The sequence below is a fragment of the Capra hircus genome, chromosome 20 (assembly GCF_001704415.2).
Source record: "Capra hircus breed San Clemente chromosome 20, ASM170441v1, whole genome shotgun sequence".
NCBI lineage: Eukaryota > Metazoa > Chordata > Mammalia > Artiodactyla > Bovidae > Capra > Capra hircus.
Window position 1 is genome coordinate 13,429,541 of NC_030827.1, and position 72,089 is coordinate 13,501,629.

At 38.0% G+C, this 72,089-nt stretch overlaps 1 protein-coding gene across 4 annotated transcripts; it reads right to left on the minus strand.

The window, feature by feature from the left end:
- On the minus strand, nt 13,866-58,117 carry SREK1 (splicing regulatory glutamic acid and lysine rich protein 1). Of its 4 annotated transcripts, none has more exons than XM_005694618.3 (13): nt 57,796-58,115; nt 47,599-47,732; nt 42,247-42,370; nt 41,850-41,965; nt 35,309-35,473; nt 34,984-35,162; nt 33,828-33,958; nt 32,840-32,954; nt 27,251-27,370; nt 26,499-26,885; nt 22,296-22,391; nt 17,289-17,430; nt 13,866-16,239 (listed from the first exon to the last, which is right to left on the minus strand). In XM_005694618.3, the coding sequence occupies exons 4-13, from the start codon at nt 41,910-41,912 to the stop codon at nt 16,090-16,092; spliced, it is 1,548 nt and encodes a 515-aa protein (XP_005694675.1). In that variant the 5' UTR covers nt 41,913-41,965; nt 42,247-42,370; nt 47,599-47,732; nt 57,796-58,115; the 3' UTR covers nt 13,866-16,089. The 4 variants fall into 4 exon arrangements, with proteins under 4 accessions (XP_005694675.1, XP_017921089.1, XP_013828181.1 ...); XM_018065600.1 differs by having other exon boundaries at nt 17,289-17,433; XM_013972727.2 differs by lacking the exon at nt 42,247-42,370 and having other exon boundaries at nt 57,796-58,117.

Here is a 72,089-nt window from a genome sequence, read left to right on the forward strand (position 1 = left end):
TTTTTGTTGACTGTATAGAGCTTCTCCATCTTTCGCTGCAAAGAATATAATCAGTCTGATTTCGGTGTTGACCATCTGGTGATGTCCATGTGTTGAGTCTTCTCTTGTGTTGTTGGAAGAGGGTGTTTGCTATGACCAGTGCATTTTCCTGGCAAAACTCTATTAGCCTTTGCCCTGTTTCATTCCATATTCCAAGGCCAAATTTGTCTGTTACTCCAGGTGTTTCTTGACTTCCTACTTTTGCATTCCAGTCCCTTATAATGAAAAGGACATCTTTTTTGGGTGTTAGTTCTAAAAGGTCTTGTAGGTCTTCATAGAACCGTTCAACTTCAGCTTTTTCAGTGTTACTGGTTGGGGCATAGACTTGGATTACTGTGATATTGAATGGTTTGCCTTGGAAATGAACAGAGATCATTCTGTCGTTTTTGAGATTGCATCCAAGTACTGCATTTCGGACTCTTTTGTTGACCATGATGGCTACTCCATTTCTTCTGAGGGATTCCTGCCCGCAGTAGTAGATGTAATGGTCATCTGAGTTAAACTCACCCATTCTAGTCCATTTTAGTTCGCTGATTCCTAGAATGTCGACGTTCACTCTTGCCATCTCCTGTTTGACCACTTCCAATTTGCCTTGACTCATGGACCTGACATTCCAGGTTCCTATGCAATATTGCTCTTTACAGCATCGGACCTTGCTTCTATCACCAGTCCCATCCACAACTGGGTATTGTTTTTGCTTTGGCTCCATCCCTTCATTCTTTCTGGAGTTATTTCTCCACTGATCTCCAGTAGCATATTGGGCACCTACTAACCTGGGGAGTTCCTCTTCCAGTATCCTATCATTTTGCCTTTTCATACTGTTCATCGGGTTCTCAAGGCAAGAATACTGAAGTGGTTTGCCATTTCCTTCTCCAGTGGACCACATTGTGTATACTTGAGTATACAAGAAGTATACTCTTTAAATATAACAGTGCAAGAATGAGGAATGATAACACCATGCTAATTTTAACTGGATTACTAACATAAATAAAAGAAAAATATTTCAAAGCAAAGAATATTACCAGGAATAAGAGTAATTTAATAGTGATAGAAAGGTCAATATGCAAATTAACCCTATGTTTTAAGTGTTTAATTGGAGGATAACTGCCTTACAATATTGTGTTGGTCTCTGCCATACATCAACATGAATCAGCCATAGGTATATGTATGTCCCCTCCCTCTTGGACCTTCCTCCCACCTCCCATCCCATCCCACCCCTCTAGGCTGTCCCAGAACACCTGATTTAGGCTCCCTGCGACATTAACAAGTTTCCACTAGCTATCTAGTTTACACATGGTGATGTATGTTGCCCCACTCCAAGCACTGTGTCCAGAAGTCTGTTCTCTGTCTGCGTCTCCACCGCTCCTCTGCAAATAGCTTCATCAGTATGATCTTTCTAATGACCATCATGCTAGTCATTCAGTCGCGTCTGACTTTTTGCGACCCCATGAACTACATATCCTGCAGGCTCCTCAGTCCATGGAATTCTCCAGGCAAGAATGCTGGAGTGGGTAGCCATTCCTTTCTCCAGAGGACCTTCTCACCCCAGGGATTGAACCCAGGTCTCTCACATTGCAGGTAGATTCTTGACCGTCCAAGCCACCAGGGAAGCCCTATATATGTATTAATATATATATATATTCACACACACATATATGTGTATATATATACATACACACACACGTGTGTATACATATATATTAATATATATTTTTCTCTGACTTACTTCATTCTGTATAACAGGCTCTAATTTCACCCACCTCATTAGGACTGATTCAAATGTGGTTTTTTATGGCTGAGTAATACTCCATTGTTTATACACATACCACAACTTCCTTATCCATCATCTGTCACGATGGACATCAAGGTTGCTTCCACGTCCCAGCTATTGTAAATACTGCTGCAATGAACACTGGGGTACATGTGTCTCTTTCTATTACAGTTTTCTCAGGGTATATGCTCAACAGTGGAATTGTTGGATCATGTCTTCCTCCAGTCGCTCAGTAGTGTCCAACTCTTTGCGAGCCCATGGACTGCAGCACATCAGGCTTCCCTGTCCTTCACCATCTCCCAGAGCTTGCTCAAACTCATGTCTATTGAGTCAATGATGGCATCCAACCATCTTGTCCTCTGACATCCCCTTCTCCTCCTGCTTTCAATCTTTCCCAGCATCAGGGTCTCTTCCAGTGAGGCTCTTCACATCAGGTGGCCAAAGTATTGGAGCTTCAGGCTCAGCATCAGTCCCTCCAATGAATATTCAGGACTGATTTCCTTTAGGCTTGACTGGTTTGATCCCCTTGCTGCCCAAGGGACTCTCAAGCATCTCCTCCAACACCACAGTTCAAAAGTATCACTTCTTTGGCACTCAGCCTTCTTTACAGTCCAATTCTCACATCCATACATGACTACCAGAAAAAAACCCTAGCTTTGACTAGATGGACCTTTGTCAGCAAAGTGATGTCTCTGCTTTTTAACACACTGTCTAGCTTTGTCATAGTTTTTCTTCCAAGGAGCAAGCGTCTTAATTTCATGGCTGCAGTCACCACCTGCAGGGATTTTGGAGTCCAAGAAAATAAAATCTGTCACTGTTTCCATTGCTTCCCCATCTATTGTCATAAAGTGATGGGACCAGATGCCACAATCTTAGTTTTTCTGAATGCTGAGTTTTAAGCCAGCTTTTTCACTCTCCTCTTTCACCCTCATCAAGAGGCTCTTTAGTTCCTCTTCACATTCTGCCATTAGCATGATATTATCTGCGTATCTGAGGTTACTGGTATTTCTCCCGGCAATCCTGATTCCAGCTTGTGCTTCATCCAACCCAGCATTTCGCATGATGTTACTCTGTATGTAAGTTAAATAAACAGAATGACAATAAAAAGCCTTGATGTACTCCTTTCCCAATTGTGAACCAGTCCATTGCTCCATGTCAAGTTCTAACTATTGCTTTTTGACCTGCATACAGGTTTCACAGGAGGCAGGTGAGGTGATCTGGTAATCCCATCTTTTTAACAATTTTCCAGTTTGTTGTGATCTACACAAAGGCTTTAGTGTAGTCAATGAAGCAGATGTTTTTCTGGAATTACTTTTTCTATGATCCAACAGATGTTGGCAATTTGATCTCTGGTTCTTCTGCCTTTTCTAAATCCAGCTTGAACATGTGGAAGTTCTTGGCTCATGTACTGTTGAAGACTTGCTTGGAGAATTTTGAGCATTACTTTGCTAGCATCTGAGATGAGTGCAATTGTGTGGTAGTCTGAACATTCTTTGGCATTGCCCTTCTTTGAGATTGGAATGAAAACTGATCTTTTCAGTCCTGTGTCCACTGCTGAGTTTTCCAAATTTGCTGGCCTATTGAGTGCAAAACTTTCACAGCGTCTTTTAGGATCTGAAATAACTCAGCTGGAATTCCATCACCTCCACTAGTCTTATTTGTAGTGATGATTCCTAAGGCCCACTTAACTTTGCACTAATTCTCAGGTCCTTGAGAACATTTCAGTTTTGCTAGGATCCCCATCAAAATAATTAAAAAAGCATGTAGTTCTAGTTTTTTTAGGAATCTCCATACTGTTCTCCATAGTGGCTTTGTCAATTTACCACCAATAGTGCAAGAGGGTTTCCTTTTCTCCACACCCTCTCCAGCATTTATTGTTTGTAGATTTTGTGATGATGGCCATTCTGAGTGGTATGAGGTGATACCTCATCGTAGTTTTGATTTGTATTTCTCTAATGGGCAATGTTCCAAATAGGAAAAGGAGTAGGTCAAGGCTGTATACTGTCACCCTGCTTATTTAACTTATATGCAGAGTACATCATGAGAAACGCTGGGCTGGAAGAAGCACAAGCTGGAATCAAGATTGCTGGGAGAAATATAGATAACCTCAGATATGCAGAAGACACCACCTTTATGGCAGAAAGTGAAGAGGAACTAAAAAGCCTCTTGATGAAAGTGAAAGATGAGTGAAAAAGCTGGCTTAAGCTCAACATTCAGAAAACTAAGATGATGGCATCTGGTCCCATCACTTCGTGTCAAATAGATGGAGAAACAGTGGAAACAGTGTCAGACTTTATTTTGGGGGGCTCCAAAATCACTGCAGATGGTGACCGCAGCCATGAAATTAAAAGATGGTTACTCCTTGGAAGAAAAGTTATGACCAACCTAGAGAGCATATTTAAAAGCAGAGATATTACTTTGCCAAGAAAGGTCCGTCTAGTCAAGGCTATGGTTTTTCCAGTGGTCATGTATGGATGTGAGAGTTGCATGGTGAAGAAAGCTGAGCGCTGAAGAATTGATGCTTTTGAACTGTGGTGTTGGAGAAGACTGTTGAGAGTCCCTTGGACTGCAAGGAGATCCAACCAGTCCATCCTGAAGGAGATCAGTCCTGGGTGTTCATTGGAAGGACTGATGCTAAAGCTAAAACTCCAATACTTTGGCCACCTCATGTGAAGAGCTGACTCACTGGTAAAGACCCTGATGCTGGTAGGGATTGGGGGCAGGAGGAGAAGGGGCCAACAGAGGATGAGATGGCTGGATGGCATCACCAACTCAATGGACATGAGTTTCAGTGAACTCTGGGAGTTGGTGATGGATAGGGAGGCCTGGCGTGCTGTGATTCATGGGGTCGCAAAGAGTTGGACACGACTGAGCGACTGAACTGAACTGAATCGAATCAGCAATGTTGAGCATCTTTCCATGTGTTTATTAGCCAGATGTATGTGTTCTTTGGAGATATGTGTTCTTAGGTCTTTTGCCCATTTTTTGATTGGGCTGTTTGCTTTCCTGATGTTGAGTTGTATGAGCTGCTTATATATTCTAGAGATTAACCCCATCAGTTGCTTTGTATTTATTTTCTCCCATTCTGAAGGCTGTCTTTTAATCTTATTGTTTCCTTTGTTGATAACCCCATTTATGAAGTATCTTGAATGAAACTGAAGACACAACGTATCTAAATTTGTTGGAATGCAGCTAAAGCAATGCTTAGAGGGAAATTTATAGTACTTAAGTACTTCTGGGGCTTCTCTGGTGGTTCAAACGGTAAACAATCTGCCTGCAATGCAGGAGACCCAGGTTTGATCCCTGAGTCAGGAAGATCCCTGAGTCGGGAAGATGCCCTGGAGAAGAGAATGGTTACCCACTCCAGTATTCTTGCCTGGAGAACTGCATGGACAGAGGAGCCTGGCAGGCTACAGTCTATCAGGCTACTTCTACTAGAAAAGAGGGACTCTCAATATCTTGTAATAACTTATGACGGAAAAGAATCTAAAAAGGAGTACATATGTGTGTGTGTGTGTATATATATATATGTATAAAGAATCATTCTGCTATATACCTGAAACACAACACTGTAAATTAACTATACTTCAATTTTTTTTAATGGCTTAAAAAAAAACAACAAAGGTCTCAGGTCAGTGATACCAGCTAACACTTTAGGGGGGAAAAAAAGAGCAAACTAAGCTCAAAATAAGCAGAATAAGCAGAAGAAATAATGAGTAGAAATCAGGGAAATAAAAGGCAGAGAAAAAGAGAAAATATGATGAAAAAAATCTTACTGGAGAAAACTGATAAATCACTAGCAAACTGATCAGGTGAAAAAGACAATAGCTAACAATACTAGGAATGAGAGGCTTTCACTATAGACCTTACATACACTAAGACAAGAAGGTAATATCATGAACACCTTTATGTTGACAAATTCAACACCTTAGATAAAATGGACAAATTCCTTAGAAGACACACAGCACTAACACTCACTCAAGATTAAGTAACATGAATAGCTCTAATTTTATTTTGAATGTTGGATTTGTAGCATGAAAATTCCAAGCTCAAGTTGGTTTTATTGGGGAATCCTATCTAATATTTATGGAATAGTGAACATGACACAAATTTCTTCAGAAAACTCCAAAAGGAATAACATCCAACTCATTCTATCAAGCCAGCATGACTCAAAAGCCAGAATTACACACAGGCACACTAAAATCAGAAAGTTTTTATAAAATTACTGACCAATTTAAAGGAATTAGTAATCCAGTAGCCAAGTTATGCTTAAAAGAATTTGGAAAAAGGCCTGAGGTTTGAAAACCAATTAGCAATCTATAGAAACAGGCTCAAAGGAGAAGGGACTTAATTCTAACACCATAATTACCTTTCTGCTAGAGCGGACTGTTTTGTGTAACTAGGAATCAAAACTGAGACAAGGGCACATTTAAAGTATTTCAGAGGAAAAGTAGGATTGAGAGGATTTAGCAAATACGATTGACAGTGAAGTCAAGACAGAAATGAACAGTGGTGATGCAAAACTAAAAAGATATCAGTTCGGCTGAAACCAATGAACAACAGAGGCATAGACTTGATATTGGAAATGGAATGGTTTGTTTGGAACAGAATAAATTTATGGTGCTGGTAAGACATCCAGTATTTAGGAGCTAAGAATCAGTAAGTTCTTTTGTCATGTGCTAATCAGAAGGTGGATGGACTGGTGCTCAATAGAAAGACAGTACTAAAGGTCATGTCTATATAATTGATTCCATTTACCACCTCTGAAAGGGCTTACGCAGTGGCTCAGTGGTAAAGAATCTGCCTACAATGAAGGAGCCGCAAGTTCAATCCCTGGGTCAAGATCCCCTGGAGAAGGGCATGGCAACCCACCCCAGTATTCTTGCCATGGACAGAGGAGTCTGGTGGGCTACCCTCTACAGGGCTACAGAGTCAGACAGGACTGAAGCGACTTAGCATGAACCACCTCTGACATCATGCTGTAGCATAGCGGAGCATACTTTCTAGAGATTTTACTCTTTTGTCAGTGAATCTTAGGGTATTTTTCCCCAGGTAAGAAAATCAGCATTATAAAAACTAAATATACTCTCATTATACTCCTTAAGTAATTACTATTTAGAAATCATTCATAGTAAAAATAATATGAGACATTTCGTCTGGAAGTCAAAAAGTTAAGGATCACATGTGTCATTCCTCTAGGAAGTCATGTGAAGGTCACACCTGGAAAAGTTCAAACTCACTACTGGCAAGGGCCTCTCCTCTCTCACCCCCAACCTGTCCTCACACATGTAGGTCAACATTTGGAAACCAAAGCAGCTCATGACCTTTAACCACAGAAGGACAGAACGCTTACAGAGAAATTTGTGTGCGGCCTCATCACCTCTGGACCAGTTAAACCAGTAGGTCATATAGGGTTGCAAATTTACGTATCTGACAGCCAATTTATTTTTAAGAGAAACCCCTAAAACCCCTAATAGTTTGTCTCACTCAAATGACCATCCCAAGTACACAGCTCATTCACCAAATGGAGAGTTAAACTTCTGACATATGGGACAAGGCATTCCACTTGCTGTTACAACTAGTGGCAATTTTCATTGTGCAAATACTAGCTCATCAACAGATGAACAGATAAATACAATGTGGTACATATATGCAATGGAATATTCAGTTCAGTTCAATCGCTCAGTCGTGTCTCTTTGTGACCCTATGAACCGCAGCATGCCAGGCCTCCCTGTCCATCACCAACTCCCGGAGTTCACTCAAACTCATGTCCATCAAGTTGGTGATGCCATCTCATCCTCTGTCATCCCCTTCTCCTCCTGCCCTCAATCCCTCCCAGCACCAGTCTTTCCCAATGAGTCAACTCTTCACATGAGGTGGCCAAAGTACTGGAGTTTCAGCTTTAGCATCAGTCCTTCCAGTGAACACCCAGGACTGATCTCTTTTAGGATGGACTGGTTGGATCTCCTTGCAGTCCAAGGGACTCTCAAGAGTCTTCTCCAATACCACAGTTCAAAAGCATGAATTCTTCGGCACTCAGTTTTCTTCACAGTCCAACTCTCAAATCCATACATGACCAATGGAAAAACCACAGCCTTGACTAGACGGACCTTTGTTGGCACAGTAATGTCTCTGCTTTTTAATATATCTAGGTTGGTCATAACTTTCCTTCCAAGGAGTAAGCATCTTAATTTCATGGCTGCAATCACCATCTGCAGTGATTTTGGAGCCCCCAAAAATTAAGTCTGACACTGTTTCCACTGTTTCCCCATCTATTTCCCATGAAGTGATGGGACCAGATGCCATGATCTTCGTTTTCTGAATGTTGAGCTTTAGGACAACTTTTTCACTCTCCTCTTTCACTTCCATCAAGAGGCTTTTTAGTTCCTCTTCACTTCCTGCCATAAGGGTGGTATCATCTGCATATCTGAAGTTATTGATATTTCTCCTGGCAATCTCAATTCCAGCTTGTGCTTCTTCCAGCCCAGCATTTCTCATGATGTACTCTGCATAGAAGTTAAATAAGCAAGGTGACAATATACAGCCTTGATGTACTCCTTTTCCTATTTGGAACCAGTCTGTTGTTCCATGTCCCGCCAGAGAAGGAGAGACAGTTCTAACTGTTGCTTCCTGACCTGCATATAGGTTTCTCAAGAGGCAGGTCAGGTGGTCTGGTATTCCCATCTCTTGAAGAATTTTCCACAATTTATTGTGATCCACACAGTCAAAGGCTTTGGCATAGTTAATAAAGCAGAAATAGATGTTCTTCTGGGAACTTTTTTGCTTTTTCGATGATCCAGCAGATGTTGGCAATTTGATCCCTGGTTCCTCTGCCTTTTCTAAAACCAGCTTGAACATCTGGAAGTTCATGGTTCACGTATTGCTGAAGCCTGGCTTGGAGAATTTTGAGCATTACTTTACTAGCGTGTGAGATGAGTGCAACTGTGCAGTAGTTTTACTCAGCCACAAAAAGGCAATGAATCTGAGTCAGTTGTAGTGAGGTGGATGAACCTCTCAGAGCCTGTTATATATGCAAATAGAGAAAAACAACAGAAAGGGAAAGACTAGAGATCACAAGAAAATTGGAAGTTTCTAAGGAACATTTCATTCAAAGATGGGCACAATAAAAGACAAAAACAGTGAAGATCTAATAGAAGCAGAAGAGATCAAGAAGAGATGGAAAGAATACACAGAACTGTACAAAAAAAGATCTTAACGACCCAGATAACCACAATGGTGTGGTCACTCACCCAGAGCCAGACATTCTGAGAGCAAAGTCAAGCGGCCCTTAGGAAGCACTGCTGTCAATAAAGCTAGTGGAGGCAATGGAATTCCAGCACAACTATTTAAAAATCTTAAAAAGATGATGCCATCAAAGTGCTGTACTCATATATTAGCAAATTTAGAAAACCCAGCGGTGGCCACAGAACTGGAAAAGGTCTATCCTCATCCCAATTCCCAAGAAGGCCAATACTAAAGAACATTCAAACCACCAGACAATTGTACTCAATTCCCATGCCAGTAAGGTTATACTCAAAATTCTACAGGCTAGGCTTCAGGATTATGTGAACTGAGAACTTCCAGATATTCAAGCTGGGTTTAGAAAAGGCAGAGAAACCAGAGATCAAATTGCAAACATTGACTAGATCATAGAGAAAGGAAAGGAATTCCAGAAAAACATCCACCTCTGTTTCACTGACTATGCTAAAAGCCTTTGACTGTGTGGATCATAACAAACTGTGAAAAACTCTTAAAGAGATGGGAATACCAGGCCATCTTGCCTAGCTCCTGAAAAACCTGTATGCTGGTCAAGAAGCAACAGTTAGAAGAGAAAACAACTGACTGGTTCAGGATTGAGAAAGGAGTTCGACAAGGCTGTTTATTGTCACTCTGTTTATTTAACTTAGATGCAGAGCACATCAAGCGAAATGCTGGACTGGATGAGTTACAACCTGGAATCAAGATTTCTGGGAGAAATATCTACCACCTCAGATATGCGGCTGATACCACTTTAATGGCAGAAAGCAAAGAGGAACTAAAGAACCTCTTGATGAGGGTGAAGAAGAAAAAGCCAGCTGAAAACTAAATATTAAAAAAACTAAGATCATGGCCTCTGGTCCCATCACTTCATGGGAACTAGAAGTGTGAAAGCAGTGACAGATTTCCTCTTCCTGGGCTCTAAAATCACTGCAGATGGTGACTGCAGCCATGCAACTAGAAGACGGCTGCTTCTTATGACAATCCCAGACAGTGTGTTAAAAGGCAAAGACATCACTTTGCTGACAAAGGTCCGTACAGTCAAGGCTATGGTCTTTCCAGTTGTCACATACAGTTTTGACACCTGGACCATAAAGAGCACCAAAGAATTAACTGATGCTTTTGAACTGTGGTGCTGGAGAAGACTCCTGAGACTTCTTTGGACAGCAAGATCAAACTAGTCAATCTTAAAGGAAATAAATCTTGAATACTCATTGGAAAGACTGATGCTGAACCTGAAGCTCCAATACTCTGGCCACCACTCTGAGTCGCAAAGAGCCGACTCACTGGAAAAGACCCTGATGCTGGGAAAGACTGAAGGCAGAAGAAGAGGGTGACAGAGGATGAGATGGTTGGATGTTATCACTGATGTAATGGACAGGAACTTGAGCAAACTCCTAGAGATGGTGAGGGACAGGGAAGTCCGGCGTGCTGCAGTTTATGGGGTCACAAAGTCAGACATGACTTGGCAACTAAACAACAACAAATCAGAAAAACAAACACGTATATTAAGGCACATATATGGACTCTAGAAAAATAGTACTATAATTAACCTATATACAGGGAAGAAATGGAGATGAAGACATAGAATGCATACTTGTGGACACAACAGAGGTAGGAGAGGGTAGGATGAATTGAGAAAGTAGCATTGACATATATATACCATTAAGTGTAAAACAGGTAACTAGTGGGAAGCTGCTTTATAAAGTAGGGAGCCCACCCTCGCACTCACTAACGACCTAGGGGGTGGGCTGGGAGAGGGCAGGGAGGCTAATGAGGGAGGGGACATGACTGATTACCATTATTATACAGCAGAAACCAACTCAACACTGTAAAGCAATTATCCTCCAATAAAAAAAAGAAAGTTGATTCTGAAAATAAAAGGGAGATTCAAAGAGCCGCTGTCACTTACTGGAACACTGCAAAACGTTAAGAGATGCAAAGCTTTAACTTGAGATCGCCACATAACATGAAGAATACCCAATGATCAAAAAGGCTATTAACAACCTTTCAGTTATAAAAGTACGCTGTAAATATGTAATTAAATGTCTTAGATGAAATTACTACTCAACAGTGGAGACTTTAAGATTTTCATTTTATTAAAAATAGAGCAACACAACAGCAGCAGCTTCTGATAAATCTTCACTAGTACCATTTGGAAGTAGTCCTACTCACATAAATATACACCATCTATGCAGTACCTCTTTTTTACATTTTAAACCCTTCCCTTGATAATCCATATAGCATTATGTAAAGAATAGCACTACTTATTAAACCTAGTTAAGATGGAGAAAAGTAATATTTAACTATTAAACTGAACTACCTATATAACTACACAGTACACCCAAATATAACCTCCTGTGGAAATTACGAGAATTCTGTACTGTCTCCCAACACTTTTTTGCCTACCAGTAACCTTAAATCATAGAACAATCTCTTCAACTCTAATTCTTTCAGCATGAATTTCATGAATTTGAACTTACAGATACAGTTAAGAAATTGTCTACCTAGCAAATAGAAGTTAATCAAGAATGAAGGCAACTACCATTCTATTTCAATCCTCAGAAAGGAAATCTTACTGGTAAAATTTGTGAAGTTTTATAAAAGTTTGGCAAGTCTCAAAATTAAAATGTTACAAAGTAAATTTAAAAATCAGACAACAGACTAAAAATCTAAGAACAGTATGTTAAGAAATGTTGCATTACATATAAACTAACAATAAATTGATTGCTAGAAACTATAAAAGTACCTTAAAATGAAACAGAAAGAAATCTAGTTATTAGTTTCTAAATCCCACCTAGTAATAAAATTTAGCTTTTATTTTAAAAATTATGTACCAATCTTTGGCAGAATCACCAATAAAAGTGTATTTAAGAAAAACAAATTCACCCATAAACCCAAGATTAAGTAGGGAAGTGAATTTTATTTTTAAAAGATTATTTTATTACATTTATACTTGACTCCTGCTTCCAGAAATATCACTTAGCCCTTCTGAGAGCACTAACCTCTGAAACTTAAAAATCAACAACTTAATTTTAAATGACTATTACTGAATAAACATGAGAAAATACTAAGTATATACATAGTAAAAATTCTTTTAAAACCTTTAAAACACCGAAGGAACATAATTACTTCGTGGAAACGGCTCTACTTCATAAGTGACCCAATTAAAACCAGATACTTCTTTCAATAAAAACATAAATATCTCATTGAAATGTTATTCAGTACAATGCTCAAAAAGAATTCATTTTAACTGCTAATTCAACTACTAAAGTAGGATTTAAATCAAATCATACTAAAAGACCCTGATGCTGAGAACGACTGAAGGCAAAAAGAGAAGGAGGTGGCAGAGAACGAGCTGGTTAGACAGCATAACTGACTTAATGCACATGAATCTGAGCAAACTTTGGGAGACAGTGAAGGACAAAGGAGCCTGGCATGCTGCAGTCCATAGGGCTGCAAACAGTCAGACTCGACTTAGTGACTGAACAACAATTATTCCAAATTTTTAAACTTTTAAAAGGCTATTATTACATATTATACTCCTTAAATTTGAATGATATCTTCAGTTGGGACCAAATTTGCCTCCAGAGTCAAGTTTTAAACATAGCAACCCATATAACATATAAGAATGAATGACAATACTGAGGGTGACTAATATCACAAAAGAAATCATTTTCTTGACCCCCCCCCAAAAAAAACTGATTCTAAATGCCAGTGTTTACTTTTAAATCGCACATCAAAATTTAAGTCTCCGATACTTCTCAAGATCAACGTAGCAAATACTGAATACCTTGGAAAATAATTCTAAACAGAAAAGCACAAGCTGACTAGTGTATTTTTAACTGTGTGTTAATTAGACTCAATAAAAAATAACGAGACAGCTGCAGAAGTTAAGAGTTTACACTTGCTTCCTCACATGAAACTGGCTAGCTTATAAAGGAACATCTTTTATTAACAGTTAAGTGTACACTGCTGAAGAGCAAAAACAGAAGGACCAACAGAATTTGTCTAGAACGGACAGCAACTACAATTTAAGGAACAGAATATACTCGCTATATAATCAAGCTGAAAAAGATAATTTACAGATAGTATGAAGTATAAAATGGCTCTCTTCTTGGCCTTACCTCAAGTTTTCCTGACAACATCTACCTGGGATGAAAAAGACAGTTTTAAAAAAGTAATGAAATACCTTAAAAGAAAATAATAAACAAATGAAAACATATCAGCCCTTATAAGTGAACAAAGAGAAAATCTTTTTCACACACACAAACACACACTCTCTCTCTCCACCCCCCTCCCACCCCGACCCTCCCTCCCTTACCTCTAGACCCTAGAAAGTTTTGCTTCCCTAAGCCTGTTTAAGAAAATGACTTCACGTTCTCTGGGCCTCTGTATTCCTGCTGCTGCTGCTAAGTCACTTCAGTCGTGTCCGACTCTGTGTGAACCCACAGATGGCAGCCCACGAGGCTCCCCCGTCCCTGGGATTCTCCAGGCAAGAACACTGGAGTGGGTTGCCATTTCCTTCTCCAGTGCATGAAAGTGAAAAGTCAAAGTGAAGTCGCTCAGTCGTGTCCGACTCTTAGCGTCCCCCTGGACTGTAGCCTACCAGGCTCCTCTGTCCATGGGATATTCCAGGCAAGAGTACTGGAGTGGGGTGCCATTGCCTTCTCTGTCTGGTATTCCTACTCATGCCCAATTTTTATAAATCAGTGTCTTTTAACATTGGTATGGTTGTCTTAAAACTGAATAAATATGATCAGCAAGAAAAATAACTGGCATCAGAAACCAAATTACGTATGTTAATTACCAACTTACCAAACATTTAATAGAGTACAGAGCACAAGAAAATACTCAAACTTTAACTGATTGCTTTACAGACACCACACAAACATGCATTCTCCATACCAAAACAATCTCCATAGCTATGCCAACTGAAACAAGAACAGAGTAAACCTAAGATGCTGTTTTGAAATGCATGAACAAATATTTTCCTCTAAAATACTTAGCTTTATTAGAGAAATGGTACTAAAAATAACAAAGATTCAAACAACATTTGTTCTATTCTACTTACATATCATAAATAAGAAGCTTTAATGCAAGACACACACTCCTTCACAATCTTTCCATATGCACCCAAGCATTCCTGTATCAAAATATGCTGTTTACCAGCCAACCGTATGTGGTTGAATGATTAAAATGACCATCTATACTTTACATAGTAAAGCATTTTCAAAAATTTTAATGTACATAGTGACAAAGAGGAAAAAAAAAAACACAGTAATTGTGAACACATGAAGAGTAGTTAAGCAGCTTCATAATCAAACCGGGCTTCATTGCTTGCAATAAGGGCAATTCCTTCCATTCTCCACAAAATACTTAAGTTTCAATAGTATTAACATTAAAAAGAAAACTCAAGTTGAAACCAAGTAACTGATGTGTTACTCAGCTCTTTAAATTCATAAGTAACTCTTCCCATGAGGTAAGGCAACTGAGTAATTTGATTGTATTAGACTGCAGTAAAATAATTATACTTGATTTTTTTTAATAACATGCTAATTAAAAGGTATAAATTTTGGAAATATAACAATGAAAAGAGTTCTGAAACTATAAGTTGTGGTTTGGGGGAAAGTATTAGTAATGTTGTCATTTTGCTACTTGCATACTTTCTGCAAAAAGTGTGCCTAACAATGCAGGATGACCTATATTTTAAGCTCAAGTAAACATACTTTACACATAAAACAAATAACCTCATGTACTCTCCTTTAAGCACAATTTCAGCACATCATTTACGAGAAGATGATTGAGAGGTAATAATTAAGGCCATCCAATGTAGACAACTAAAGGGTCTTGGCTTTAAGTAAAGTAAGAACACGCTGCTTCATTTTCAGTTATCACAGTATAAAACTGATGGTCCCACAACTACACTGTTGTTTTAAGCGCTGAAGTCATTCTTAAACACAGACTTCCCTCTCATATTAGGTAAGTAAGGAGCTCTTCTGACATATCACTTTCACACTTTCCTATGGGAGGGAATGAAATACCCATCTAAATTCCATATGAATTGAGAATGACTAGCTCATATAAAATTCTAGAAAACAGTATACCACGTTGTAGAAGGCACTAAAGCTTCAGCTTGTGCTCCCGTAGCCCATTTTGAAAACCCAGCTTTCTTTTTATAAATGGCACCTTTACCACCTACAGCTGACAACACACACTGCAATATTGTTCATAATAAGCTCGGAAATGTCAAGAAAGTTCAAAAAGAAATGCTTACTATGTGGGGAGACCCAATGATTCTAAACACTGAATACTAATATGTCATTAGTATTCCACACAGTTGTTCTTCCTTTTGAAAGAGAACAGTAGCATGCATTGTCAGTTGGTTTGTAATCCACTTATTTAAGCAACTTTAATCTGTAAAACTATTTTAAAGAAAAACCACTGTCCTAAACTGTGAGCAAAAGAAAACACGACAGTGAGAATTTAACACAATCACTATAAATCCTGTGAAGTAAATGTTAAAACTTCTTACAAACTCTGCACTTACAAGGGTGTGTACATATTTGCACCGATTTCAAGCACATTATCAATCTGTATATATTGAACTTAAAAAAAAGGTAAAATAATACAAAATCAGTTTCTAGCATTCTTAAAAGAGCCTCCAAAGCTTATCTCCAGTCTTTATGGATGGTATAACAAATTTAGATCTTTAATGTCCCATTTATTTGTAATGGTTCTTGGCAAACACTAACAAACCACGTGACAACGGTGTCGGCCGCCATGGCAACGCACAGATTTAGCGGATGAAGAGTTTGGGTCACACCTGTTATTTTCATGATGTCCATGCTTTGTTTTCTTACTCAGTATCAAGATGGCCACAAAGTCACCTAACAACTAGAAACGCCGTTAGCTTGCATCTTTATGCTCTACTGGATTTCTTCACTGTTTAACATCTTGTTGAGAGAATTAAAAGCTTTGGATTCTACTCCAGCGTGTGTTTAGAGGTGCATCTGCCGGGCCTATACTGCTTCTGCTTTGGCAGAGAGGCTCTCTTCGTTGGGCTGACAATTCCCATTTTGCTGTACTCTGTTTTCCTCAGTCCTTGGTGCATCCTTGCCATCTACTTCTTTGCCCACGCTTGAATCTGGTTCTTTATTGTGCTCCTTCTCCTACAATGAGTATTTAGGTATATATTTAATATTTTTCTCAAGAGCTGCCAGCTATTACATCTAGTTCTGGCTAAAATATGTAACTTTACCTTTTGTGAATTAGTCAAACTGGGTATTTTCTCCCATTTACCTTTTCAAATAAATAGTATATGCAAACATGTATCGATATGTCCTTTGTACTTCTAAGATGGAACAATCCATGGAGACTCGTTGGAATAAAATAGGTACAGAGAAATTCTACAGAAGAATTCAACAAATGTTGCTGCCTGACTTGAAAAAGTAGAAGAGATCTGCTCAAAGTAAAACAGTTCCCATAGAGGGCAGGATACACTTATAATCTGGATACCAAATAAGCAAAAACAAGGGAATGGGAAAAGGAAGTCACTGTTCTTCCTACCAAAGACTGTTCGAGAACAGTCCAAATTCAGTCCTCAACTAAGAATTAAAGAGAACATGTGGAACAGTGTCTGGAATGTATCAAGTGCTCAGGAGATACTATCAATGTTACTGACAATGATGATAAACTTCTAGCAGTATGGGAATAAATAAAACTGTAAGATGAAAGCTTCAGACCTCATAAAACACAAATATTACTTACCAGTATAAGGAAAATAACCTAACTCACAAGTATTTACAATATTTATCCCCCCCAAAAAAATCCTTACTTGATGGAATTTGGTTTCCATTAATTATTCTAATTCAACAAACCTAACAATTGGTATATTATCACAAAACCAATAACATCATCTTTCAAATCTGCTAAAACAAATGCAGGGAGGAAAATGGCAACAAGTAGAAATATTCCTGTACACTGTTAAAATTTTTATTGTATGCCATTCTGTGAATAAGGAATGCAATTGTCTACATTAGTTAACATTAATTAATTCTTATCTTCAAAAACTAAGTGAAAAAACTACTGACACAACAAATAAGTAGTACCAAAAACACTGTTGCCCTCAAGGAGCTTTGTCTAAAGTTACTACGTCTATGAAATAAAGAACAATCTCATATTTATTATTTAAACCCTAAACATGGAAAGACCTGCTTACTTTAAGTGAAGTATTGTTCTTCTCCACCTTGTCCTTCCCTTCTCTATCATTAGAGTTCTTTCTTGTAGAAGCTGAACGTTCTCTCTCTCTTCTTTCACTGATGTGGTCCTTTTCTTTTTCTCTCTTTTTATCCTTCTTATTTCTGCTGTAAGAGTATTAATAATGTCAGTTAACATCTTAAAAAGTAAACACCCAGTATATTGTTAATTAAATATTCTTACCTAATACTAATGCATTATAAACAAGCATATCAGTAACCTGGTAGACCAAATAATGTAAATGAGTCCTATGACCCACCAATTCAAGCCCACACCGTTAACTTTTTAAAGACATTCAGTCATTTCTGCAGAGGCACAATTCTGTATTACCAATTTCTTAGTTTTAAAACATTAAAGGTTTATTTATCTACTGTCATTAGGATAAAACAAAATCAAATACATAATACTTTTACCCATTTTTTTCAAAGCAAAAAATGAATAACCAGAAAACAATTAAAAAAAAAAAAGATAAAAGAATCAGATACGGCTGAAAGACTTCTCAGGCAAGACTGCATGACTTACAAAAACCTGGAACTTCAAATAACCAATGACACCATGCGCCCTCCCTCCTCTCATCCACAAAGTCCCACCCACTAATTCAAGAGCAAACGCTAAGCAGAAGATGGACTGAACGCGTTCCATTTGCAAAAACAACATATCCCTAAAATTAGAGGGGAAAAAATGATGTACTTCACATCAGAAGCATAACAAGACATCTTCAACTCAAAATAATTAACCCTAATATAGAATTCTTTGTCTTAATTATGAGTAGCTTAAAAATAAACACAAAGACCAGGCAAACAAACAAAAACACTTAAGAAACAGACCCAAGTACATATGAAAATTCAATAAAGCATCTCAAATCATAGGGGGAAAGATGGTCATTTATAAATAAAAGCCCTGGGTACAATTGGATTATTATTCAGAAAATGATAAAAGTGGGTCCGTATCTCATTCACATAAATAAATCCAAATGGATTAAAGACCTAAATTTTTTTAATGAAATAATACAAGTACTATAAGAAAACATAAGTGAATTTCTCTCTAACTTGAATGAAAGGAAAGATTTTTTAACCATAACTAAAATTCCAAGTACAATAAAAGATTCATACATATGTCTACATAAACTTTTGCAAAGCAAAGCAAAAAAGCACTGCTAGCATATTCAAAAGAAAAATGACAAACCAAGAAAAATATATTTACAACATACTTATGTATATATGTTTATCTTTACATAAAACTCTTAAAAGTCAAGGAAACAACTGCAAAAAGAATGAGATTCCTTAGCAATATATTTAACCAAAAGGGCAAAAAAATTGCCAAAAGAAATAAATTCATAAGTAAAATGGAAACACACCCCATGCTCTTGAATCAGAAGACTTAAACAGAGTTAAGGTAACAATAGTATTCAACGTGATCTACAAATTCAATGCAACCCCCATCTAAATTGCATTGGCACTGTTAGCAGAAATACAAAAAGCCCATCCTAAAAATCATATAGAATCTCCAGGGACATCAAATAGCCAAAACCATCTTTAACAACAAAATCGGAAGACAGTTCCTGATGTTAAAACTTATTACAAAACTACAGTAAGCAGAACTTTTCTTGGTGGTACAGTGGGTAAGAATTTGCCTGCCAATGCAGGGGACGTGGATTTGATCCCTCATCCAGGAAGATTCTACACGCTGTGAAGCAACTAAGCCCATGTGCCACAACTGCTGAGACTGCATGCTGCAATTACTCAAGCCTGCATACCTAGAGCCTGTGCCCCCAACAAGAGAAGCCACCACAATGCGAAGTCCATGCACTGCAACGAGAGAAAAACTCCCACTCTCTCCAACCAGAGGAAGCCCAAGCAGAGCAGAGCAGACCCAGTGAAGCCATGACTAGATCCCTGTACACAAATGCTCACAGCAGCATTATTTACAATAGCAAAAAACCCAGCAATAATACTAAATGTCCATCAACTAATGAATGGTTAAATAACAACACCTGGTTTTACCCATTCATTGGAATATTACTCATCCATTAAAAAGGAATGAAGTACTGATTCATGCTATAATATGTATGAACCTTGAAAACATTACATTCAGTCAAAGAAGTCAGATACAAAACCACACATACTGGGAGTCTAGATGAAATGGCCATAATAGGCAATCCAGAGACAAGAAGCAGGTTAGTGGCTGTCTGGAGCCATGGAGAATAACTGCTAATCGGTACAGGCTTTCTTATAAAGTGAAAAAAATGTTGTGGAACTAGCAGTGATGGCTAAACAAAATTGTGAACTCTTTGAGAAAAATGCAACAAAAATTACTAAATATCACTTAAATGCACATTTAAAAGGGTGAATTTTATGTGATGTAAATTACTTCTCAATTTAAGAAATTTTAAGTCAAAATGGAACTGGGGTTGGGTAAAGTCACTGACCATATAAAGACACACACACAGTATATATTGTGAATCCTGTCTTTTGGAAGAAAAGGAAAAATTTAAATACATGTATCTGCTTAATTTTGCAAAAAAGAAACACAAGGAAGGATAAAACAATTTATCACTTATAGAAAGTGGATGTTAAAGTAGAAGGAATCTGGAAGGAAGCGAAATGTTCTAAATATATCCTTTTGTCTAATTTGACTTTACAGTTGATAGAAGTTTTTACTTTCGTGAGCAAAGTATTTTTTAAAAATCTGTCCCACCTCCTCAATATCCTACACCCTCCTTTTGTTCTCATCTAAAAATAATAACCCACAAATAAACAAAAGATCTCTGCGGGGAAGCACATTCCTTCTACCCTGGGCAAAACCTTTTATAAATTTCTCTTTTCTCTACCTGGAAAACCAACTGAAAAACTATGACCTATTAGGAAGATAGTGGGATGAAAAAATATATATACAAAAATCAATAACCTTCCTATGTATAAACCTAATCTCCAATTATATGACATAATGAAAGACTTTATTCACAAGAACAAAAAAGCAACATATATCTAAAATTAGACCTTGAAAATGCATAAAATCTATTTGAAATAAACACTGAAACATTCATGAAAAACACTAAGGATGGCCTGAATAAGTAGGCCATGTTCCTGGATAGAAAGACTCACCTTCATAAAATTTTATTAATAAATCTATTCATCAATTTCCCCATTAATAAATTTAATCATACTATAACACAAATTATCAGTAGGTTTTACTTCTAGAACACAGTCAAACTAACTCTTAAGCTCAAGCAGAAAAATACACACACAAGAATGATCAAGAAAGCTCAAAAAAAGAGAAATGAGAGGTATGGAAAAGTGTGTGTGTGTGCGTGCGCGCGCATGTGGGTGTCAGCATGTGGGTGCACTCAGTCATGTCCAACTCTTTGTGACCCCACAGATGGTAGCCTGCCAGGCTCCTCTGTCCATGGGATTCTCCAGGCAAGAATACTGGAGTGGGGTGCCATTTCCTACTCAAAGGGATTTTCCCAACCCAGCGATGGAACCCGCACCTCTTATGTCTCCTGCACTGGCAGGGGGATTCTTTACCAACTGTACCACCTGGGGAAATAAAGACCTTACTAAATATTTAGAAATACTATACAATCCGTATAATTAAAAGCACGGGGCACTACTGGTACACAGTCATCAGTCAAGCCAATCCAACACCACATAAGGCCCAGAAACAGACTCCAACACAAACAGAAAATTTAGTATATGACAAAGGAAACATGGGATAAGTGTTAAGAAAATTGGGTTTTTAATGATATTTGAAAACAAAGAAGCATTTGGAAATATAAAATCATATCCATGTGCCATATTGCAAACAAGGAAAAACTAATGGATCAAAGATATAATGCAAAAATTAAAAGCATAAAAGCACAAAAAAGCAGCAATGAAGGAATTTTACTATAATCTTGGAATAGGAAAGATTTTTCTACCTGTAAGACTCAAAATGGAAAAGTCACAAAAGAAAAAAACTTGAGAAATTAAACTATATAAATCAAAAATCTCTATAAAATTAAGTCTCATAAACAATTTCCAAGAAATGACAAACTAGGAATAATAATTGAAACCAAGTCACTGAAGAATCATCTCTGCAATATAGAAAGAATTCCTGACAGTAGAAAAAATAAAAACAGACCCCATAAAAAATGGGCAATGTATACAATTCGTAGAAAAGGAAATACAAATGGCCTTCAAATATATGAAGAGATGGTCACCTTCACTCTTAAGAAAAATGCAGTGAAAATTACCATTTCTTAACTATCAGATGGACCAAAATCCACAACTTTGGAAACAATCTGCAGGAGCTACAAGGAAACAAGCATCTCAAATTGCAAGCTGCCACCAACCTTTATGAAGGACAATACAGAAGGAAGTATCTCTCAAAACTACAAAACACTCACCCCCTGGCCCACCAATTACAGAAACTGTCTCCACATACTGGTCTCATCCACGAATTAGCACGTGCCAGGGGCACTTGCCATCTACCTCAACAAGGATTAAATTGCGTGCTGCTGCAGCCGCTGAGTGAATTAAGAGAACCTATTCAGTTACTGTGGGCTGGTTTCATAACAGACAACGGAAGACTATGCAGTTGTAAAAAGGGATGAGCAGCACTCTGATGAGTACAGAAAGTTCTTCTGGTAGTTAAGTGACAAAAGCAACTGTACAACAGTGTACATTTTGCACTACCTTTTGAGGAAGATGAAAAAAAAAACATTATATATTCTCATCTGCTCCTATATACAAAACTGGAAGGATATACCAAAAAAACTAATAAAGTCGTCACTTGTGGGGACAGGATAGATGGACACATCATGGAAGTTAAGATCTATTCATAACTTTTTGTATTCTCCAGATTTCTAAACCAAACTAATATATTACATGTTATTCATTCAAAATATAAAGTTATAAAAATAACAGACTGAAGAGAGAAAACTTTCCCCCTGCTTCCTCCTCAGGTCTAGAACATGCTTTCAACCTACCTCCTGGGGGATGGAGACCTAGAAGATTTCCTTTTGATGGTTTTTGATGTTCTTGGTGACCTGGAAGAACTCCTGCTCCTCCTCCTACGCCTTTCCCTGAAAGTCAAAAATGTCGTTTTAAAAACCAGTAATTCCAGTAAGATTAATTAAAATACACAAAAGCAAAAGGGTCTGGAATGCTCTCAAGTGAAGAGTATTCTCTAAAGGTCAGTTTAAACTAATGTCTTTCATGAAAATATTCTATTATCTAATTTTAGTACAGGTCAAATGATGAACCATAAATTCAACAGACGAGTGAAAACATCTCTTAAGATTTCATATTAGAAAAGATGATCTCCTTTACATGTGATTTGGAGGCAATTTCTAGAGCAGAAAAGATATTAATGGATGTTTCATATTCTCTTACGTTAAACATACTTTCTTCCTCAACACCTAAAGCATGCTGCTTTCCAGATCCTCTGTCATGCATCTAGCTCCTTGCTGCCCCACTGTGGACTGTTTTTTTTTTTTTTACAAGTTAATAGGCCCTTTTCAAGAAGTGAAAAATAAACAGGCTTGCAACATACAGACTTTCTAAACCCAATGCAGAAAGCCTCTTTAAGGAGTATTTACATTAGTTCATTTCACAGATAAAAACTGCTTTTACCCCCTCATCCACCTATCACTTCATTATTGTTGTTCTAGTCATTTAAAATTAAGCACACAAGTTACTTAGATATAAGGAAATTACTTAAAAACTGGGATTTAAACATGATGAAGTAAAAACTAATTATTAAACAGATTAAAATTATTAAAAACTTTTTATTAAAAACTATTTTGCTTAACATATTACTGAATGACACATACTTTTAATAATAATCTTATGTGTGTGTTCAGTCACTAAGTCATGTCTAACACTTTGCAACGCCATGGACTGTAGCACACCGGACTTCCCTGTCCTTCGGGATCTCCTGGAGTTTGCTCAAATTTATGTCCACTGGGTCAGTGATCCTACCTAACAAATTACTTCATTCGTAAGAGTGGTCAGCTTAGAAACAATGAACTGCAAGATGTCTATTCGGGTGATGAGGTATGACGATTTATTTCTTAAATGACTAATGTAGCCAACGATCTACCTCACAAGAAGCTTTGATAATAAGTGGCCACAAAACTGAAACAACCAAATCCTCTAGACTTCAAATTCTCCTTATATGTCAGTAAGCTGATTCTAGGCTAACGAAATATTTTCTGTACTTTTTTCATCTATAAAATAAGAAACTAGACAATGCTTGTATGTGGTATACACAGTAGATGTGAAGACTGAAAGAGTTCAAGAACTTTGAGAACACAAATAAATTTCTGCTCTACCTAAGGTTCTTGCCTCCATTACCTAATTTTATCTCCAAGTCACCTCAAAATTATACTTGCTACTGTGGAAATTAGATGACATTATTCCATTCAATCAATACCATTCTGTAGCAGTACCCCTCTCCCCACCTCACACACTGCTGCTGCTGCTGCTGCTCAGTCGCTTCAGTCGTGTCCGATTCTGTGTGACCCCATAGACGGCAGCCCACCAGGCTCCCCTGTCCCTGGGATTCTCCAAGCAAGAACACTGGAGTGGGTTGCCATTTCCTTCTCCAATGCATGAAAGTGAAAAGTGAAAGGGAAGTCGCTCAGTCGTGTCTGACTCTTCGCGACCCCATGGACTGCAGCCTTCCGGGCTCCTCCGTCCATGGGATTTTCCAGGCAAGAGTGCTGGAGTGGGTGCCATTGCCTTCTCCGACTAGAAGTAACTTTTTTCATAGCGTAAGAATGCCAATGTATCCCATTTTATACAAAATGGCTCCATCTTCATCAGTGTAACTCTTTACTTGTATTTCAGGAACACTGTGTCTGGGTGGACATCTAATAACTACCAGTTAGTGGTATTGCGAGCCAGGCTTGACAGACAGCAATCCAGAATATCAGTTGGTGAGAAAGACGCTATCAGCACTAGTATTAAGAATTGGAGTTAAACAGGCTGATGTTTAAATTTTAGTTTCACACTTAACCAGCTGCATGACTAAGGTCATATTACTTAATCTGAGTCTTAGTTTTCCCAGTGGATAAATGGAGATAATAACTCACGTCTCACTGTGCTGTTAGGAGGATTGGGATAACATCTGTAACGTCCCAAGCCTAACGTCTCGTGCACAGTAGGTGCTCAATCAGTTTTTCCTCTTTCCCTTTGTTGGTCTCATCCTTATTGACTGTAATTTCAAGCATTAAAAGTTCTTAAATATCAAAATTTTTTCTTTAAAAAACGTAGCTCAGAAGACAATGTTGGAAATAAAAACATTAAGTGGACTATTTTTCTGAGCAGTTAACAGGTTTCCTATTCACTAAACAAATCAGAGCACTTGTAAGGAAGAAAAATGCTAAAAGAAATTTTAACTCTTCCTTAAGCTCTTCTCAAAGCATGAATCATTTCAAACAACTGAACCAACATTAGTCAGCATTTATTCTCCAGGCCCCAGAGGTTATCTAAGAACTGAATATGACTATCCACACTTTCTTAAATATCAAGCAACTTAAAATAGTCCATGAAAAAATTAAATATTTTGAAGTCATCAGAAAAAGTAAATTCAAATGAATTTGAAAAGAACCAGGACACTACTTGGTGTTGTGAAAGGCAATGTCTAAACATAAACATCAAGAATGTGTGAAACACAACCAATAAAATAACTGCAGTAAAGACACCGTACGGCTTAACTGATACCCACAGCAAATGGGTGAAATTATTCAGGTTTTGTTTCAACGTGCTGAAATATAGCAAAGATCTACTGATCTGAAGTTCCATTTTAACATATACGGCTGCTTTCAACTTTATACTTCTGAGGCATTTTTTTAAAAGCCAGTACCAAGTACTAGTTAGAGTCTTCATTTAAACATTCACTAACAAGAGAAAGAGCTACTGTACTACTACACTTCTAACTAAAGTGCAGAGCAGATGGAATATTTCCTCTGAGCTTTGGTTTCTTCATGTTTTAAAACCATGATAACAGTCTTCTCACAGGCTTACTATGAGGATTAAATAAGATTAGTCATGAAAAACTCCGCTGAAACACAAAATCTGGCATATGGTAAAGCACTCAATAAATGCTAGAAATTATCTTCAATTAAGTAACCAAAGACTAGCATTAAGAATAAGCTATTAAAACAGAAAGCAAAAACATTAGGAATTGCACGTGCCAGTCTCAAATTATTCTCTATGAAAAACCTTTCAAAAGTATCTTTAAAACTTGCTAAAATATATTTTTAAGTATTTTTAAGATACAGTTTTTAACACAACTTAGGAACTTCCATTTGTTTATAGTCACAATATCATCTGAAGCAATGGATACAGGTTGAGATAATCCTGAATTAAGGAAGGGCCTTGTTTGCTGCTGTTACTATGGCAACCTGCTGCCACCTGGTGGCAGTGTGTGTGTGTGCGAGGTTGCTTCAGTCACATCTAACTCTTTGCAACCCTCTGGACTGCAGCCCGCCAAGCTCCTCTGTCCATGGGATATCCAGGCAAGCACGCTGGAGTAGGCTGCCATGCTCTCCTCCAGGGGATGTTCCCAGCCCAAGGATCAAAGCCGTGTCCCGTATATCGTCTGCACTGGCAGGCAGGTTCTTCACCATTAGTGCCACCTGGGAAGCCCTGATGGCAGTGCACCGATTAACAGAGTTCTAAGAAAAAAGCGAATCCTTAACAAATAAATGAAAACCAAAATCTACACTTCACACATTCAACAAAAGAGCACAGTAAAAATGAACTTAGATGACAAAAAGGACTAATACTGCAACCCTAAAAATAATTTTACATATTAAATTTACTACTCATTCCAAAGAAATACAGAAGCCTAATAAGCAGTCAACTTTTCCACATGAAACCAAGTCAAAAAAAAAAAAGCTTGCCCCTGCCATCCACCCTCCAAGAAAATAAGCAGCAACAGCAACAGCAGTCACTGTTAACACTGCCAAGTTAAAGGAGCAGATTACAAAGGACAGCTAACTTTTCAAGTAACTGTGCCCAATATTATCTCTTCCTCCTCACTGATTCAATACTGTAGCAATCCCTCTGCTAAAGAAATGTTCTACCATTATTTTACTGATTCCATGTATAACAATATTTTCCCTCTCACTTAAAACTGTCATCAATGAGCCTCTTGGTAAAAAGCTGAAGCACTATCAAACCTGCTGGAACTGCGAGATCTTCGTGACGCGTTGTAACTTCTGGGTGGTGTCCTGGACTTTTTATCCTTCTTCCTTTTCTCATCTGTCTCTTTGGATCTGTCCTTTTCTCGTTCCTTTTCTTTGTCTTGTTCCTTCTCCTTCTCTTTGTCTCGCTCCTTTTCGTGGTCTTTGTCCCGCTCTCTCTCTTTGTCCTTCTCTTTGTCCTTGTCTTTATCTCGGTCCTTTTCCCGTTCTTTATCTCGGTCTTTATCTTTGTTTTTACCCCGTTCCTTTTCTTTTTCACGTTCCTTTTCCCTGTCTCTTTCCTTTTCCCTTTCCTTTTCTCTATCTTTTTCTTTCACTCTTTCCTTTTCCTTGATTTTTTCTCGGGTATCTTTTCTTTTGTCCCTTTAAAAATAAAAATAAATAAATAAATTCACAACTAAAACAATTCTACTCCCCAAAAAGGACCTCAATTGTTTCCTCAGCAATTATCAAAACAATGGATAACAGCTATAAGACATTACATACAAATGTCTACATAATTTCTTGTGTACATGAAGCTAAATGAAACAATTACCAGGCTGCATTAAGTAGTCTGGAAATCTCATGAGTCATACTAACCATCAGATTCAAATCAATGACAATCGACATTAAATTATTACTTAAACGATTGGAAAAAAGTTCAATTTCTTTCATTAAAATTTTAAACTACAACAGATTTTTAACAAATGAGGTCATGAGAAAACTACCTTTAAATTCAAAAAACTCACCGTGAACGTGAGCGACTCCTTGACTTTCGCCTCTCCCTTGATTTAGAGCGTTTTTTATGAGGGCTCTTAGATCTACGTCTATCTTTTTGTCTTGAACGTGATCTATTGTGGGATCTACTCCTAAAGAAAGATAAATTGTTAGAGTATCAAAACTTAGTCTCAGAATTTCAATTTCAAATGGGAGAATTTTAAAACCAAACTTGACAGTATTTATCAGTATTTTTAAATTCTCTTTACATAACACTTCAGATAACTTATCTGACATAATTTATCGGAAACTTTACCAGTTTATTGCCCAGAAAGACAGAAACACAAAGACAGAAACAGAGAAAGAATTTAAGCTATTTCTTATGTCCGACTTAAGCTGATGGTTTCGGGTGTGACCTTCCTTTGCTAAGTATTACATGCTTCAATTAGTGCAGACGATTTCTCTCGGTCTATATTTTCATATCATGAATTGTCTTTAACTCTTGACTTGCATGCAATATGACTGCTTGTGGTTATAACTTATCTTGACAGGGAATGGTGGTTGTATGGTTCAATGGTTTCTATCAACAGCCGTGTGCTGTCTGTCATACACATATTAAGAAGAATGTGTGAGAAAGCACAGTACTAATGATGGTGCCAGTGTGACAGGAGACCAAACGTCTTCCTCATGAGTGAAAGCTACATATAATCAAATACTCAATTTGCAAAGGCCCTGATTTTATAATCACATATACAGAAGTATTAAAAGAAACCATTATTACTAGAATTCTTGGAGGAAAAATAACTGTTCTTCCAATCCTAAAATTCTCTAGGCTCTTCTCCCAACTAAATAGCACAAATAAGTGACATTTTTCATACTGAGGTATCCGAGGAACTATGCATTAAAATTTGACAGAACTGAATGCATACAACAAGCGATGAGACTCAGTTGCTCTGGAGACAGTCTGGCTCTGACACTCAAGTTCTGCCACACAACAGCTGAGAGAACTTTGGTTAATCACTTAACCTCTCTAAGCCTGAGTTTATTCATCTAAAAACTGGAGTAAAAGTCATACCTACACCTCTTATGACCATCATAAGGATTAAAACAGATGATGTATGGAAAACTGACAAGAGTTTCTGGTGCAGAATAAATGGTTAAAACTCCTACTCTCAATATCTACATCATCATCATTAACAATTAACATTAATGAAAAATTATTCCAAGAAGGTAAAATGAACTTCTGTAAGTATGCCTTACATAATTAAAACTCATCTTGATGGTAATATTTTCATGAATTAAGTTAAAACAAGTTTATAAAAGAAATACATATAGTTAAATGCTTATAGAATGCTATGAAAACAAAAAATTCTCCAAACAATCCTCAATTAATAATGAAATCTTATTCATAAAACACGTTTTTCAGTTGGTTAAAATTTGTTTTCCAACAGTTAATCTTCAACTGGATCATTCATCTATTACATGGCTTTAAAAATTAAACTTCCATCTTTATGCTATTCAGTCCCTAAATCATGTCCAACTCCTCACGACACAGGAAAGCATGCCAGGCTTCCCTGTCCTTCACTATCTCCTAAAGTTTGCTCAAATTCATGTCAGTTGAGTCAGTGATGCTATCTAACCATCTCATTTATCTTCATATCACATTTTAATCTAAGAAAATAATTATTAGTTTGTTGAAATCTTTATCACTAATAACCTATGAGACACTAGGGTCAAGTAGTAGCTACTAGGGAAAAACTGCAAAACTTACAACATTTTTAAGTCCATTTACAGACATCCACGTAGGGTAATGTTTTAAAGGGCCTTTGCCTCTATGTACTTAATATTCCTGTCAATTTTGCTAAAAAGAAAATAATAATTTTGTTTTCCTCAAACAGTGCTTTCCAGTCTTAATTAAGAAACTCTTTTAATAAAAATTAACCATAGCCCTAACAAATAAAAGTTAATAATAAAAAAGCACTCACCAAAAAAAACAAACCAAAAAAAGAAACAAAAACAAAACACAAAAAAGCAATGACCACTTGGCTTCCCACTTTACACCGTGGGTACTCAGTTTGAAACTCACTGCTCAAGAGTAATTACTGTATTTTAATTTTGACAATAAAGATTTCATGTCTATATCACCCACTAGTTGCCTTTAAGTATTCTGATTAGGAAAGCTAAAAGCTTTAAGTCAAGAGCAAAACTACTCCAATCAAAGATAAAGATGTAAGCCACCATTAGCAGTTCTCATTTTAGCATAAATGTACAAAATTGCACTTACAGGTTAAACTGTAAATAAAGGGCAACTTACCATTATGTTGCATCAAAGCTCATTTGTAAGTCAGTTGCTTCCCATTAAAATATTATAAAATGTCTTACAGTTCCTATGCTGGTCTGTAAAAGTTACTTAACTTTACAATAGAGTACTACCCACCTTTTCTAACCCTGTCCCTATGAAAAAAAAAAAAAACAATAAAAATCTGGACAGAGTGGAAACACGTCTTCCCAGTTCTAGCCAAGATAATAACAAATAACTCCTTACTCCCTCCTACAGAGAGAAGGGAGGGAATAGGGAAAAGATCAGGGGAAGGTTCTAGAAGTATCAGAACACTGCTGCTGCTGCTAAGTCGCCTCAGTCGTGTCCGACTCTGTGCGACCCCATAGACAGCAGCCCACCAGGCTCTCCCGTCCCTGGGATTCTCCAGGCAAGAATACTGGAGTGGTTTGCCATTTCCTTCTCTAATGCATGAAAGTGAAAAGTGAAAGTGAAGTCGCCCAGTCATATCCAACTCCTAGCGACCCCATGGACTGCAGCTTACCAGGCTCCTCCATCCATGGGATTTTCCAGGCAAGAGTACTGGAGTGGGGTGCCACTGCCTTCTCCAAGGTAGAAAAAGATGGGCCTTTGAGAAAGGGGATCCTGCAACCTCCACTCTTGGCTAGGTCTAGTGGGCCAGAGAAAGAGCTGAAGGTGCCCAATCCCACTAGAAGGGGAGGGGAACCACTAAATGTCTACATTTCCTACAGTGGAGAGCAGGAGGGAGTGCCTTAAGTCCAATGTTTTTGGTTGAGGAACCCTTTTTTTCAACAAAAGTCACCCTCTTTTACACTTCTTTAAGATTTTATTAAAGGCTTCTTGTATAAGAACAGTATATGCTGATAAAAAAGACATACAGGCATACCTCGAGAGAGACTGTGGGTCAGGTTCCAGGCCACAGCAACAAAAGGGACATCACAACAAAGCAAGCCCAAGAAACTTTTTGGCTTCTCAGTGCATAGACAAGTTATATTTACTCTACAGTGTAGAGCATTAAGCGTGCAGCAGCACTGTGTTACAAAAAAAATAAGTACATACCCTAATTTAAAATGGGTTGGCCAGAAAGTTCATTCAGGTCCTTCCCTAACATCTTACAAAAAACCTGAATGAACTTTTTGGCCAATAAGATTTAATTGCTAAAAAATGCTGATCATCATCTGACAATGCAGGACTGCCACAAACTTTCAATTTGATAAAAAAAAAAAAACAACAGTATCTGTGAAACCATAATAAAACCAAGTAACAAAATGAGGTATGCCTGCATGTGAGCCAGCCAAGAACAATTAATTTCTCACTCTATATCATTAGACAGACCTCCATGAAACTCCCGTGAATAAAAATAATTAACAAATTTTTAACCCTCCACTAACCCGTGGAAGGGGAAAATATCCAAATACACTTAAAATGATGAAAATAAAAACCTTAAAATAGATAAATCATATGTCCCAACAGAGAAAGCTTCACAGAAGTTATCAAGAAAATAATGATATTAAATCATTAAGTTCTGCTTTTTTCCAGCTACAGAATACAACTAACATATTAGATTTGGAGTATGGCTCTATTAACACAAATTAAGAGTCAAGTCACTGGTCTCTTTCTTCCTCAGAAAGTTATTACTCTTTCACTCACTCCTATACTTTCTTGATCTTTACTTTTACCACTCTGTCGACCTATAGAAATATCCATAACCTAGTACCACTGAGTTTCTGCTACACTGCCTCCTTCCTCATACATGAAACAATTTGCTTCTATTAGACATGAATTTGCCTTACTGTACAGCCTTGGATGGAGAGTAAAACCATATTCCAAAAGGAGTTCTGGAATCTAATAATAATAGGGAAGTATACACCAGTACAGCTAAAAGTACAGTTTACTAGTCTAATTAAGAATATCTGCAATTAGAGACTACCATACTGAGTGAGATAAGTCAGAAAGAGAAGAACAAATACCATACAATAACACTTACACGTGTAATCTAAAACATGATAAAAACAAACCTATCTATGAAAAACGGAAATAAAATCAGGGACAGAGAGAACAGTATGGTGGTTGCCAAGGGTAAGGGGGTGGGAGAGGGCAGGAGTGGTAGTCTGGGATTAGCAGATACAAACTGGTATGTCTAGAATGGATAAATAAGGTCCTACCATAGAGCATAGGAAACTGTATTCAACACCCTGTGACAAACCATATGAAAAAGAATGTATATATATGTATAACTGAGTCACTTCAGCTATAGAGAAGTAATTAACACAACATTGTAATTCAACTACACTTCAATAAAAAATAAATTTTAAAAAAGAATATCATATTTTCCTATCTCATTGCCTCAATCTCTTTGATTAGCACAGGAAATTAAGACTCAACTGAGCTTGCTGATGAAGTTCAACAAAGAACATACTGGTCCTTTTTGCCCTCCCCTGAAATCCTCCTTCTCTAATACTCCCAACAAACATGCACACACACTTTTCTCTATCTCTTCTCTTCAGAGAGTATGAATATGTATGTACATATAACGTACAATTACGATCCACTGTATCCATTTTCACATTTCAGTAACAGCTCCCTCCTCATCTTAAAGAAGACAATAAAACTTATCATGTTAGACCTGATTCTTAGGTTACTTTCAATCAAGTTTATATTCTGAGATCACCTTTGCACCACACTCAACATATTTTTAAAAGCATTAAAATGACAAAGCCATGCTCAAAAATAATATAAACAGAATAGAAACAAAGTTTAAGCACAATACAATAGTTGCCATTAAAACTGCAAGTTACTCCTATGTTTCAGGTCCCAAAGTGGGTGGAGGCAGCTCTTAATCACCAAGAGTACAAAGACTTAAAGTACTTCATTTGATGTGGAGTACTGGAGAAAGGCAACTACTTGAAATCTAGATCTGGGGTAGTACTTCCCAGACCTTGAGGGGGACAAAAAAAAAAAAAGCAACTTTACCAGTACTTTCAGCACCATATGTTCCCTTTTCCCAACGTGAAGAAAGAAAAATTTCTGCCAATTCTTTATACTAGTTAATTATTAGGAAAGTCAAGAACAGAACACCTTAAGATAAAAAACCAACTTCTAAAACTAAAATTAGTTGAAAGTACGTATTTACTAGATAAAACTTCATTCTTAAGTACAGTGCTATAATTAAAGCAATATCTAATAGTAACCATACTTTCTTTTCTGGTGAACACAAGTGAAATTTCTAAACTCTGAAACTTGGACAAAAACTCAAGAAAATCTTAACCATGGTAAATACAAAAACAAAAAACATTCAAAATATGACAGCAGAAATTCTCACCTGTGTTTTGACTGCGACCTTTTCCTTCGAGAACGGGATTTTGAGCTAGACCTGGATTTTGAACGAGTGTGAGAACGAGATCGACCGCCTTTTCTTTCATTGCTCTTTCCAGACTCTGGGAGGAAAAAACCACTTTGCAGTGTAAGCTCAGAACAGTTAAAGATCCCAGTTAATAATCAGGCACAAGTGGAATGTACCACATATAGTGCAAGGGGCCTACTCTCTGTACATCCTCCTCCTGTGCAATTATCCTTCAGAAACATCCAAGAAAGTCATTGCATAAACTCGTTGAGTGCAGCCACCCTGCAGCAGTACATATAAACCAGATGATTATAAACAGCTGTTCGTAATATTTTGTTGCTGCCATAATGTACGATTATAACATGTCTGTAATTCCTATGACAGTGATTTTAAATCCTTTTCCCATTTATTTTCCTAGAATTGAAGTTTAAGTTCTAAGTGCTAATTTAGAAAATTTGCTCAAATGTAAACCATCTAGACATTTTTAGGTTGGATTTTTATAGTTAGCAACACAAAAGATTGAAGAGATGTTCCTTTACCTTGCTAAAATAGTCTCTATTTTTCCTAAATTGTGGTCTCTGTTGTCTATTTTTAAAATTAAAACTTTGAAGGAAAGTGAAATCTGCTTAATCATAACATTTAAAATACATTTATTCTGTCTTTAGTCTCACAAATAATATTTATACTTTGCTTTAGGCAAATCAGTTCTGTACACTGATTTTGCTATTAAAATATAAAGAACTGATTTAACTCAAGCTAATGTACCTCAATTCAGTATCATGGAAAAAGACATTTGTGCTAAACAGTTCTTCAGCCTTTGGTGCTAGTTAAGTCACTTACACTTTCTTGAGTTTCAGTCTTCTTATTGTAAAATGTAGGGACTGAACAGATAATTTCTAAAATTCCTTTCAGTTCTAAGAGTCTATGATCATCAACTATGGCCTTTGTAGCAACGCCATGGCCTTACCTGGTTCAATAGCTGCTGAGATAAAGGACTGAGCCTCTCGCACTCGCTTCATTACTTCTTCTAACTCCTTAGCTGCAGCCTGAGGTGTCATCTCAGGGGGTTTTACTATTGCATTGTTGGAGTGATTTATTCTAAATTAAAAATATTAGCATATCACAAATACACACCATATTTTACAAAACCTGAAACAATTAACTGCTTATAAGGTACACATATTTACAAATCTGAGGACATCTCAAAAGCACATGAATAATAATATAGCTAAATACAGAATAACCAAAACCAACCTCAAAACCATGATTCATCTCATTTCCATCTGCCATCATCTCTTGCTAACAAAGGCAAAAGCAAGGGGAAAAATAAAAAGAAAAACTGAACCCTAGCTAACTTCTTTGACAACCTGAATAGACCAGGACAATAGCTTTACCACGCAGCTTAGAATTAAAATCAATTAAAATGGTAACACCAGTATTAAAATGAGTCATTTCTATTCTTATATTATAAAAAACTCTCCCTTCATGGCTAAGAGTGGTTTCTCTGAGGCACATAAATGAATTTGGTGTGTCACTAAGAACATCATTTCTTATCCTCTAATAGCAGACTCCTGACCAAACTGCATAGTTAAGATCATTATCTACAGAATTCAAATAAAATTGTCACCTCAATAATCTACATGAAATAGAATTTCTGGTCTTGAGTATCTAAAAGGCTCTAACAATTTTTCAGTTTGTAAACAAGAATGCAGGCAAGCCTTAAACTGTATAAGTTTTAAACATTTCTGAGATTTTGGATTTACCAAAATTCTATTTCTATATCACTGTAAATTCAATTCATATGTTAGATTGCCCATTAGTCTAGCATAATAATGCAAAACTAACCTGACCTGTTAAAGCCTATGGAAAAAGAGCTACAATCAATATGTACAGTAGAAATATGCTAGTATTAAACTAGACCTTATAAACTAGAAAGTAACATGTCTTCAGATGCGACTTTAAAAGCTAAAATGGTAAATATCTCATGTGTTTAATTTATACTTAACAGTCTTCCTTTCCACAAATTGCCAATTACTATTAAAAAGAAAAAAAAACTTAATTACATAAAAAACACTTTAAAAATTTTCAGAATCATTAAAATTTCTTTGTTTAGTGTTTCTTACTTCAGTGGCCTGTCTCCAAACATAACTCCATTAAAAGCAAGGGCCCTTGGTACAGAATTTTGGTCTGCAAATTCCACAAAAGCAAACCGAGTTGGCTGAGTCTCATCACCTGCCATCCGAACAAACTTCACTTCTCCAACTTGTTTAAAAAATTCAAGTAGCTGATCAGCTGTGGTTGTCTGAAGAAACAAAGTAATAGTTTTAATAAAGTATATTCTTCTTTAAAAAAAAATCTGGTAAATATTACTTTACCAACTGATATGATTTTTAAGAAAGGTAAAGAGATAAAAGGTCCCAACACTCAATTTCTTCTTATGTTAGTTACCTGGGAATTCAAATTGCCAACGTAGACTGTTCTCCTAATTTCATCAATTTTAGAAGGATCCACATTCCCCATCAGTGGTGGCTGTGGTATCTCTCCAAGGGTTGCAATGTTGGGGTCTAGTGCTGCTGCTGGTATAGCTCCCAAACTGCTAAGGGAAACGCCCAGCTATAAAAAATAAACATAGCACGTAAACTGCCATTCTCAAGAAACCCAAAGAGGGGATATATGTACACATAGAGCTGGTTCATTTTACTGTTCAGTAGAAACACATTACAAAGAAACTACACTCTAATAAAAGTTAATTTAAAAACAAAACAAGCAAACAAACAAACATTACCAGTCTCTCATCTTAAAGAATACTGATCAATTCAGTAAGACTGGGAAGAGACTAGGGACTCCTAATTTAAGCCAGTCCTAATTTAAGCCGGGGGGGGGGTGTGGGGGGTGTGGGTGTGGGTGTGGGTGTGGGTGTGGGTGTGTGGGTGTGTGTGTGTACACACATATAAAATAATCTGAATTATTCAGAGTAAGGTCACAGTGGTTTTCAATGTAACAAGAAGTACAATGTATTTCTTAACTATCTGGGTATTTTAATTCTAAACTTAACATTAAAAACAAACAGCGAATTCTTACTTTTTTCTATTAAATGGTAGTTTTAGTGATAGAGAATTCTATTCCTTTCTGTTGACCAATCATGATACAATGATATTAACTGAATAACAGTTACATAGTCACAATAGTAAAAGATCAGTTTTCACAATCATTAGCCAGACAAAAAATAAAAGATAATTACAACTGCAAGCCACAGGGAAGCATGATTAACCTAACAACATAAAATAATTACATACAACTTGGGGGATTAACTAGAGTGATGCTCTAAGTGGAAGTGTGTACACACACATGTTCTCATCTGTCCAGCCAGTCTGTCTTTTGGTTGGTCCATCTAATCCATTTTCATGTAATTATCACTATGTATGATCCTATCTGGCCTTTTACACAGTTCACTATCTATGATCCTACTTGGCCTTTTACGCAGTTCATGACGTTCTCATGGCAAGTATACTGGGTGGCTTGTCATTCCCTCCTCCATGCTGAAGCTGAAGCTACAGTATTTTGGTCATCTGACGCACACAGACGACTCACTGGAAAAGTCCCTGATACTGGGAAAGATCAAGGGCAGAAGAAGAGGGCGTCAGAGGATGAGATGGCAGGATGGCATCACCGATGCAATGAACTGAACTCGGGCAAACTCTGGGAGATGGTGAGGGACAGGGAGGCCAGGCATGTTGAAGTCCACGGGGTCACAAAGAGTCAGACAGGACTCGGCAAGTGAACAACAACAATGATCTTATTACTATTTTTTTTTTTTTTTTAGCATTTTCTTAACTGTTTTGAATTTATTCTAGTAGGTCTTTTCTTTCTCTTTTGTTTCCTGCCTAGAGAATTTCCTTTAGTATTTATTGTAAAGCTGGTTTGGTGGTGCTGAATTCTCTTTTAACTTCTGCTTCTCTGGAAAGCTTTTCGTTTCTCTGTCAAATCTCAACAAGAGTCTTGCTAAGTAAACTATTCTTGGTTATAGGTTCTCCCCTTCCATCACTTTAAATATACCACACCATTCCCTTCTGGCTTGTAAAGGTTTCTATTGAGAAATTAGCTGATAACTTATGGGAGTTCCATTTTATCTTGTCATTTTTCCTTTACTATTATATCTTCATTTTTAATTTTTATCATTTTGATTACTATGTGTTTCAGTGTGTTCCTCCTTGGGTTTATCTGCCTGAGACTCTCTCTGCTTCCTGGACTTGGTTGACTACTTCCTTTCCCATCTTAGGGAACTTTCAGCTATTATTTCTTCAAATATTTTCTCAGGTCCTTTCTCTCTCTTCTTCTGGGACCCCTACAGTGAGAATGTTGGTGTATTTAATGTTGTCCCAGAGGCCTCCTAGGTTGTCCTCATGTACTTTCGTTTGTTTTGTTATGTTCTGTCCTGTGGCAGTGATTTCCACTAGCCTGCCTTTCGGGTCACTTACCCATTCTTCTGCGTCGGTTATCCTATTAATTCCCTCTAGTGTACTGTTCCTCTCGGTGTGTACTTTAGTTCTTCTAGTTTCTTGGGAAACATTTCTTGCATCTTCTCAATCTTTTCTTCCACTCTTTATCCAAGATCCTGGATCATCTTCACTATCATTATTCTGAATTCTTTTTCTGGAAGGCTGCCTATCTCCACTTCATTAGCTTGTTTTTCTGGAGTTTTACACTGTCCATTCATGTGAGACAAAACCCTCTGTTTTTTCATCCTGGTTAACCTTCTATGGTGTGGTTTTGGTTCTAGCCACTGAGGTATTGTGTTCTTGCTTCTTCTGTCTGCCCTCTGGTAGATGAGACTAAGAGGCTTGTATAAGCTTCCTGATGGGAAGAACTGGTGGCGGGAAAAACAGGGACTCGCTCTGGTGGGCAGGGTCATGCTCAGTAAAATTTTAATCCCATTACCTGCCAATGGAGATGTTCTTCTCTGTTTGCTGTTTAGCCTGAGATGACCCAGCCAAACACGGGCTCTATGGTTGGGTTACTTGTGACGTCCAAGAGGACTTACACCAAAGGGCCCTTTCCAGGACTGCTGCTGCCTGTGTCCCCATCCCCACAGCAAGCCACTGCCAATCCACACCACCATAGCAGACCCTCCAACACTAGCAGGTAGATCTGGTTCAGTCTCCTGTGGGGTCACTGCTCCGTCCCACTGGGTCTTGGCATACACAAGATTTTGTTTCTTCTAAGAGTGGAGTCTGTGTTTCCCCCAGTCCTGTGAAGTCCTGTAATCAAACACCACTGGCCTTCAAAGTCAGATTCCCTGGGGATTCCTAGTCCCTCTGATGGATCCCCTAGCTGGGAAGCCTGACGTGGGACTCAGAACCTTCACAACAGCAGGAGAACTTCTTTGCTATTACTGTTCTCCAGTTTGTGGGCTGCCCACCTGGTGGGTATGGGATTTGATTTTATCATCATTGTGCCCCTCCTACCATCTCATTGTGGCTTCCTGTCTTTGGACGTGGAGTATCTTTTTTTAGTGGGTTCCAGGGCCGCTCCAGTACTCTTGCCTGGAAAATCCCATGGACGGAGAAGCCTGGTAGGCTGCAGTCCATGGGGTCGCTAAGAGTCGGGCACGACTGAGCAACTTCACTTTCGCTTTTCACTTCCATGCATTGGAGAAGGAAATGGCAACCCACTCCAGTATTCTTGCCTAGAGAATCCTAGGGATGGGGAAGCCTGGTGGGCTGCCATCTACGCGGTCGCACAGAGTCGGACACGACTGAGGCAACTTAGCAGCAGCAGCAGGGTCCTCCAGTGGATGGTTGCAGCTAGTTGCGATTTTGGTGCTTTTGCAGATGAGTGCGTGTTCATTTACTCTGCCATCCTGAACTGGAAACCCTGTCAATTATTACCTTTTAGCAGTAGTTTTTAGTTCAAACATTAAGAAACATGCTTTAGTGTGAATTTAAACTTGAAAAGATAGATCTGAGAATCTGAAAATGAAACATTCTGCAGAATCATGAGAAGACTTTTTAAGAAACAAAAACACTGCTACTTTCATTTTCACCTGTGCAATTTAAGTCAATTAAGTTAACCAACTATATACTGTTATACTATTGCAAAACTACTAAAATTTTAACAATACTTTCTAAAGGTGAAACTACTAGTTTATGAAATCAGTATCATGCTTGTCATAGCAACCCACGTGTGATCTTTTTAAAACATCAAATCAAGCTTTATCTCTGCTTAAAACTCTTTAGAATAAAATTCAAACTTCTTTCTGTGGCCTAAAGAGCCTTACATAAGCAGTGCCCTTACCTGCCCCTCTAATCTCAAAACAACTACTACCCTACCTCCCTAAACCCCTACCCTGCCATCAAACCATTCTATACCGTGAACACACAAGTTTTCCTCACTTAGGGCTTTTTACCTGGCATTCCATCTACCCTAAAAAGCTCTTCCCTGAGCTTCTGCTGGCTGAATTCTTCAACCATCAGGTCAGTCATCCTCTCCAAGCTTTCCCTGACCTTATGGAGAGCCACATTTCCTCTCTACTGCATCACTGTTTTTTCCTTCATAGTTTTTATTAACATAATTTGTGGTATCTTGCTGCTAACAGACCTTAGATTTGTTGCTATCATCATTTCAAGTTATCATAACATTGTAGAAAATATCTTTAGTTCAAAACGCATGAATGATCTAGCCTCTTTCCACGTTGCCTCTAATGACACTCCTTTTTCTCCTATCTCATCTCTGATAGTCTAACATTCAGATGATTGAGGGTCACACCTTCAATTTTTTTCCTACTGTGCAAGAGAATTATATACAACTAAGCTAAATCACAGATATGAGTCTTACTAGTTCTGCATGCATTTTAAACAGACTTTTCCAGGTATTCCTAGCGGTCCACCCTTTGACTTAGAAATTTCTCCACTGGGATGTATAATTATAGATCTGGAATGGGCTTTTCCAAATCATCTAATTCAACCTCTTTGTTTCTCAAATGTAAAGATCATTCAGTCTTTTTTTCTTTAGAAAACTTTTTTTTGTCTCTCTCTTCTTTGCACTATACCATTCTTCAACACTTGTGCCATTTGACATGGTAACCACCAATTACATAGGGCTATCTGAATTTTAATTAAAATTCAGTGCCTCAGTCACACCAATCAAATTTCAACTGCTCAATAGCCAGACGCTGCTAATGGTTTCTATACTACATAGCAGAGATTCGGACATCTCCATCATAGCAGAAAGATCGACTGGATATAGCTGCTCTGTAACAATACAACTACCCTTCTTCAGATTAGTCTCTATTCTGGCCCTGGTCCAAACAACCTAAATATTGGATTAACCAAAAAGTTTGTTCAGGTTTTTCCATAAGATGTTATGAAAAACCCACACAAACTATCTGGTCAACCCAATACTTAAGACAGCCCTTTCGGTCTTCGAGGAGATAAAAGAGGATCTGGACTCCCAATATAAAACTTCTGCCTTCTGACACAGAAACCTCAGCCTCCCTGAAGGTAACATAGACTTAATCTTAATCTCCCTATTAAGAAGAAACCTTATGAAAGGTTTCATTCACTGTTATCAAAGAACGAATCTTTTTAATGTCTAGAAAAGAATAAATAACTATTCCAAGGCAGAAATATATTTGGTATATCCAAAAAACAAGGTCAATGTGACTGAAGTAGAGGGGAAACAAGTAGGGAAAAAAGGTCAGAGAAGTAGCCAGGAGCCAAATCACAATGGGCCTCCTTTCCCGTGTTTTATAACTTCATGAAGTAAGTTATATAATAATAGATATCTACAGCGGAATTAAAAGGAATCATTTCTCGTCAAAGCAACAAATTAAATAATAAAGACGTATACTGTTGATAAACAAACCTAAAAATGTTCAAAATAGCAAGACAGTATTTTCTGAGGAGGGGGGGAAAAAAGACAGTGATTCAGGAATTAATCTTAAAAATGCCAAAACATACCCAAACTCAAATTTCTAAAAAGCCCAATTCAAATGATCAGATTGTTTAAGTAAAAAGCACTTTCCCCCCATGGATCATAACATAGGTTTCCAGTAGAACGATGGCATGTAAAAATCCTAAAATCTTGCACTTCCAAGTTTCAAAAATCACTTCTAAAACTTGGATAAATTAAGTAACTATAATCATAAAGTTTACTGGTTCACTCTTTAATAACCCAGTACCACAAAGCTAAATACAACTTTCAATTAAAGTGAGTTGTGCATTTTGTCTTGAGTTTATTTTTGCAGAAAAATGACTCTTCTTTTAAAATAAATGACCGGAGTCTTTTATATATACCAAGAACTCAGTAACAGCATGTCTTTTTTTTAACACCACTTGGAAATCACAGAGGAGGCATTAAACTACACTTAGTTAACGAGAAACTATTTTTACCATGTTACATTTTCTCAGTATCAGACAAAAGCTTCTCTGAGATGTTTTTTTCCCATTACCAAGGTAGTAAATTATTTCATATTTTTCAAATGAATTTAGTCCTCCTGAACTGGGAAATACAGGTACCTAGACTCTCCAATTCCTCATGCTATCTACAATGCTGGGTTCCAGCAACTGATTTACTAATGAATAATAAACTTCAGTTCTCAAATTTAAATGAATCCCCAATTACTTCATAAGCAATTCCAAAAGGCATTTCAGGTAAGTGACAACATGAGGAAAAAATTAGGCAGACATTTCAATCAAATCCTCACCATTTAAAAAATTGTATTTAAAAAAGAAACAGCAACTTGCCTGGTGGTCCAGTGGTTAAGACTCTGCGCTCCCAATGCAGAGAGTGCAGGTTCAGCCCCTGGTTGGGGAACTAAGACGCCACATGCTGGGTGACGCAACCAAAAAATAAATTAATAAAAATAAAATAGAAATAGTTTTCTAAGCTCTTTACCAAAAAAAAAAGAACTTTCTAAGCTCTTTACTTGGCCGATTACACATTTAAATGTTCACCCCTTTTAGAATAGGGTGTATCATCTCATACTTACTGTAGTTAAGGGATTTGGAGTCGGTATGGGAAGCAAGCCTGCACCAGGCATCAGACTTGTCATGGTTGGAGCAGGAGCCAATAAAGAGAGGGCTTTGGCTTCCTCTGGGATTTTACCTGCAGAGGCAAGTTCCAAACATTACAGAAAGCAGAAACACCACACAGCTTTACACTATGATTTTACAATTACCCTTGCACTTAAAAAATAATAATAATAAATGAATCTATCAGATCCATATAAAGAAATAAATAAGAACTTAAGTCTTTCCTTTTACCCTGCTCTACTAGGAAAAATAAAAGTGAGCAAAATTTCAAAGACTAACAATCTCATTAATGGAATATTATTTTAAAAACTGAATAATGTAGACAATTATTTAACACTTTGAGCTATGGGTCACCTGTACTGGAAACTTAATGTTCATGAACCAAACGATATCAAGCATGGACGCTTTTCCAGGACGGTGTTTTCGCGGTGATCGAAAGTTGTGTTACACATGACAACCGTTCGTGTTGGCTGCATCACTAATAGCACACAGAACATCAGATACAGAAAAGAAGAACATTTTTTAAAGTTTAATCCCCAGAAATGGCAAATAACCAAATTAGTCAAAAAAAAGAAAAAGAAAAAAACAAATATGTGCGAATTGAAATTTATTCCCGAGTGTCCCTATCCTGTTAATTTAAACTACCTACTTGTGATGCAAACAATTTTGATAATCTTCCAATAGGCTCCGTTTAATTTCAAGTAGACAGAAAAAAACAAAAGCTACTGCATGTAACCAGCTTCAATTGAAAAGGAAGCCTACACCCATTCAGTTAACAAGGCATCTCACCAACAATGTCAGAGATGACCAAAAGAATCCAGTTCCAAAGAATACATACGCCTTGGAAACTATCATTTTTGAAAATAACTAAAAAAACTTTCCTGAGTCTCAGGAAACTTCTTAAATTACTGACTTTTAGAACCAATTTATGTATACTTATCTGAAGAGGGGTGGTTAATGCCTAAATGTCTTCCTTATAATAAGCAGCTTAAGTGCCTAATAATAATAACATTAAAATAATCCTAGACACTAAGAAGAAATTCCTACAAGTAAAAAAATGAAAATTTACTCTGAATTAAGTCCATCAATTTGTCACATTTAATTACTGAATTCTAATCAATCAGTTTTGATAAAGACTATGACTTTCACATTTTTTTCTGCTTTCTCTTAACTCTTTGAAAAAGAAAATTTCTAAGAAAAATTGACTATACATAGCAATTTCAGAACTACTCATACATAACTATGTTATTTGACCAAACATTTCTATTATGAATTCTTCAAAGTAATTTAAAACACTGTACAAAGTCTCATCAAATTGCAACTAGCATATGGAGTAAATTTTCAAGAAAAGCACAACGCTGGGTTTCAGTGGTAAAATTCTACTTAATACAACCAGATGTGCAGGGATAAATCTCTAAAAACACTTACAGAATGCACTTCTAAACGTGGATGGAATTCAAGATGAATTTTAAAATTTGCTTTAAATAGTGGTTATACCTTATTCACAGGAATAGAAAAATTACACTTTCTTAGCTTTAGCAAATGTCTGTCTATTCTAAGTCTATATAACCTTAATTTACTAATTTCAAAAACAAACTCATTTTATTATTTCAGTAAATTCTGCATAAGCACAGATTTTAACATGCATAAAGATTAAAAGGTGGGAGAATCTTACTTGAAGACATCAAATATAATTTATTTTGTATTTATTAGTTACTAGCATTAAGACATGTATCTGTATACCCACATATATACTATACTATTTACACTGCTATCAAACCTATTTTATCTGTGAAAAGTTAAGTATTCTTTCTTTTTTAAATATTTGTAAAACCTGAACACATCTTGATAAATCAACTGAGATCCTAGGTACAAATCCTACACTTTACTACCCTAATTCATGCACCTAAAAAACAAAGAATTCCAATTTAGTAATGTCTCAATTTAAGATTACCTGTTGATTGAATAAGAAAAACTATACACACAAAATAGTGCAGAAAGACTATAACAACAAAAAAGGGTATCTAACCTAGGCCAAAAGCTGATTAAAGTCATTCATTCATTTTTGGCTTAAAAATAGTTGTCAGTAGGATATCTGACTCTCACTGACTCTCACAACATAATGAACTATTGCAAGTATTAAGTCTAACTAAAATCACAACATTTATTATTCTTATTACCATTAAAGATAATCTAAAAGTCCCATTGCTTAATTTCCAAGATAAAATTCTACCAAATTTATCCTCCAAATACTATCAGAATGTATAAAAGCATAGAGCAAATTAAGTACTTAGCATTTTTCCCAAACTGTACTCATCAAAGACAACTGAGAGGAAAACAGTCTCTCTCATGCATCCTAATCTCAGAATCTATTTAGAAACAAGTAATCTCTGAACATTTTTCAACCAAAAATTCAAGCAAAGAAATACACACGCAAGTAAATATTCAACAGTTTCTCAAGTATTCATTCCCCACATAGGCAACTAAAAGTGTTCTGTTTCTAAATCAATGTTCTTTTCTATAATAAATATCATGAAAGTGAAAAGTCTCTTCTTGTTCTCTAGCCCCAGATTGTTATAAGAAATTTACTTATTTTCCTTGATGACTGTGTATGCCTAAAATTCTAAGGGAGAAGGATGAAAATTCAAAGTTATTAGTTTGTCTTTATGAGAGTTGCAGATGTGGCAGAAAACTGCAAAAATGTTACAGAGATAAAAAATGTGCTCCTAAATAAGAATCTCACCACTGTTTTAGTGTTTCGGGAACAAAATGTAACCAATCCGTTTATAAACACCAACTGAAACTAGCACTGAGCTTCATGAAACTGTATACTAATTTACTGTGAAAACTTATTTTATGTTGAGGATGAGTTCTACTAATCATCTCCCAATATAATTTGCAATGCAATGTTATGAACTCTTAATGGAATACCATTTACAAAGAACTGGAAAACCAGCTCACAAGTTAAAGTGAAAGAGATTTAACAAAACAAAACAAAACAAAACAAAAAAAAAAAAAGGGACAAAATAAAGAAAAAGAAATGAAATTAAAGTAAAACAATAAAAAACAGAGACAGGGCGTCCATCTTCTGCGGTTCAGACTCCGATCTCATTTCCCCAATGAAGGTTTCACTTGACGGCAGGTTTAGTGGCATGGCAAACAATGCCTAACTCAGGCAAGTGTAACAGGTCTGCCTTGGCCAGTCTAGTCATCTAATAATGCACAAATATCACATAGAGAAAACATACAAAACCAAATTAATAGTCAAAATCCATCTACCAGAAAATGTGGACATAAACTTATGACTGATGATTAGGTTGACACCCTATCTTTGACCTTATCTTTTTCTAAGTGTTAACATTTATAAAAAGAAATCTGAGATGCACGCAACAACAAAAAGAGGTCATATCTGGACGAGTATAATGAAAGTAAAACATTTTATTTTGAAGTGGCATGTTTTATTAACAATACCTAATGCTTAGTATGTATGGAACTATTACACATCCAACATTACTTAAACAGCTTAGGATCTTCTCACGATACTACTGTCTGAATTAAAAACAAACAAAAAAACAACAGCAAATTGAAAGAAACTGAAAAAAAATCTTACAACTTTTTTCTATGGTTCTTTCACTTCTTTCATAATGCTGTTTCTATAACATCAAGGAAAGAATACGATCAGTGAAGTAAAGAGAAGACTGCTTACAGCAAAGCAGTACATCTCCTCTTACAGAACTTACTCCACCGGAACTCCTTCCTTTGATTTACTTCAAATTCACTTCCCTATCTTTTTTAATACAATACATTATTACTTTGCTTGCAGTGCATAATCAGATCTTTTAGTAGCTCACTGTGACATTCTTCAGGTTCTATGAATTCATCTTTGTTGTACTAGTTCAATGAAAAATGTGTATCTGAATGTTTTTCCAATATCAACTTATAGGTTCGTGTTCTAAAATACAACTAGACTGGAATAAAAATATGAACTTTCATGTTCAAAAATAGCGAAATTTTGTCTCAAAATGTTAATACTAAAAATATTCAAGTCATTACAATAAATATGCAGTTAATTCTATCAAGTAAAACAGACAAAAAAAAGGAACCTCTATATGCCCATAATCTTGAACATTTATAACAAACAGTCACTTTTCAAATATTTGAAAAATCCTATGGGAATACAGCAAGGTTCCAGCAGAGCCACACTAACAAAATTCTTCCTTCCAGTTCAAATAATAAGCTAAAATCACATAAGATCTGTGCTGCTGGTGGCATAATTTTTTGATACACTTAATATTCCCATTAATAAACCTACTTATTTTTTTTCCATGCAGTTTACTTGGTATGAAATTGGTATGAACTTGGTATGCAAACTAAACCATTACCAGCTCTTTTCTCACCTTGTTCTCCAACTTTAGGGTCGTTGTACACTTACAGATTAGTAGATAAGAATAGATTTAAGCAAATAATAAAATTTCAGTTCTTTTTTATTCTCCCTACCCTACTCTAATCCCCAGGCATGGGAAAAACACTTTCAAATTTATCTGAAAAACTCCAGAAGGTCCTATTCTGGGACTTCAAAAATAACATCACTGTATCTGACTGTAATGTTTTTGACATCCCAGAACAGGCATTCTGAAGTATGCCAAAAAACTTGAAAGTGCAGCAAACTGTTTACTATATACTATTTTAATGTTAGCCTGATTTCTAAAAATGGTTTTAAAACATTACATATGAAAACTCATTAGACTGTTTCAGGTAAAAATTTTGTGTTGTAAAACAGTTACCACAAGCCACCAGTGAAAATATATTTTAAAGACATTTAAATTATAATAACCAATTATAAAATCCATGTATGTATGCTACAATCAGTGCTCTAAATAAAAGTTAATTACACACCAGAACTTTCAAATTCAGCACAGCCTATTATATGTTAGTGGCTCTGTAAACGTTAAGTTACTAAAAAACCTAAGCATTAATAATAATTAGCTCTTAAAGCAGGTTAAGTCATAAATTAATGAATTACTATAAGGCCTTTGGCCTTGTTACCCCTTCAAACAACTATTTCCTTGATGGATGCTTTGGAAAATTGTTTTCCATTGTTTTCCCTTAATTGCCATCACCACCCCCAACCCTAGCCCCACCCCACCAACCCACCAACAAAAGAAGTCAGTAAAATAAATTTCAGTTGCACAGCAAACAATTACAGTGAATAAGAAATAATGATTTCATTAAAAAAGTAAATTACCTTAAGAAGATACTGTAAACCTTAAAATATGAATATTTTTCTTTAACATAATCCACCTAACCCCCACTTAGCAAAATGTGTACAGTTTTTATTTATAAAATTTCATTAACATTGTATACACAAGGGCAAAGGATCACTTATTTACACATTTTAAATAATTTCCTCTACCAATTTAATTTCAGAAAGCTTGCTTTAAACTTGCAAATTAAATACAATAAAGCAAAGTAAACCAAAGAAGGGAAGCAATTAAAAAAATTTTAATGTCTAGCTATAATATCTCAAATATACATAATAAAGTAACCATTTTAATATATTTTATTATTAGGTAAAATCCTTTCCATCTCCAAATTTCATTCTTATACACACATACCATATCTACTTGCCAATTTCTAGGAAAGCCAGTGGTAGTAATGGACAGGACAGAGATTAAAATAACTTAAAAAATCATATGAGATACCAACCTTCTGCACAAGGAACAACTATCAGAGCTCTGTCAATAAAAACCGTGTTAGTGAGATGCTGGGCCACACCAACACTTGATGGATCACGAAACTTAACATAACATACTTTGGAAGAGAAAGCAAGAGGTGCGTTGCTGCAAGAGAAAAAGAAAAACAATTGGACTAATAAACATTAGGCTGGTTTTGTCATTTTCATTTACCGTTTCTTTTTTAGATCTTTACATAATCTTACATAATCAAGACAGGAATTTCTGCTGCTAAGGCATGAAATACCAGAACGTAGTCTTTTAGATCTTTACGTAATCAACACAGGAATTTTTGTTGCTAAGACATGAAATACCAGAACTTAGTCTTTTCATAGTGATTTGCTGCAAAGACTAAAGAGAAATCTAGACAGGCCTATAGCCCTGTTTGTTAAAAATCCGAAACTTAACACATTCTTAATTTCAGTGAAATGTGAAAATAGCTGACTTAACCCAAGGATGTTTAATTGGTGCATCCACATCAATCAGGAAAATCTCTTTCAGAAAAAAAAGCCCCAACTCTCAAGACTTCAAATTTTGTAACTACTTCCAATCCTCCTTAACATGATTCCTGACATTTAAAATCATTAAAAGCTTCACAAACATCTAAAAACAATCAGATAGCCTGGAATTAAAATTAAGTTCTTTTGCATATACTAGACTACTTCAGACTAGGCAGCACTGTGGTTTTCCAGACAAACAATTTTACAAACAAAATTTATATATCTTATAGGCAAAAGAGAATAGATTCTTACAAGTCCTACTAGATTTAATCTAGGCAAGACTACATTAAAAAGAAGCCAGACACAGCACAGATGAAAGCAATTTTTCCATAATATGAATCCATCATGTTAGAGTTCAAAATACACTATATCCTCATAAAGAATCACTTTCTCAACCTACCGATCCTGCTGCTGCTGCTAAGTCGCTTCAGTCATGTCCGACTCTGCGCGACCCCAGAGACAGCAGCCCACCAGGCTTCCCCGTCCCTGGGATTCTCTAGGCAAGAACACTGGAGTGGGTTGCCATTTCCTTCTCCAATGCATGAAAGTGAAAAGTGAAAGTGAAGTCGCTCAGTCGTGTCCGACTAGTAGCGACCCCATGGACTGCAGCCTACCAGGCTCCTCGGTCCATGTGATTTTCCAGGCAAAAGTACTGGAGAGGGGTGCCACTGCCTTCTCCGATAACTGTGTTCAATTAAAATCTGTAACTGTTTTTAGCAAGTGAAAAAAGGCACAACCTAGATATACAGCTAACGTTTAACATAAATGTACAATCCTTCAAAACATTCAATCTGTCACACTAAAAAAGTAAGATCATTTGAAAAATACCAAATATGACTTGGGCAATAACAGTAATTTACTTTAGTTGACAAAACAGGTCAAGGAAGTTGACTACAATCTAGACCTAGTAAAATGCAAGATGAGATTTAAAGTCTAATTATCTAATTCCAAATCTCATGTAACCTTAATCATTCAGTTAATCAAGAACTTTAAAGCCACTTTAATGTACTATCTAATTTGTAATTCCATAAATATCCATCACTTCTTAAAATTGAAAACTAAACATAGCAAAAAATCGACTTTGATAACAGCTAAATGTAGTTATGATATTAACCAAACACTAAGATAAAATATATCTGCATTTAGAACTTGAAACTATATGTTGATATATCATTATTAACATAACTTAATCAGGCTAATCAAAGCCGCGAAAATAAAAATAAAACTCTACCTCTTTTTCACCCAACTGAATTCAATTCTTTCCTGCGTAAAGCCATCCAATTTGAGCTCCAAGCCAGCCCTTTTCAGCCTCCCCCTACTCAACACATCAGTGAAGCACTGTATGGATCTGTCATGAGATAAACACATCTGCGGGCTTCCCTGGTGGTGCAGTGGTAAAAAGCCTGCCTGCCAAAGCAGGAGATATGGGATGCATCCCTGGGTTGGGAAGATACCTGGAGAAGGAAATGACAACCTACTCCAGTATTTTTGCCTGGGAAATCCCATGGGCAGAGGAACATGCTGGGCTATAGTCCATGAGGTCACAGAAGAGTCAAACGTGACTTAACGACTAAACCGCAACAACAAATACATCTGCATCCAGACTTAACTCACCTCTGTATTACCAAATCACCAATTCAGGCCTTCCTAAGAGCTCTAAACTCCCATTTCAAAGGGCCTGCTGGAATACTGCATGGTGATGGTCACAGGGCCCACCACTGAACTTATTCTTAAATTCATCATCTTCCTCTATACCAATCCAGCACTCTGTCCTAATTTCATATCTCAGTTAAGGATACTACCACATCACCTAAGTCAGAAATCTGGGAGTTACTAATGTGACCATCATTAGTACTGTTCACCAAATATTTCCAAATTTCCTTCTGGCTACATAATAAAATTCTATTTCTTTTTTTCCTTGAAGTTAGGTATAGCTGTGCAATTTGGTCAATTAAATATGGGCAGAACTGAAATGTATTCCTATTCAGGAGTTTTAAGGGTCACTGCTCCATTCTGTCCCTCTGCCACAGTGACCAACAACATCAACGAGATGGGTGGCTGATACATCAGCTTCATTACCAACCCCGTCAATTTAGTATAAGAAATAATCTGTTTTTATTAAACTACTGAGATTTATGGGTTGTTTCCATCCTTGATCCTTCTTCCTTCTTTTTCATCCAATTGATCTTTATATCCTATGAAAATGGCCTCCCAAATATTTGTCACATTAATTCTTAAAACTCAACATTTCAAAAACTATGATCATGGCTTCCAGTCCCATCACTTTCTGGCAAATACATGGGGACACAATGGAAACAGTGACAGACTATTTTCTTGGGCTCCAAAATCACTGTGGACAGTGACTGCAGCGATGAAATTAAAAGACACTTGCTTCCTGGAAGAAAAGCTATGACAAACCTAGACAGCATATCAAAAAGCAGAGACGTCACTTTGCCGACAAACATTCGTCTATTCAAAACTATGTTTTTTTCCAGTAGTCATGTATGGATGTGAGAGCTGGATCACAAAGAAGGTCGAGCGCCGAAGAATTGATGCTTTCGAACTGTGATGCTGGAGAAGATGCTTGAGAGTCCCCTGGACAGCAAGGAGATCAAACCAGTCAATCCTAAAGGAAATTAACTCTGAATATTCTTTGGAAGGACTGATGCTGAAGCTCCAATACTCTGGCCACCTGATGCGAAGAGCCGACTCTGGAAAAGACCCCAATGCTGGGAAAGACTGAGGGCAGGAGGCAAAGGGGGAAGACAGAGGGTGAGATGGTTGGACGGCATCACAGACTCAACAGACACGAATCTGAGCAAACTCCGGGAGTAGTCAAGGACAGGGAAGCCTGGTGTGCTGCAGTCCATGGGTCTGCAAACAGTCAAAATTCTTTCAATACTCTCATTATCAATGCCTTCATTCAAGTCCTTATCATTTCTCACTGGGATTACTAACCAATCACACTGCCTCTAATCTCAATTCTATTTAACAATCTTCCACAAAAGCTGTTAGAATAATCTTTCTAAACCCTAAATTTCTTCATGTCATGCTTAAATTTCATCAAAGACACCCTTCGTTTCTTGCCTCATCATTTTAAAAATGCAGGCATAAAAATACTTGCTGTCCCCAAGACACATTCTGCACCAACAGAGCTGCCTTTGTGCCTGCTGTTTCACTTGGCTATGATGTGCTCTCACTCCCCTTCCACTTTTCTTCAAGGCTCCAGTTTCAAAGTCTTCTGGAAAGTCATTTTAAAATATCAAAGTAACTAAGTACCCTCTTACATGTGCTACCAAGACATCCTATATATTTTCAGCAGTTCCCTTATGTGAAACCCCGAACAGACCTAGCAAGCTTTAAGACACAACTGATCAGTCACATGGCACAAGGGCCCATTTCACTGGCTAACCCCAAACCTATAATTTGGGAGGCCTGACCAAATGAACTTGAACAGTCACATTCTCTCTCTTGGGCTGGAAAGTTATTTAGAGTGTGGGTCTGGGCCAGCTGCCAGATGAGTGAGTACAGAACAGGTCTGCAGAGAAACTGAGCAGATACACAAAAACAACCAAGGTGACAATAAATCCTGACAGGAATAAGCAGACAGTTGCCCTGGATGCTGATACCTTTCTGGTTCCCATTCCCAGTTTCCATGAGGCCTAGTCTGTATTTTACTACTTAGGGAAATCATCTTTTTAACAATGTCTCTTCCTGAGCTAGATTAGTAACACCTTCTGTCCTTGGCAGCCACCCCCCCACCAAAAATCTATGATTATAAGGAGCTGTGAAGGCCCTAGCAATTGCAACAAGTATAATCTCTTTTAGCACTTGAAGAAACTAACAAGCTACCACTGAAACTGTATTTCCTAAATTGACAGATCCTTCTGTAAAAGAATGGAAACATAAATCATCACTGTTGTAAACTACAAACAATTCCAAATACGTCTACTTAAAACATATCATTTCATATTTAAAACACCCCCAGGAATAAGAAATGTGGGACTGGTTAATAAACCATATGCTATGGACATTTAAGAAGCCCAAAACCTGGTTAAAAGATGCCAGTCTGTTCTGAACAGCATTAACGTAAAAGAATGGATCCTAGTGCTAAAAGCAATTTTCTTCACCATCTCCAATTACCTTCCTTGCTGCTGCTAAGTCACTTCAGTCATCTCCAACTCTGTGCAACCCCATAGACGGCAGCCCACCAGGCTCCGCCGCCCCTGGGATTCTCCAGGCAAGAACACTGGAGTGGTTTGCCATTTCCTTCTCCAATGCATGAAAGTGAAGAGTGAAAGTGAAGTCGAGTAAAATCAACACAGTATCTACTTTATAAAAAAGTAAGTGAAAGTGAGGTCGCTCAGTCGTGTCTGACTCTTCGTGACCCCATGGACTGGAGCCTACCAGGCTCCTCCATCCATGGGATTTTCCAGGCAAGAGTACTGGAGTGGGATGCCATCGCAGAAATGTAAACATACAAGCTTTTCAGGAGAAGTAGTAACACTACTTTATTTTGAATATTATAAGCTAAAAAGATACAGCGTGTGTACATGCTCAATCATTTGAGTCATGTCTGACTCTGTGACCCTATGGACCACAGCTCACCAGCCTCCTCTGTCCATGGGATTCTCCAGGCAAGAATACTGGAGTGGGTTGCCATGCACTCCTCCGCGGATCTTCCCAACCCCAGGGAACGAACCTAAGTCTTCTGTGTCACCTGCATTGCAGGCAGATTCTTTACCCAATGAGCCACCTGGGAAGCCAAAAATGATACAGTGGCAAGCCTAAATACAGATATCTCAGCAAACAACTTTGTATTCATATTTATAAACAAATATATTTCCAAACGGAGAAGGCAATGGCAACCCACTCCAGAACTCTTGCCTGAAAAACCCCATGGACGGAGGAGCCTGGTAGGCTGCAGTCCATGGGGTCACGCGAAGAGTCAGACACAGCTGAGTGACTTCACTTTCATGCACTGTAGAAGGAAATGGCAACCCACTCCAGTGTTCTTGCCTGGAGAATCCCAGGGACGGCGGAGCCTGGTGGGCTGCCGTCTATGGGGTCGCACAGAGTCGGACACGACTGAAGCGACTTAGCAGCAGCAGCAGCAGCAGATTTCCAAATCTTATATTTAGATCTTTCTCTCTAGTATATCCTATGCTACTAAATAAGGTTTACTTTTTTTAAAATTAAATATGATTATCATTTCAAATGTAATCCTGAACTACAGTTTTAATTTTTAAAAGGTCTAAACATATTTCTCTAAAGAAAGTAACAGTACTCAAATATAGCAGATTTTATACTGACCTCATTTGTTAAATCACCTTTTGTTTTTTTAAATAAAAACCTTCTACAATTATTTTTCAAAAAAAAAAATCAGAATTTTTCACTGAGAGTTTAATGCAAAAATCACAGAACCAACTTTTTGAGCATCAGTTAAATTTATTGGCCCCTAACTGGTTATCTGGACTTCCCAGGTGGCACTGTGGTAAAAAATCTGCTTGCCAATGCAGGAGCCGCAGGAGACTCAGGTTCAATCCCTGGGTCAAGAATAGCCCCTGGAATAGGAAACGGCAACACACTCCAGTATTCTTGCCTGGAAAATTTCATGGCCAGAGGTGGGGTAACAGTCCATGGGATGGCAAAGATTCAGACACGACTAAGCATGCACACACATAACTGGTTATTTAATTTTTCACTAAACATGGTGATAGCACTGTACAATCTTTAAAAAAAAACTCTATGTGTTAACACTATGATTTTCCAACACTTTATTATATTTCTAGACGTCCTCTGAGAATCTATCAAAAAAGATATAATGCAAAGCATGGATAAAGTATGTAGTTTTATGTATGAAAATATTAACTGATACATAATTTCTCAACAGGTCTCCAGTGATACTCTGGATGGCACAATTCTCCTTTCTATAAGATTTCCTTATGATTTACTGACATCCACTAAATGCCAGGGGCCCTCCAATCACTGTGGACAATCAAAAATACACATTTTCAAATACTTCTAGCTAAAACCCAATGACAGAATTTCAAACACACACATACACACTTGAGACTTTATATATTATTACAATAAATAAAACACAGCAATATGAAAAATGCTTACTATGGGCTGAGTAAAAAAGTTGACAGCAACAGTATATATATATTCTTTTGACTACACTAGATTAAGATAAAGGATTCCCCGATAGCTCAGTTGGTAAAGAATCCGCCTGCAATGCAAGAGACCCTGGTTCAATTCCTGGGTCAGGAAGATCTGCTGGAGAAGGGATAGGCTACCCACTCCAGTCTTCTTGGCCTTCCCTGGTGGCTCAGCTGGTAAAGAATCCACCTGCAATGTGGGAAACCTGGGTTCGATCCCTGGGTTGTGAAGATCCCCTGGCAAAGAGAAAGGCTACCCACTCCAGTATTCTGGCCTGGAGAATTCCATGGACTGGGACTCACATAGTCCATGGGGTCACAAAGAGTCAGACAAGACTGAGCGACTTTCACTCAACTCATTCATATTAAGATAAATGCATATAAAAGGGACTGAAGGGAAACACATGGAAATGGAGAAAGGCTTTGATAGGGCCCTAGGGTCACTGGCAGTGTTCCATTGTCTCTACTTTTCATAATGTGACTATACAGGTTATACTTTTAGCTATTTGATAGCTTTTACCTTATCAGTGCTTTTGAAGACCAGAGAAGTAAAGAAAACCCGCAAGCCAAAAAAAATCAACATGGGTTGATGATAGAAATGAGGCTAGGTTACCCTATAGGTATTATGCACTTGAGGGGGCATAGGAGAACTTCTGGGGCGCAGAGAATCCTCTCCATGTGCTGGATGCGTTCACTTTGTGAAAATTCATCAAGCTGTATACCCTGACCCATGCACTTTTCTACACATTATACCTCTATAAAAAGCTTACTGAAAAAAAGACAAAAATTTCTTAGCATTGTAAATAGGTTTTTAAGATGTATGAGATTCATTTGTACTAAACACTACTAAATTGCACTAAAATTAAAAGTCTGGATATTTGTCATCTAGCAGCACAAATAAGAATTTTTAATATTTACAATGAATGTCTACTCCAATTCTTATATGTTTAAATAGAAATTGAATTATGGCCTCATGCCAAAAAAAGAAAATTTAATTTAAAATCTGAATTTTCGTATTAGCAATTGCATCCTTAAAATGTAAATGAGAAACTATTCTCACATTCTATTAAAGAAATATAGTTCCAAATTTAAAACAAATCAATTTCTACTCAGCTTTCAAAGATTAATCATAAAATACCGTTTCCACGATACTGAAAAAAGAATTCTGTCTTCAAAACACCTACTACTATTGCATATTTATACATTTCAGCCCAAATTTGCAAACAGAATGTAAGGACTAGCTTATAACAACTTAACTACAGAGCAAACAGAAAACACACCACTAGGAAAGCATGTTAATACTTGTGAAAAACAGGAATAGGAACTGCAAATACAGAATAACTGGTCAAAGATTTTGCCTGGCCTAGATGTATTACACTTATGCTACAATTTTGCAAAATGCATTACAGCTGGTGACACAGTAACTCTGTTTCAATGCACTGTTTAAGTAACCAGCTTTTTTATTCTTTTACACTTTAAACTCCAAGCAACTAACACCTGATTTCAAAAAATAGCCCATTTTACTAAATGGCAGATAACTGGCAGCATATTGCCACCCAAACGCATTTTTCAACCATGTGAGTGGTGTTATGTTCACAATGAAGAATATTCTGTGATGTATTTCTTCTGCCCATAAGACACATTATCACAACCTTGAAAGCAAGGTTAGCTTACAAAGGTTTATCTACAAAATATTTTACTATTTGATTCCAATTTGTTCAGAATACAGCAACCCTCCAAACAGTTCTCAATTATTCAGAAATGTTCTAAGTGTTGAAATGAAGAGAAAGCTTAAAGCACTTTCAAAAGTTATATAAGATAGCCAAAGCTATATATGTGATGACGAGTCAATAAAGATGTATGTGCACCCACTTATGAACTATTTTTGGCAAAACTGTATTACTGAATCTATTCATGTGGAAACAATTTATATAGCCAAGATGAATCACTTTACAACACAAATTACAAGACAAAGTATCAATATCATGAAAAGCTTTTAAAAAGATGATTGTGGAAAAAGAGCGGTGTGAGGGGGCAGAGGGGGAGTAGTCCTAGATTAAAGAAAATAATCAAACGTACTGAGTGATCTCTTGATTATCTCTAAATCAGAAAAAGAAAATGGAGAAAAAGCGTCAGACTAATTGAAAAAATTTAGATGTTATATATTGTCAATATCAAATTTCTTGGATACATTAACAGTACTGTGGTAAAGTAGGTCATATACATAAGAGATTCTCATTTACTTGTTGAGGAATGAATAGTGAAGGGATGAGGGTGGGTGTGTGCCTGTATGTATGTAAAAGTGGGTAGTGGGAGACAGAAATCTGTGGCTAACTATAAATACAGATGAAGGGAACATGGGAGTTATTCTTTCAGCATTTCTGTATGCATGAAATACTTTGAAACAAAAATGAGAAGAAAAACTTAAGTAAAATTTAAAAATCCAAACACCAACTTTTATCACTATCTATGCAGTAGCAATGCGGTATAGTTAGAGAAAACTAAAGGAAAATAGATTTACATGCATCACTATGAAATACCCCCAAAAAATCAAAAACAATTTTTTAATAAGAGAAATCTTAGGCAACTACTATCCCTTTCTTCAAAAGATTTTGACAAAATGAACAAAACACTGAGAAATTTTCATATTCTGGACACTAGTTTTTAAAAGTTTATGCCTGTAAGAAAATAAACAACCCTGAAACCTCTTACGAATTTTGTGAGCTGATACTACCGTGCAAGGGAAATCTTACGTCAAAGTACACTACCTGGGAAGTGTCTGAGAAGAGTGAATGCCGTCCCAAATCTGGACTTCTGTAAGTATACAGCAGGAATAATCCTGCACAGATTACTGTATTTTCTGAAAGGTTTAGGGCAGTGTGACCTTCTAGGAGGAAATTTTAATCCGACGCCAAAAGGGTGAACAGACATGAATCTTTTAACAACACGGATGGGCTCGGTTAGATTAACCTCTGAAGATGCTATATTTGTGAACACAGGCCTAGGAACAACTATAACCCTAATTCTATTTGCCATCAGCCGCAGGCTTCCCTGTCAGCAACAACGGCCCGACACTGAGGCCCTAAGAATCGGACAGTTTCTCAGGCGCAGTCTCCGCGCTTTTCCATTGCAAAAACCCCATCAGGCGCTCGCCATGAGGACTATTCCGGGCCCACCTGCGGCCATCTTAAGTTAGGGAAAAAAACGGGGGAGGCCCGGCACTGAATTCGAGGACTCGGCGACGACCACTGGCCGGGAGGCACGAAAAGGCAACCCCTCTACATCCTTTGTAAGGATTCTGTGCAAAGATTAACCTCCGAAAGTCGACTAACAAGGAAAACAGAAGCCGGGGGCTGGGGCCGCGGTGCCCCAATCAAACATGGGCACCAAGGGAAACCCGGTGGTCACGTGACGGGGCAGCGCGCCCCCGTCCGCGCTCTCCCCCTCGCCTGGGTTCCCGAGGTCTCGCTCGGGCCCGCGCCCCTCCCCCAGTCGAGCTCGAGGACTTACTCGGGCGGGTAAAGCCGCAGCTCCTCGATTTCTCCTAGGAAGGAAAAAAGCGTCCGCATCTGCTCGCTCGTCACCGCAGAGGACAGATTTGTCACCTGAATCACCGCCGTAGGGGTGAGGCCGAAGCCTAAGCCCAAGCCGAAGCTGCCAGCGCTGTTCATCCTGATCCGCGCTGCCGCTGCCTCCCTCCCCAACGTCTACAACGCGTCAGCGACGGAGCCGGGAAAGCGGAGATCGCGCGGCCGCGAGCGCGCTCCCGCTGGCGAATTCACGGCCACGGGCAGGTCTAGCCGCCCATTTCACAACTCCCCTGCTCTCCGGGCTGCGCGCGCCAGCCGGAAGCGTCGCCCTGGCAACCCGGCGGATCTCGCGAGGCTGCTGCCTGAGGCTTCCGGTTGTGTAAGGCTGTTGGTCCTGCTGCATTTCTCCCCGCCAAGATTTTGATTGAGGGTTTCCCCGGTTACGACTCCATCAAATTCTTGTGCCCCTGTAAACACAAGAGAGCCACCTCTTTCCAGTCTTTATAGTAGCTAAGACTGGGAAGTCAAGAGGCCTGCTGGTGCAAACCTGTTAAGAAGGGATGACTCTCGAGCATCGCAGTTAACTAACTTGGCTGAACTATAACGTGTCAGTATTATATTCACGCAGCTCCTCCTTCCCACCTATATAAAAAAAAACAAATTGACCGGCGTCCTAGTCATAGAAAAACTTAGAAAGTTTTACGAAACATGTAAATTTAGACGGAATTAAGGAAGAAGGCAGTATGATGAAGGCTATGCGTTTGTCGTTTGTAACATTTTTTAGTTCATTCCGCAGGTATTAATAGAGTGTTATGTATCGGACAGACACGAACACATTAAGGACAGTTACAGAAGATCCACACAGACTTTGCAACCTAACGAGACACAAGTAACAGTAGTATGTGAAAATAGGGCAGCTGTTCCCAAAATGCCATCCGCAAAACCTGGAAGGTCCTCAGGGGCCTTTTCAGTGAATCTGTAAGGTCAAGAGCATTTTCACATTATGAAGACTTTATTTCCTTCACTTTGTTGAGAATTGCACTGGTGGTGTAAAGCCAGCACCTTAGCAAAAATCAAGGCAGTGGTGTCAAACTGCACAACTACAGTGAGTCCCTCTACATATGAGCTTTTGAGTTACAAGCTTTGAAAGATGCCAAGTGTCCCTGTATGCCAGGTACAGTGGCAGTACTACTACACTTTACAAGGTACTGTATTTTTTGTTTATTAGTTTTTTATGTATTATTTGTGCATAAAGTATTATAAACCTCTTACAGTACAGTACTGTATAGTCAGTTGCATTAGTTGGGTACCTAGGCTAACTTTGCTGGACTTATAAACAAATTGGACTTAAATGCTCTTAGAACAGAACTTTTTCTTTATTGGGGGACTTACTGTAGTGGAATTCAAGGACTTTCCTTTGGCTCAGAGGCGAAAGAATATGCCTACTATGTAGGAGACGCGGGTTCGATCTCTGGATCCGGAATATCCTCTGGAGGAGGAAATGGCAACCCACTCCAATATTCTTGCCTGGAAAACCCCATGGACAGAGGAGTCTGGCGGGTTCCAGTTCACAGGGTCATGAAGAGTCGGACACGACTGAGCGACTAACACTGTAGTGGTATTTTGTATTCACCTCCTTGCACTCATAGCATACACAATATATGATTTTTTAAAATAAGCTAGTTTAAGAATGCCCTTGACAGACTTCCCTGGTGGTCCAGTGGTTTATAATCCGCCTACCAATGCAGGGGACATGGGTCCCTGGTCAGGGGAAGATTCCACATGCTGTGGGCAACAAAGCATTAACGTCCAAACTGCTGAGCCTGTGCACCCTAGAGCTCACGCTCTGCAACAAGAAAAGCTGCCACAGTGTGAAACTTGTGCACCCAAACTGCCGAATAGCCCGTGTTTGCCACAACTTGAGAAAGCCTACGCACAGTAATGACTGCGCAGCCAAAAATAAATACATAATTGTCCTTGTAAAAAGTAGTAAAAATTATTAATTTTACTAAATCTTCACTTCCTAGCATACACCTATTTTCTTTTTATAAAACCTTTTTTTTTTTTTTTTTTTTAGTTTTTACCTCTTTTTTTTTTTTTTTTGGCCTCACTGTGCAGCATGTAGGATCTTAGTTCTTCAACCAGGAATCAGACCCCACCTACACCTTCATTGGAAGCCCTGAGTCTTAACCACTGGACCAACAGGGAAGTCCCCCAGCTCTTTTTAATATGTGAAGAATTGGGAAGTACTGCTGCTGCATGCCCAAATAAGATGGACATCTCCAGAAAATGCTCTTGTGTGATTGTTGGAGTTTTCACTCAAAAATGCAAATTTCTAAAAATTTGTATCCACCATATGGAGCTTGACAGCTTTCTAGTATTTAAACGTTTCTGCTAAAAACACCACTGATATTAACAAAAGTGTTTTTTCACATTATATAGTGATTATAATTGCCCATTTGAAAATCTCTATAGCTCATAAGGCAGTTTTCAACAGAACCAATACATGCTATTACAAAATTAAAAAGTTATCAAAGTGGAAGATGGACCCATGGATTTTACTGTAGCAAAATACAGAAAGTTAACTGATATGGTTTCAGATTAAATCCACATTGTAATTGCACTCTAGGAAACAACCACATGTCCAGTTTGGGATAGTTATCAATCAAGATATCTCATATCATCTAGAAAGACAATGAAAATAGTTTCCCCTTTTCCAACAACTTATCTGTTTGAGACCAAATTTTCTTCATATGTCTCAACCTAAACATATCACACAGATTGAATGCACAAACAGATAGGGAAATCCAGCTTTCTTCTATTAAGCCAGACATCAAAGAGCTTTGAAAAATGTAAAGCATTGCCACTCTTAAAGTTCTTTTTGGAAAATATCACTTTACCATAAAAATGCATAATTTAGCTCCACAGCCATTTGGGAGCAGGCTCAAAAATTTATCATTTATGTAAGTACATAATGGGTTTATAATTATTTTTAAATGGGTTTTTAAATATTAAATTTTACAGATTTAATTTCTAAGGTGATAAATATGTACAGATACCCCATAAATCTTTTAGGGTCTTCAATAATTTTTAAGAGTATAAAGTGATCCTAACACCAAAATGTTTGAGAATTACTACCAGAGGGATAAGCACAGGGAGAATTGGGAGCACACACTAGGCTGCTTAAACTTAGTGCCAATGGAAGGCTTCCCAGAAGAGATGCCATTTGCACTTAATCTTGAACAAATAGGAATTTGCCAGGCAAGGAGGGAGAGCAGAGCAGTGACAGACTTTCTAAACTGAGGTGAAGAATATGCAAAAATAGATATGAGAGCCAGGTGAGGTCCACAATATTCAAAGTTTAGTATTGCAGTCCAAAGGCTGAAGAATGACTAGAGATGCACGTGAAAGAATAAGCCTTCATGAAATATACTGTTTGTCATACTGAGAGGGTACTTTATCACTAGTTGTTGGGAGCCACTGAAGATGTTTGAACAAAAGAGTGAATATGTCAGATTCCTAGAGTGATTGCCATCACTTAGAAATAGAGGTATGTTGAAAAGGTGGAAACTAAAGATAAAAGGGACTCGTTCAAAGAGTAAGTGATGATAGTAATGAAAGCAAGGAACAGTTCTAAATCGGGGGATCGTTGAACCCTTTTAAAAATAAATGAAGTAAAAGCCACTGATTCAGAAAAATATATATGTACATACACTTGGTTTTAGATACAATTACAAGTGCTTTTTGATCTTCCTTAAGCCCAACCATGGATCCCAGTATTAACTACCACTTGTTTAGAACACTGGTCCTCAGACTCTCACGTGCATCAAAATCACCTGAAGGGCATGTTAAAACAGACCCAGACTGATGGGGACTTGCCCCGGTGGTCCAGTGGCTAAGACTCTGAGCTCTCAATGCTGGGGCCCTGAGTTTGATCCCTGATTGAGGAACTAGATCCCACATGCCACAACTAAGACCCAGTGCAGCCAAATAAATAAAAATAAATATTAAAAAAAAAACCAGACTGATGGCTCCATCCCCAGATATTCTGACCCCATTTTGAGCACCACTGGTTTAAAAGGTTATAAAACATTATTTAGTAGATTTAGTTATCTACCATTGATGGTAAAGCAGAGGGAGGATTTGTTTCTGGCCTGAGGGACTATGTAATAGTGCCATAGTTTAGGACCAGAAATAAAAAGGAAGAGCAGATTTGTAGAGAGGAAGGAAAAAATATTGAAATCCATCATGGACAAGTTCCTGAAATGAAATTTAAGGAAAATGTCTAGAACAAAGATAAAGTGAAAAAGTGAAAGTGAAGTCACCCAGTCGTGTCTGACTGTTTGTGACTCCATGGACTGTAGCCTGCCAGGCTTCTCCAGTCATGGGATTTTCCAAGCAAGAATACTGGAATGGGTTGCCATTTCCTTCTGCAGGGGATCTTCCTGATCCAGGGATCAAACCTGGGTCTCCCACATTGCAGGCAGACTCTACTGTCTGAGCTACCAAGTATGTGCTTTAAACTTGAAAGCAGATGCAATTAGCCAGGCAAGAGAAATGCATTGAATAACATTCAAAGGACGAATACAACAAACAGCCAAAAACAAAACCAAGCCAGGAGGGAAATTAGAAGGGAGGATAGTCACAAAAGTTAAAGGAGGAAAAAGTTTTAATGGGATAAAATGAAGAGAAGGGAGGAAAGAATGATTAAAAAGAGTCAAATTCTGCAGGGATGACAAAATCACGAATACAATGGGCCTATCTGTAGATGTAATGTGACTACTCAGGCAAAAACAACATGAACCAGTTCAGAGAAGCAAAGGTCACAGTGTCACTATTACTTCCTCTGATTCATCTATGAATCTCTCAAAAGGGTACATAGTTAACAGCTGCTTAAGTAGGTATTCAAAAAGGGGAGATACAGTTTAAGTCTTTCCCAATCCCTGTTTCTCAGCCACCTAGTTTCCCTTTCATGGGAAAATAAATTACATTGTTTGTTTAACATTCCTCTTGGTCAGATACTCAGCTAGGTGCCTAATTGTTGTTGTTTAGTTGCCAAGTTGTGTCCAACTTTTTTGCAACTATGGATTGCAGCCCACCAGGTTCCTCTGTTCATGGGATTTCCCAGGTCAGGATTCTGGAGTGGGTTGCTGGTTCCTCCCTCAGTGATCAAACCCACGTCTCCTGCACTGACAGGCAGATTCTTCACATCTGAGTCACCAGGGAAGCCGTTAAGTTGCCTAATAAATAGGTCATAACAAAAGAATTTCAAAGTAACTACATCAAGGCTATGTTTTTTTCCAGTATTCATGTATCCATGTGAGAGTTGGACTATAAAGAAAGCTGAGCACAGAGGAATTGATGCTTTTAAACTGTGGTGTTGGAGAAGACTCTTGAGAGTCCCTTGGACTGCAAGGACATCCAACTAGTCCATCCTAAAGGAGATCAGTCCTGAGTGTTCATTGAAAGGACTGATGTTGAAGCTGAAACTCCAATACTTTGGCCACCTGATATGAAGAGCTGATTCATTTGAAAAGACCCTGATGCTGGGAAAGATTGAAGGCAGGAGGAGAAGGGGACAACAGAGGATGAGTTGGTCAGATGGCATCACCGACTCGATGGACATGGGTTTGGGTGGACTCTGGGAGTTGGTGATGGACAGGGAGGCCTGGCGTGCTGAAATTCATGGGGTCACAAAGAGTAAGACACGACTGAGCAACTGAACTGAACTGACATATACACAGAAGAGTGTTAAGACCAACATAAAGCGAGGATTTTTGTGTTTTTTTTTTAATTAATATGTTTATTTCTCAATCATGCTATCTATCCTATGTTCCAGGGAATTCTGCTCCCTGTAGTTCCCACTGTATATTAACAAATCTGACATACAAGACAGTTTCTTAGCCTTTAGTATAGAATGTGGTCTTCTAATGAACCAAATTAAAGAAAAATTTTTTCCTGACCTATTTCAATAAGTTTTGGAGGAAACATCAAAGAAACATTTATTAAAACTTTTAAGGAATAAACATTCTTATAGAATTTATTCCCACAGGGATTCATAGGAATATTTGCAAATTTTAAGAGCAGCCATGTTATAGTCTTACCCTGTTTGACTGTTTAGACCTAGCTGTCCTTCTTAAAAACTTAACAGAATAATAAAAATCGAAGTAGAATTTTCCACTATGAAATGCCCAAAGCTCTTCACTCTGCTGTCAGTAAAGTATTACTAGAAATGGATTTAGTACAAGGAATGCAACGTTAATCCTTCTTTTGGGTTTTTATGGAGGCTTTGGGGGTTTATGGAGGCTTCATTACATAGTCATGATTGAATTACTGGTCTAGCCCCTGTCTCCTCCCCAGAGGTGAGTGAAGGAGTTAGGGGCAGACACTGACAGTTCCAATCCTCTAATCTTAAGGTTGAGTTGCCTGGCAACCAGCCCCCATCTTTAGGTTATCTAGATGCTTTCCTCAAAGTCACCACAGTAACATAAAAAAAGATACTTTTGTGTTTCTCATCACTTAAGAAATTCCAATGGTTTTGGAGCTCTGTGCCAGAAAACAAATAAATGTGTCTCATTATAAATCACACTATCACACCTACCCTAACTAAAGATTTGTATATGTAACTGGCTTCTGGTCATCTCCCCCTGAATGTCTGAAAAACTGTTCAAACTCAAAATGTCTGAAAGTGATGTATTTGTATTTATATCAAACCTGCTGTAATTTTGTACTTTTCAATGTCTTTACTTGTATATGCATGAGTTAGTCGCTCAGGCATGTCCGACTCTTTGTGACAACCCATGGACTTTAGGTCCCCCCAACCCCCCAGGCTCCAGGCAAGAATACTGGTGTGGGTAGCCATTCCCTTCTCTAGGGTATCTTCCTGACCCAGGGGCTGAACACTGTGGGCATATTCCTTACTGTCTGAGCCACCTGGGAAGGCCCTTTACTTGTACACATTCCTTCAAACCCTCACCTGCCTTGCATGTTATGCTTTAGTCTTGTTAGGCTGCATCTGTTTCCTCCAAGGTATCCCACTGTTATTCACACTTGTTGCAGAATGACAGTCAACCACATACATGACTTAATGCAATTCACAGAGCATTGTTCCAGACACATTCCAATGAGTCAATGAATGCTTGGCACTTACTGCTGCATGGACACAAAGGAAGAGACTGATGTCCTAAACACTCAGTTGCCCTTTCTCTCACTGCTGAATCCCGGCTAGAAGACTGTGTTCTGACAATTCTTCCTTCAAAAGGGATGCGGCTTCCAGGAGTTAAAATGTTACTTGAGCCTTCTGGACTCTGGGCTCTCAGATCCTAATCTCCCGCTCATCCCAGTGATAACAGGAAGAGTGAAATTGGACCTTAGGGCACCATCCAGCCAAGATTAATACAGTTCTAACTGCAGCCACCCAGCTCCTGCTCATGAACTCTCTTCCCAAAGTTGATACATCAGAAATAGAAAACATCACTTTCTCATATTTTTTTCATATGATCTACACAGGAAATTGGGGGGAAGGGGGTCTCATTAGCAATGGTATAACTACTTTATGTAGGGAGACAATTTTTAATAAACAAAAACTTTCTTCTGATTTATGAGGGCCAGTAAACATTTTCTGATTCATGATATGTTTTAGCAGAAACATACTCCCAGTTTTGCCCCCAAACATTATTACATTCTTAGCTTCTGTTTCTCCAAGAGTAGGAAAACATTTATAAAGAAATAGTCATACTCTGGCTGATGCTTGCTTGCTTGTTTTCCTTCTAAAATGCTGAGTTAGGTAAACAAACAACAGAACTTTAAAAAATATCTTCCACAGCCTATTTGCTTTGCTTTCACAACACTGCTTCCTCAATCAGGAATGCTGTAACAGTTTGATGGGCCTGCTACAACAAAGCACCAGTAGTTTTCCCATTATCTGTGGTTTCAGTTATCCACAGTCGATTGCATTCTGAAATTACTTAATGGAAAATTCCAGGAACAAACAATTCATAAATTTTAAATTGCACATCATTTGGAGTAACGTGATGGTGTCTCACACCAGCCTGCTCCATCCCACCCAGAACGTGAATCATCTCTTTGTCCAGCATACCTCACTCAATTAGTCACTTAGTAACAGTGTTGGTTATCAGATCAGCTATTATGGAAATGCAGTGCTTATATTCAAGTAACATTTATTTTCTTTAATAATGGCCCCAAAGTGCAAGATTAGTGATGCTAGATATTTGGATAATCTCTTATGGTGCTTAATTATAAATCAAACTTTACAATTGGTGTGTATGTATAGGAAAAAACAGCACAAATAGGGTTCATCATTGTCCTCAGTTTTAGGCATCTCCTGCAGATGGACTGTATCCCCCATGGATAAGGGGGGACAACCATATTACAAACTGTGAATAACTGGCTTTAACAATAGCAATGTATCATCTCACAGTTCTAGGAGCTAGAAGTCTGAGATTAACATGTTCAGGCAGCCTAACCTCCCTCTGTAGGCACTAGGGAGGACCTGTTTCAAGCATCATCTCTAGACTCTGGTAGTTCCTTGACTTCTGGCAGTCCAAAATCTCCATGATATTCTCCTTGTGTGTGTCTGTGCGTCCAAGTTTTTACTTTTTATAAGAATACCAGTCAGGACTTCCCTGGGGATCCAGTGGCTAAGACTCCATGCTCTCAAAGCAGGGGCCCCAGTTTCCATCCCTGTTCAGGGAACTAAATCCCACATGCCACAACTGAAGATCCCACACAGCTAACACTCAGCACAGCCAAATAAATCAATTAATTAAAATAAATATTTTTTAAAACTTAAAAAATTTTTTACAGAATTAAGAAAATATTAAAGAAAAAGAATACCAGTCATATTGGATTAGGGGTTTGTCTTCTGGTGTAACTTCATTTTAATTACATCAACAGTGACCCTATTTGCAAATAAGGTCACACCTTGAGGTACTAGAGATGAGGATTTCAACCTATGAATTCGGCAGGCACATGGCTCAACACATAACAAATGCGTTCCCTCGTTTGTTCCCCTGGAAATGCCTGCTCATTTTTCATGGCTCACAACATCCTCTGTGAAGCCTTTCCTATCTTCTCTGGGCACTGTGAACAGTCCCTTCTTTTGTGGCCACACTGGGCCCTGTGCTACCTCTAGCACATTGATTTATGCATTTTCTAGACTTTCTTCCCCTATTAGACTATAAGTTGCTTGTGGGCAGGGACCTCTCTTGCTCATTTTTCACCCCTTAGCATCTAGCAGAGTGCTTGGACCTAATTAATGTTACGTAAATATTTGCTCTTTGAATGAATGAATTGAGTATGAAAGTGAAAAAAGTGAGTTAGTCCTTCAGTTGTGCCTGACTCTTTGTGACCCCATGGACTGTAGCCAGCCAGGCTCCTCTGGCCATGAGATTCTCCAGGCAAGAATACTATAGTGGGTTGTCATTTCCTTCTCCAGGGGATCTTCCCGACCCAGGGATTGAACCCAGCTCTCCCACATTGCAGGCAGATTGTTTACCAGCTAAGCTACCAGGGAAGCCCAAGCCAATTTAAATAGGAGAGGCTTACTCGTGCTTAGTCACTCAGCTGTGTCCTACTCTTTGGGACCTCATGGACTGTAGCCCATGAGGTTCCTATGTCCATGGGATTTTCTCCAGGCAAGAATACTAGAATGGGTTGCCATTTCCTACTCCAGGAGATCTTCCCAACTCAGGGATCAAACCTGAGCCTTCTGTGTCTCCAGCATTGCAGGTGGATTCTTTACTGCTGAGCCATTGGGGAAACCCAAATAGGAGAAGAAAACAAGCTAAATCCTCAGCATCTGTTTCAAAAAACAGAGAAATGAACACAGAACTTACCCAATTGCACTCAGCATTTGAGACAACCCCATGCTGTTCCTCAACACAAATAAACTCTCATTGATCTAGACCGATCCAATATCGTTACTGCTATTTAAGTGTAAATAACTTAAAATTAAATACATATAAGAGATTCAGCTCACCAGTCGCACTAGCCATATTTTAGTGTTCAATAGCCTCTTTGTGGCTACCATACTGCAGAGCACAGATATAATATGTGTATAATTTCAGTAAGTCCTGTAGGACAGTCTTGGTCAGTAAACTAATCTCAGGGAGATAATCTTTTTTCAAAGACACAATTTAACAGTATTAATTTATCTTTTTGTATGACCGTACTATGTTTGTTGTTAGCAAAAAAAACAAAAAATGAGTATGATTACTGTGATCCTCATTTCAGTGAATTTTTTAAAAATGTTTTTCCTAAGGAGAAATTTGTTACAAATTTGAAAAATCATCTAAAGCAAGCAGGAAATTTTTTACCAATGAAATGCTTTTTCACTATTAGTTTATTAAACTGACAACTTAGATATCTGTGAAATTTATGGTTATCAGGCACACATGCTAAACACTCTGTCAAAGGTGGAATAGATCCCCAATTTGCTTACAAAACGTGTCCAAACTGAGATCTCTTAATTCAGTGTTTAAGATGAGTTTAAATACACATTTAGGGAACTTCCTGGCAGTTCAGTGGTCAAGACGTTGTGCTTTCACTGAAGCCACGGGACTCAGCCAAAAAGAAAAATAAAAATACTCGTTTAGTATTTAGCTGTGTTCTAGAATATTATGAACCACAATTAAGCTAAAATAAATTACATTTTTTAAAGTTTATAAACAACCTCAGGAAAACTTTTACTACAATCAGGTCAGATAGGATCTGGGATCTGGTGAAAGTCTGGAGGCAAACAATTTCCCAATAACATATGGCAGAGCTCCCTCGGGCTTATAATTAGACCATAATAAAACCGAAGGTCACCTTATGTGTCACAAAGGGTGCTTGTGGAAACACTCAAGATGATCACACTGAATTACAAAATGGATATATTTATTAACTTACAGGCAAAGAATATTGGAGAGATTAAGAAAAATCATTGTGTATAGAAAATAACTTTCTTGTATAGGAAATTCAAAACCATAATTATGTTAATATTTCAATCCTTTTCAAAAGAACTGCCTTAAATATCATATTTGGTTTTGAATTATACGCAATGCCTGCTTTCATTTTTCCCAGCTTTACTTAGTTACAATTGACATAAAACATTATGTACATTTAAAGTGTACAAAACATTGACTTAATGCACATATATTGTGTAATTTCTCTCCATAGCATTAGCTCTTGCCTCCATAGTATCACCTAATTATTTTTTCTATTTGTGATGAGAACATTTAAGATCTACCATCTTTATTATATTTTTTCCTTTTTTGTTTTCTTTAAATAACCACATGTCCTAAATGAACATTTTTTGTCAAGCTTTGCAACAGTTATTTCATACAGATATTTAATACTTAAGTTACTGTCTGTTTTCCTGGTAAGTATTCAGATTTTCAAGGATTACTTTTTTGTATTATCAAAAAACACATTTGAACTTAGCATTAAAAAAAAATTGCAACTTTCAAGTATGCAAAACAGTTTTATTAATTAGAATCACCATGCTGTACACAGGTGCACATCACTTTGCTAACAAAACTCCATGTAGTTGAAGCTATGGTTTTTCCAGTAGTCATGTATCGATGTGAAAGGTGGACCATAAAGAAGGCTGAGTGCTGAAGAACTGAAGCTTTCGAAATGTGGTGCTGGAGAAGGCTCTTGAGAGGCCCTTGGATAGCAAGGAGATCAAACCAGACAATCCTAAAGGAAATCAGCCCTGAGTATTCAGTGGAAGGACTGATGCTGAAGCTGAAACTCCAGTGTTTTGGCCACTTGGGGAAGGAGGACAGCTGACACACTGGAAAAGACCCTGATGCTGGGAAAGACTGAGGGCAGGATGGGGTGGTTGGATGGCATCACTGACTCAATGGACATGAATTTGAGCAAACTCTGAGAGATACTGAAGAACAGGGAATCCTGGCATGCTGCAGTCTCAGTTCAATTCAGTTCAGTCACTCAGTCGTGTCCGACTCTTTGCGACCCCATGAATCATTGCACTCTAGGCCTCCCTGTCCATCACCAGTTCCTGGAGTTCACTCAAACTCATGTCCATCGAGTTGGTGATGCCATCCAGCCATCTCATCCTCTGTCATCCCCTTCTCCTCCTGCCCCCAATCCCTCCCAGCATCAGAGTCTTTTCCAATGAGTCAACTCTTCGCATGAGGTGGCCAAAGTACTGGAGTTTCAGCTTTAGCATCAGTCCTTCCAATGAACACTCAGGACTGATCTCCTTTAGGATGGACTGGTTGGACTTCCTTGCAGTCCAAGGGACTCTCAAGAGTCTTCTCCAGCACTACAGTTCAAAAGCATCAATTCTTCGGCACTTAGCTTTCTTCACCATCCAACTCTCACATCCATACATGACCACTGGAAAAACCATAGCCTTGACCAGATGGACCTTTGTTGGCAAAGTAATATCTCTGCTTTTGAATATGCTATCTAGGCTGGTCATAACTTTCCTTCCAAGGAGTAAGCGTCTTTTAATTTCATGGCTGCAATCACCATCTGCAGTGATTCTGGAGCCAAAAAAAATAAAGTCTGACAGTTTCCACTGTTTCCCCATCTATCTGCCATGAAGTGATGGGACCAGGTGCCATGATCTTCGTTTTCTGAATGTTGAGCTTTAAGCCAACTTTTTCACTCTCCTCTTTCACTTTCATCAAGAGGCTCTTCAGTTCCTCTTCACTTTCTGCCATAACGGTGGTGTCATCTGCATATCTGAGGTTATTGATATTTCCCCCGGCAATCTTCATTCCAGCTTGTGCTTCTTCCAGCCCAGCATTTCTCATGATGTACTCTGCATATAAGTTAAATAAGCAGGGTGACAATATACAGCTTTGACATACTCCTTTTCCTATTTGGAACCAGTTTGTTGTTCCACGTCCAGTTCTAACTGTTGCTTCCTGACCTGCATACAGGTTTCTCAAGAGGCAGGTCAGGTGGTCTGGTATTCCCATCTCTTGAAGAATTTCCCACAGTTGATTGTGATCCACACAGTCAAAGGCTTTGTCATAGTCAATAAAGCAGAAACAGATGTTTTTCTGGAACTCTCTCGCTTTTTCCATGATCCAGCAAATGTTGGCAATTTGATCTCTGGTTCCTCTGCCTTTTCTAAAACCAGCTTAAACATCTGGAAGTTCACGGTTCATGTACTGCTGAAGCCTGGCTTGGAGAATTTAGAGCATTACTTTACTAGCGTGTGAGATGAGTGCAATTGTGCAGTAGTTTGAGCATTCTTTGGCATTGCCTTTCTTTGGGATTGGAATGAAAACGGACCTTTTCCAGTCCTATGGCCACTGCTGAGTTTTCCAAATTTGCTGGCATATTGAGTGCAGCACTTTCATAGCATCATCTTTCAGGATTTGAAATAGCTCAACTGGAATTCCATCACCTCCACTAGCTTTGTTCGTAGTGATGCTTTCTAAGGCCCACTTGACTTCACACTCCAGGATGTCTGGCTCTAGGTGAGTGATCACACCATCGTGATTATCTTGGTCGTGAAGCTCTTTTTTGTACAGTTCTTCTGTATATTCTTGCCCCTCTTCTTAATATTTTCTGCTTCTGTTAGGTCCATACCATTTCTGTCCATTATTGTGCCCATCTTTGCATGAAATGTTCCCTTGGTGTCTCTAATTTTCTTGAAGAGATATCTATTCTTTCCTATTCTGTTGTTTTCCTCTATTTCTTTGCATTGACCGCTGAGGAAGGCTTTCTTATCTCTCCTTGCTATTCAGCCTATGAGATTACAAAGAGTTGAATATGACTTAGCAACTGAACAACAGCAAAATTAGTGGTGATGGTGTAGTTGCTAAGTCGTGTCCAACTCTTGCAACCCCAGGGACTGTAGCCTCCTCTGTCCATGAAATTTGCCAGTCAAGAATACTGGAATGAACTGCCATTTCCTTTTCCATGAGATCTTCCTGACCCAGGGATCAAACCCACATCTTCTGTGTCTCTTGCTTGGCAGGCAGATTCTTTACCACTGAGCCACCTGGGAAGCCCATCCTGAACATTTGATCCCCACAACTTATTTGTCTTATAACTAGAAGTCTGTACCCTTTTACCAGCATCTCCCCATTTCCAGGCAAACTGCCTGGTGGCTCGGCCAGGAAAAAATCCACTTGCAATGTGGAAAACCTATGTTCAATCCCTGGGTCAGGAAGATCCCCTGGAGAAGGGAATGGCAACCCACTCCAGTATTCTTGGAAAGTCCCATGGACAGAGAAGCCTGGCAGGCTATAGTCCATGGGGTCGCAAAGAGTCAGACACAAC

Coding starts and splice junctions, on each gene's coding strand:
- SREK1 (XM_005694615.3), bottom strand. CDS start 57,956: ATGAACAGCGCTGGCAGCTTCGGCTTGGGCTTAGGCTTCGGCCTCACC. Junction 26,886..27,250: donor AGGAGTCGCTCACGTTCACG/GTGAGTTTTTTG, acceptor TTATTTTTAAAG/GGACAAAAGAAAAGATACCC. Junction 16,240..17,288: donor AGAACAATACTTCACTTAAA/GTAAGCAGGTCT, acceptor TACTCATTGTAG/GAGAAGGAGCACAATAAAGA.